Here is a 72,089-nt window from a genome sequence, read left to right on the forward strand (position 1 = left end):
TCAATGGTGGTCATTCCGAGTTGTTCACTCGCAAGCTGCTTTTAGCAGCTTTGCACACGCTAAGCCGCCGCCTAATGAAAGATTCTCAAAATTGCGAATACACACTTCTTAGCAGTTTCTGAGTAGCTCCACACTTACTCGGCATCTGCGATCAGTTCAGTGCTTGTCGTTCCTGGTTTGACGTCACAAACACACCCAGCGTTCGTCCACACACTCCTCCGTTTCTCCAGCCACTCCCGCGTTTTTCCCAGAAACGGCAGCGTTTTTCCGCACACACCCATAAAACGGCCTGTTTCCGCCCAGAAACACCCACTTCCTGTCAATCACACTCCGATCACCAGAACGAAGAAAAAACCTTGTAAAGCCGTGAGTAAAATTCCTAACTGCATAGCAAATTTACTTGGCGCAGTCGCAGTGCGGACATTGCACATGCGCACTAAGCGGGAAATCGCTGCGATGCGAAGAAATTTACCGAGCGAACAACTCGGAATGACCACCAATGTCGTTAGCGATGCACGCTCATGTGCATCGTTAACGACCCCCTCGCTCGTCTGAACATGTACAGACAAGGGAGGTCCTCGTTAACGACAGCTGGCCGTTGCTCCCTTCCCCACCGTCATCTGCAAGTGTGTATGCACTTGCCAGACGCCGACTCGCCGCTGCCAATATCTGTGTCGGCAGGGTCTCGTTTAGTGTGTATGGGCCTATACTTCAAGTATCTCATCTCCTCCCAGTGTTCTGACCCCTGGAGCCTCTTTGCCACTGTCAACTCCCTCCTCTGCCTACCCCCACCTTATCTCTCCTCACTCTCCTCTTCCTGATGTTGCCACTTACGTCACATCTGAAATTGCCTCCATATGTCAGGACATCACATCTCACCAGACCATCAGCAACCAGCCACCACCTTTCTCTTACCACCCCTCCCCATCCCCCTATCCCTCTTACCAACTCTGATATCTTTCTCTATCGTCCTAGAGGATGCTGGGGTCCACATTACTACCATGGGGTATAGACGGGTCCACCAGGAGTCATTGGCACTTTAAGAGTTTAAGAGTGTGGGCTGGCTCCTCCCTCTATGCCCCTCCTACCAGACTCAGTTTAGAAATTGTGCCTGGAGGAGCCAGTCACAGCTAGGGGAGCTCTCCTGAGCTTTCCAGGAAAAAGTTTAGTTTATAGTTTTTTTTATTTTACAGGGAGGCTGCTGGCAACAGACTCCCTGCAGCGTGGGACTAAGGGGGGGAGCAGTGTCTGCTCTGCAGGGTCTGAGTCACTGCCTCCGCTGACTGGATACTTAGCTCCAGAGGGGCTGATCGGTCTCCACCACAGGGGCACCGCTTACCCCAGCAGCATGCCGCCGACCCCTTACAGAGCTGAAGAAAGTGCTGAGTTAGTCACCGACCCCCCTAGCAAGCGGGGGGCTGGTGCGAAGATGGCGGCAACAGGGGTGGGAGCGTGGTATTAACTGTGCTCCCGGATGGTACCAGCGGCACACTGTGCGGCGCGCCCTGGGCCAGCGCTTACCCCTCTAACTTGGTTAGCAAGCCTGTCGGGCCCCAGGGATCCAGCCAGCAAAACTCCTCAGACCAAAGTTTGAACACACTTGAGTGGGAAGACAGCGCCGGGAAGGGAGCGGAGCTTCTCAGAGCGGACCTGCAGCTTTCCAGTGCCATTTTCCTCCATGCTGCAAGCAGAAGGAAGATCCTGATCCCTCCACAGCAGCTTCAGTTACTATACCAGTACCAGGGGGTTGTAGAAGGGAGGGGAGGCTAAATACTTGACTGTGTGTCCTATTAAGGAGCACAAGTCAGCGCTGGTAAGAGGTTTCTCTTTGTATAGAAAGCGCTGGTGTGGGTTGGCTCCAATCTCTGTCTCTCTCTTGCCATTCTTGGGGGGGAAACTGTCTTACCCAATCCTGTGTGTGTGCGGTGTGTTTGGTGGTCACTAGCAGCAATGTCCAGAGATAGTGTCATATGCTGCTGAGGATTTATCCTCACAGGATGATCCCATTCCATGCAATCAGGTTAGCACTGGTTTAGCACAGATTCCAGCAAGGGAACCAGAGTGGTTTTCCTCTATCAGGACTTGGATTTCTCAGATTTCTGACATGGTTACCAGAAATGAGTCGGCAACCCAGGTCTTACAGTCCTCTATGGCTGTGTGGCCCTTGTCGGGTACCTCAGGTCACCCCGCTACATACCCCCACAAACGTGCACTTGTGCAGGTAACACAAGACGACACGGATACAGATTCTGACACTACAGATGGTGACAGGGATGTGTTACGGGGGTCCGCGTCTCTTGCAAGGGGGGTACAGTTGTTGATAGAGGCTACCCGGGATGTGTTAAATGTTAATGATACCACACCTGAGCAGGTTGAGGAGGCTTTCTTCACTGAAAACAAGAAAGTCTCGCTAACCTTCCCTGCTTCAAAAGAGCTGAATGCTATATTTGTAAAGGCCTGGGTGAATCCTGAAAAGAAGTTTCAGATTCCTAAGAGGATTCTGGTAGCTTTTCCTTTCCCTGAGGAGGATAGGAAAAAGTGGGTAAACCCGCCAATTGCTGACGCGTCTGTATCTAGACTCTGAAAAAAGGTGGTTTTACCGGTACCGGGATCTTCCACCTTAAAGGAGCCGGCGGATAGAAAAATTGATAATACTCTGAAATCAGTGTACACCGCTTCAGGGACCATTTTACGTCCCACTATTGCTAGTGCATGGATTTCAAAGGCAATAGCGAAGTGGTCGGCTGCCTTGCTGGAGGATTTGGATACGATGGATGGGGATGAGGTTGTATGTATTTACGCAACATTCATGATTCTGCAGGTTTCATGGTAGAATCCATGAAAGACCTGGGTTCCATGGCTGCGGGAATTTCTTCCATGTCGTTTTCAGCTCGGCAGGGACTGTGGCTCCGCCAGCGGAATCCAGAAGAAGTGTGGAGTCGCTACCCTATACAGGCCAGGCTCTCTTTGGGGAAGCCCTAGACTCGTGGATTTCTACCGCTACAGCGAAATGTTAAACCTATGAAAGAGAAAAGAAAAAAACTCAGACAATTGTACCAGTCTTGTTTATAAAAGGAAATATCCTTGTGGAAGGGAAAATGGATGTGTACCAGATAATAACGGTATCTGTAGAGATCTGTACAGATAACGGATAACAGTTCAGCTTTCTTTTCCTATGAATGTAATGGGACGCAGTCATGCCTTCCATGTCTACAGAGAGAATACCCCGCTCTTCACAAGGACCTTTCCCAGGCGATACAGAATAACTCTATCCACCTTATAAGAAATATGTTTTAGTATATTGTAAAGTGTTTAGCAGGCAGCTAGAAGCACTGGTTGGCCACATTTTTATAGACAAATATGTATATTTAATCATAGGAGTCTAATCCACAAGCACACTGCCCTATAGGTCTTTGGCCTCAGAGAGAGTCCCACCATGGTAATAATTTTGTTGTCAACAGTCACAGGGAACACAGTGTGGAGTTGGCGTAGTCTTGCATACACACCAGTTGATGTCTATTGCTCCATTAACCCTGTTCCCAAGAACCTGTTTCCATATTAGATTTTCATTGGCACATGCTCAGATTCTAGAGTAAACCCAAAAGAAGATCATGCTGAATTAATTAACAGCACCACAAATTCTATCCATGCCTGAAAGAAAAAAAGATACACCAGAGCGCAGTCTCCTCACAGGCAAACAGCAGTGCTGGGACCAGCTGGCATGATATGAAGCCTGGTGAGTTTATGAATGGTCCGCATTCTCTTTTCAGGTCTCCTGTATACAGTAGATCACTGGGGAAGGACCAGGTCAAGGACTACCTCCACCTAGGAAAGTTGCTGAGAGAAACCCCCCTGGAGAAGCTAAAGGCACCAACGAGGGGGGCTGATCTCACCCTAGGTTTGGAGAAACTGTTCAAAGGACAGTAAATAGTTTAATGCCTTGTTTGGTAAGGATGGTAAAATGGAAGAATGTGGGACAAATGAGAATGTCCTGCAGCCCTGAACCTGATAAATAAAAAGAATCACAAATCCCTATAAGGTGTATTAGGTTTAAGAATAGACCTGTCCATGATAGATTGGATGGCAGATAATATATATTTCTCTGTCTGGGTCCACAGGTTATCCACAGGATAACATTGGGATATGCCGGAGCGACAGCGGAAATGGCACCAAACGGTCACGAGCTTTCTGGCCTCCCAGGATGCATCGGGGCTTCTCCATATAATCCCGCCCACTGACTCAGTCAAATCAGTTTTTCTGTTTGGTGCGACAGGAGCCGGACCATGGTCACAGGACTGCAGTTAATAGCAGCCTGAAGCTTTTATTATTTTATTTTTATAATCTTACTATGTTTTTTCCTGAGTGACTTTTCTTAACAGCGTCTTAAACGCATGCTTGAAAGAGTCGCTCCAACAACTCTCCACTGGGTCGCAACAACGCTTACCTTCACGGTATAGTGCTGTCTCGGCGGGCGTCTGTGTTGGATGATTCTAGCAGGTCCAGCATACGTAACCAGGCTGTGGCCGGAGCATGGGGAGAAGGTAAGTCATCGGTTTCCTCTTACTAGAGGGTCCGGACACAGCTTCACTGTATTGGAGGAGACTACAAACAGTGGTTGATTCGCTGCCACTCTTAAGTGCAACAGCACTACGCTTTAGGGATCATAGGCGCCAGGACTAGGTTGAGGCCGCGATCCTTAGAGTTTAAGTCAACGGGGGGAGTTAGACGCTCTCCTGGCCACCCCTCCCCCAAGTTCATGACCAGTTTCCGTGTGTCTCCCGTCCATGAACTAATGACCTCACTTCTGGCTCAGACGCTACCACGAGGGTACTTTGTCGCAGCTTAGATGCTGCGATGGTGTACACTAGACTTTCTGCCTAGACCCAGTCGTAGACAGGAGCGTCTGCATACACTTATCGTTCAATGAGCATCTGTGTCCATTAAAGAGCGTCTGTGTCTCTCATCAGTCATAAAGAGCGGCAGCGTACACTAGTAGCATCTGAATCCACTCAGCGTCTTGCAAGCGTATTGATGGATATGGAAGTGAGGTGAGTCTCCCTGTATCCCACTCTATCGAGAAATGGGTTATACAGTACTAAAAATTTTCTCTACTTGTTAGTATGAATTGTTAATTTTTGGTACATATTGCATATGAGGCCTGTAAAGATGGATTAATTACCTTGTCTGTGAGCGGCAAAAGGGACAAGGATACTTTACAGGGCCCTACACCCTTAACATGCTTATCTGGTATAGTGATTTTGCATGGAATAGCACAGTATCTTACTTAAACGTATTCAGTCGCACAGCTAAAGAAACCGTAGCATTAGTTTACAGACTCATATGCATCAGGCACTTATCCAACTACTTGTACCAATGGTAGATACTTAGTGGTGTATCACCCGACTCAGGAGAGTGGAATACACAGAGACTTCACCCCGCTTCCAGGTTCGATCAAACGTTGGTGAATGCTGAGTAGATCTAGACACTATTAGTGTACACAACTGCCCCTTGAACCTATAGTGAATACAGATGCCCAAGTGAACACCAGTGCACCAGTCATACAGCTGCCTAAGCTGCGACTAGGTCCTTTAGATACACAGCGTCTCAGACAGAAGCGGGAAATCAGTTCATGGCGGGAAACTCAGAGGAAACTAGTCATGAACTGGGGGGAGGGGCAACCAGGGGAGTGTCTTACTCCCCACTGCTGACATCAACCCCATGGATCGCAGCCTCATACTACCCCTGGAGCCTATGATCCCTGAGGCCTAGTGCTGGTGCACCCAAGGTGGCCGCAGCATCAGCGACTGTTCTGTAGTCTCCACATGAAACAGTGCGGCTGTATCTCGCATTTACCCTGCTAAGCGGAACTGATGCTTTACCTTCTACCCATGCTCCAGCGACTGTTCTGTAGTCTCCACATGAAACAGTGCGGCTGTATCTCGCATTTACCCTGCTAAGCGGAACTGATGCTTTACCTTCTACCCATGCTCCAGCGACAACCTGGTAACATCTGCTGGACTAGCTAGTGTATCCTACACAGACGCCCGCCGAAACAGCACTGTACACGTGGGTAACATCGCTCAAAAAAAGAGTAAGACTATAAAAATAAAATCTTATGGCTGCTAAAAACCAGCAGCCCAAAAATCATGGTCCGTGTCTGCCACACCAAACAAAAAACTTACCCGTTGCATTCTGGGAGGCCAAAAGCTTTGATCCTTGGTGCCAGTTGGTGCCTACTGTGCAGTCTCCATGATAGTCCTTCAGTAAAGCAACAAATTCTTTAGCAAGGTGGTCATCGTTTGGTCTTATTGCATATGAGTTTACAGACTCATATGCATCAGGCACTTATCCAACTACTCGTACCAATGGTAGATACTTAGTGGTGTATCACCCGACTCAGGAGAGTGGAATACACGGAGACTTCACCCCGCTTCCAGGTTCGATCAAACGTTGGTGAATGCTGAATAGATCTAGACACTATTAGTGTACACAACTGCCCCTTGAACCTATAGTGAATACAGATGCCCAAGTGAACACCAGTGCACCAGTCATACAGCTGCCTAAGCTGCGACTAGGTCCTTTAGATACACAGCGTCTCAGACAGAAGCGGGAAATCAGTTCATGGCGGGAAACTCAGAGGAAACTAGTCATGAACTGGGGGGAGGGGCAACCAGGGGAGTGTCTTACTCCCCACTGCTGACATCAACCCCATGGATCGCAGCCTCATACTACCCCTGGAGCCTATGATCCCTGAGGCCTAGTGCTGGTGCACCCAAGGTGGCCGCAGCATCAGCGACTGTTCTGTAGTCTCCACATGAAACAGTGCGGCTGTATCTCGCATTTACCCTGCTAAGCGGAACTGATGCTTTACCTTCTACCCATGCTCCTGCGACAACCTGGTAACGTCTGCTGGACTAGCTAGTGTATTCTACACAGACGCCCGCCGAAACAGCACTGTACACGTGGGTAACATCACTCAAAAAAAGAGTAAGACTATAAAAATAAAATCTTATGGCTGCTAAAAACCAGCAGCCCAAAAATCATGGTCCGTGTCTGCCACACCAAACAAAAAACTGACCCGTTGCATTCTGGGAGGCCAAAAGCTTTGATCCTTGGTGCCAGTTGGTGCCTACTGTGCAGTCTCCATGATAGTCCTTCAGTAAAGCAACAAATTCTTTAGCAAGGTGGTCATCGTTTGGTCTTATGCATGTCTTCACTGGTATTAACAAATGTAAAAGTCCAAATGGAAAAATAGAGTTATGGTAGACGTACAATAGTTAACTCTTTCCGTGAGGTACATTGGTTCTACAGGAAAACATCTGGGATGTAGAGTGGATCTTGATCCAGAGGCACCAACAGGGTAAAGCTTTAGACTGTCCCAGGATGCATTGGGGCCTCCCCTATAAACCCCCCCTACAGGCACTAGGAGCTCAGTTTTGTTAACCAGTCCAATGCAGGAGCAGGTAAGAGAGAAGGAAGATGTTAGTCACATAGAACCACATTCTCACGACAGGATAAGGTACCAGTGGCTAATGCCATACAAACCCAAAGAAGCAAGGTGCGTCACAGTGGGCGCCCTGTGGAACCGATGTACCTCGCAGAAAGAGTTAACAATGGTAAGTCTACCATAACTATTTTCTGCAGCAGAATACACTGGTTTCCACAGGAAAACTTTGGGGATGTCCTAAATCAGTTCCTCAAGGAAGGGACGCGCCTTAGCGGGTATGAGAACCTGGCGTCCAAAGGAAGCATCCTGAGAGGTGGAAGTATCAAAGGCATAGAACCTAATGAACGTGTTTACTGAGGACCACGTAGTCACCTTGCACAACTGTTCTGTGGACGTGCCATGGCGGGCCGCCCAAGAAGGTCCAATAGACCGAGTAGAATGGGCTTTAATAGCAGTAAGAGCTGGGAGTCCACCATGCGCATAAGTTTGTGCAATCACCATTCAAAGCCATCTTGCCAAGGTTTGCTTATTCGCAGGCCAGCCATGTTTGTGTAAACCAAACAGTACAAAAAGTGAATCTGACCTCCTGATAGAGGCATTCCTCTCCACATAAATACAGAGAGCCCTTACCACATCCATAGAACGCTCTTTGGAAGACAAGTCTGAAGAGATAAAGGGAGTGATTCAGACCTGATCGTAGCTGTGCTAAATTTAGCACAGCTACGATCATCCACACTGACATGCCGGGGGACGCCCAGCACAGGGCTAGTCAGCCCCGCATGTCAGGCCCGGCCCCACCGCACAAGTACAAAAGCATTGCACAGCGGCGATGCTTTTGTACTTGAAGAGTAACTCCCAGCCAGCGCAGCTCCTGCGCACTGGCCGGGAGTTACTCGTCATTGTGATGGTCGCAGCGGCTGCATGTGATGTCAAGCGGCCACTGCGGCACGCCCCCGCGCGGTCTGGACGGACAGCACCCACAAAATGGTGGCCAGCGACCGCTTCTGCCTATCAATCAGGCAGAGGCGATTGCTGGGCTACGACAGCGGTCGGCTGTCTGGCATGCGCCAGCGCACTGCGGCGCCGGTGCATGCACACTTCTGACCTAATCGCTGCACTGTGATGAATAGCAGCGTGCGATATGGTCAGACTGACCCCCAAAGGCCGGAACCACAATCTCTTGGTTAAGGTAAAAAGATTACACCACTTTAGGCAAGTAACCTGGTAGAGTTCGTAGAACTGCCCAGTCACTGAAAAATCAAGCAAGCGCCCTGTCCTGTCGTCCACCCCAAGTCCAACACCCGTCTTGCCGAGGCAATAGCCAGCAAGAACAGGGCCTTGGCCGTGAGTCATTTAAGGTCCGCTGACTCAAGAGGTTCAAATGGAGACTCTTGCAGGGCTTTCAGTACAACAGTTAAATCCCAAGGAGCCACAGGAGGGATATACGGAGGCTGAATCCTAAGTACGCCCTGAGTAAAAGTATGAACATCAGGGTTAGAGGCAATTTTTCTCTGATACCATACCGACAAGGCAGATATGTGAACCTTGAGGGAGGCCAGATGGAGACCTAAGTCAAGGCCTCATCGCAGAAAAGCCAGACTTCTGGAAATTCTGAATGTAGAGACATAATTCTTATCAGCACACCATGTGAAGTAAGAATTCCAAACTCTGTAATAAATCCGGGCAGAGGTCGGTTTGCGGGCTTTCAACATAGTCTGGATAACCGCCTCGTAAAAATCTTTGGCCCTCAGGAGTGACGCTTCAAGAACCACGCTGTCAAAGCCAGTCTGGCTGGTTCTGGGTAGAGACAAGGGCCCTGCACGAGGATGTCCGGGCGCTGAGGAAGTAGAAGGGGGTTCTCGGTCGACAGACCGTGCAGGTCTGAGAATCAATGCCTTTGAGGCCATGCTGGGGCGACTGGAAGTAGTATTCCTCCTTCTTATGTGAACTTCCGTAGTACCCTAGACAGGAGTGACACTGGAGGGAACACTTTGGGCAGCCAAAAGTTCCATAGAACTGCCAGTGCATCCACGAATGCTGCTTGAGGGTCCCTGGTCTTTGAACCGAAGACTGGTACCGTGTGATTGTATCAAGATGCCATTAGGTCTATGTCTGTTAGGCCCCATCTGTCCACTAGGAGTTGAAAGACTTCCGGATGAAGACTCCACTCTCTGGTGTGCACGTCCTGTCGACTGAGGATGTCCGCTTCCCAGTTCATGACACCTGGAATGAACACTGCCGATATGGCTGGATTTTTTACACTTCCATCATTGTCAAGTGGCTTTGAGTGCCGCCTTGATGGTTTATGTATGCCACTGTGGTGGCGTTGTCTGACCGTACTTGAACAGGCCTGTTCTGTACCAGAGGCAGGGCGAGTAATAATGCATTGAACACTGCCCTCAGCTCCATAATGTTTATTGGGAGGAGTGATTCCTCCTTGGTCCAGCGACCCTAAAATGAGTGTTGTTCCAACATAGCACCACATCCCTTCAGACTGGCATCCGTTGTCAGCATGACCCAGTCGGGGAACCAGAAGGGACGGCCCTTGCTTAATCGCTGGTCTTGTAACCACCAGGTCAGCAAAAGATGAACCTCCGGAGTTAAAGTGATCATCTGAGATCTGATCCGATGAGGCTGCCCACCCCATTTGAAAAGGATTAACCTCTGTAGTGGGCGGGAATTAAATTGAGCGTACGCTACCATGTCGGATGCAGACACCATCAGGCCAAGTACTTGCATCGCCGAGTGTATTGACACTCTGTGGCGACAAAGGAAGCACCTTATCCTGTCATGAAGCTTCAGTCAGGACCTTTTTTGGAGACAGAAACAACCTTTGACTGTGTGTTCCAAGAAATGCCCCCAGGTGCACCATGCTCGGAGCTGAGACCAGCGAGGACTTCTTCCAATTGATAAGCCACCCGTGGGTTTGCAGGAAGTTTACAGTCAGTTGCAGATGACTGAGGAGGACATCGTGGGAATTTGCCAGAATCAACACGTCATCCGGATACAGCAGGATTCTGATCCCTTGGCGATGGAGATGTGCCGTCATCACGGCCATTATCTTGGTGAAGATCTGAGGAGCCATAGCCAGTCCAAATGGTAGAGCCTGGAATTGAAAGTGTAGGTTGCCAATAGCAAACCGCAGAAACTGCTGGTGTGACATGGCTATAGGTATATGCAGGTATGCATCCTGTATATCCATAGATACCATGTAGTAACCGGGTTCCATAGCCAGTACAATTGAGTGCACTGTTTCCATACGAAACATGGACACTCTCACTTTTTCAAGGATTTGAGGTTGAGAATATAGGCCGGAAAGACCCATTTGGTTTCGGGACTAGAAACAGCGTCGAGTAATAACCTCTGCCTCTCTGTGACTGAGGTACCGGCTCAATGACTCCTATACTCAGGAGAGAACTGACTCGTTTGCAAAGCTTGCGCCTTTAATGGATCTGAAGGTAGAACCATGGTGCAAAAATGACGAGGGGGACGTCTTATGAAAGAGACAGCATACCCGTGAGACAAAACTTTCAGCACATATGCATCTGAAGTAGTCTTTAACCAGACCTGGGTGAACTGTAGAAGTCGGCCTCCCACCCTGGGGTCCCCAGGGGAAGGACCGTCCTGTCATGCAGCAGGCTTGTCTTGTCTAGAAGCAGGCTGACGGGCAGCCCAGGATTGTTTGGCCTTGGGCTTTGTGGTTTTGGGAGCACAAGATAGTATTGGGTATGCCTGACCTTTTGCTTTCCCTTGAGGCTGAAAGGAACGAAAGGTGGTACCTTTTGCATTCTGTGCAGAAGGATTAGTATTTGGGAGAAAAGCAGTCTTAGCAGCTGCTATTTCAGACACTATATTATTCAGGTCTTCACCCAAAAAAATGTCCCCATTGAAGGGAAGCACCTCCAAGGTCTTTTTGGAGTCTAGGTCCACCTTCCATGACCTCAACCATAGAATACAGCGAGCCAGGACAGACGTAGTTCATGCCATGGCCGTCAGTACACCAACCTCAGAGGACTCCTTCTGAATGTAATAGGCGGCGGTGATAATGTGAGACAGGTATTGCTGGCACTGTCGGATATATCCTCGGGCAGCTCTTCCTCTAATGCCTGAACCCATGCTTCAATACCTTTTGTTGCCCAGGTGGCCGCAATAGTGGACCTATGCACAGCTCCTGTAAGGGAGTAAATAGATTTCAGGCAACCCTCCCTGCGCTTCTCTGTCGGTTCCTTCAGTGAGATGACAGTGGTGACAGGCAGAGTTGATGACACCACGAGACGGGTGATGTGAGAATCCACCGGTGATGAATTTTCCCACTTGCTACATAACTCTGCAGGGAGAGGATAGCGAGCCAAGCAGAGGGAATTTCTTCCCTGGAGTAGACCAGAGTTCCCTTCTGATGTCCACTAAATGGTCAGAATGAGGTAACAGTTTTAACCACTTTCTGCCATTTAAACATATCAGTTTTCTTTGCCACAGTTGAGGAATACTCATCAGAGATTTGTAGGATTTGTTTAATAGCAATTACTAAGGCAGGGACATCAATCTGCAAGGGAGAATCCTCGTCAGTAACACCAGATTCAGTGTCTGGCAGGACCGTATGCTCCCCCCTCATCTTCAGGTGAAACATCAGAGAGGTATGTGGATTGTGAGGAGGAGGCAGCCCGTTTAGTTGACCCAGAGACACAGGAGTGACCTGGAGCAGATTTCTGTCTAACCAAAGACCGATTTAATTGTTGCAGCTGGTTAGACAAATTTTCCACCCAAGGCAGATTAACCATAGGGACAATATGTTGCTGTACTGGCACAGGGGGTCGCATAGGGGGCATATGGCATTCTACCAGAGTACCCAGTAGGTTTGTGAACGCAGCCCAGGGTGGCACCTCAGTAGGCCCAGGAGCTGTGGACTGACTAGGAGGTGTATGACACATAGTACACAGACCATCATACAACACTTCCCCCTCTGATGAATCCTTGGAGCATGCTCTGCATGATGCAGGAGCTTCCACTGATTTACGGCCCTTTCTGTTAGACATGATATGAATGCAACAACAGAGCGACTTCGTACGATAAAGCTAGACAAAGTATAATATCTGCAAATAAATCCGATATTATGGGACTGAGTACACAGTATAATATACGTATATGGATAAATACTATGTCGCACTATAAATATATATATATATATATATATGACCCAGACACACCTAGTCCCCCAGGGTACAGAATACAGTGACAGATATATCTGGGAAACACTGAAAGTGAAACCACACAGCAGACAGTTGCACACAGTCACAGCCAATGCAAAAATTATTACAACACTAAGGCTGCACTGGATAAGAATATTATATATATCAGCACGGTCCTAGACCGGAGGTATATATATTAGCATACTCGTACAATATATTCTGTAATTGGTACACTTTTTCTTACCTATCACGGTTTGTAAAGTCACAGCGCTGTATATAGGTGACTTTACAAGGGAGACCTTGCCCTGCAGTCCCGGAGACCAGCCGCAGCTATGCTCAGAAGATGGCACCCAGCGTCTCAGTCAGGGATTGAGGGAGAGTGTAAGTCAGCTCCAGGGCGGGAAAATCCACTCAGAGATTGCGCCCTGGGCCAGGGGAAGGGCTACAGGTCAAGCGCCACCTCCCCTGTGCTGGACTTCTACCCCGGGTACTCTGAGTCTTATTAAATGGGGTGTTAGTACACCCAACCTATACTCAGACCCCCTGGTGGTCTAGTGGGATCCCTGCTCGGAGACAGTGTCCATGCCAGCGCCGCAACCCATCTCCCTAGGTTGCGGACGGAATGCGATTTAATGGCGGGTCCCCCAGGGGAACCCTCTTACCTCCTCCCCGTAGCAGCCATGCGAACCAGGAGAGTGTCTGCAACCATGTGCCTAAGCGTCTCCTCCGCAAGTACCCAGGAGCCGTGGGAGTATGCAACGCCGCTTGGGAAGTGATGGAGCTGCAGCGCTGAAGTGTACACTGATATACAGCCAGGGCCGGCCCAAGCCTACATTTTTTGGTAAGCAAATATAGATTGTGCCCCCCCCCCCCCCATGGATGATGGAAAATATTCTGCACACAAAAGCTTAAACCACATTAAGCGAAATATGGGTGTAATCAACTGTCTACCATAAAGTTAAACTTCGCAAGATATTCAATAATCTGATCTCATGCATTTCACTTGCTGAAAACAAAGATAAATGCAAGACACAAAAACCAACTGAAGACAGCTGCAAAGCATAACAAAGGAGGAAACACAGCATTTGGTGATTCTCAGCAAAGTATTACAAATGAACACAGTAATCGCGCTGAGCGCCAAAAAAAAGTGGGTCCCAGGGACCCCTCACTTTTAAAAACAGGGGTCCTACCTGTCTTTTTCTGGGTCTCATCGGAATGAAGGTTCGTATTAATCTTAATCTTGTTTGGACACTACAAAAGTGTTGCAAGGTGGGGGAATGGGGTGACAGTGTTGCTGGGCTGTGTAGCATGCAGGACACCCTGCACCACAGGTGTAATTAGACATTTTGGTGCCCTTAGGCAGAAAGTGAATTGGTGTTCTACCTCCCAGACTGCAAAGCATAGGCAGTGAGCCGCTTTCGGTGCAACGCAAAATTTTAGGGGCGTGGCTTCATGGGGACGGGGCGTGACCACATAATAGTGCCAATTCACATTACACCACACAGTAGTGCCGCTTATCCACATTGCACCAGGTAGAACCTCCTATGCACATTGAGCCAGGTACAGCAATTTATACATATTGCGCCAGATAGAGCACGTTATACACTTTGCTCCGGGTACAGCACGTTATACACTTTGCTCCAGGTACAGCACGGTTATACACTTTGCTCCAGGTACAGCATGTTATACACTTTGCTCCAGGTGCAGCACGTTATGCACTTTGCTCCAGGTAGAACACGTTATACACATTGCACCACATAGAGCACTTTATACACATTGCGCCAGGCAGAGCACTTTATACACACTGCGCCTGTTAGAGCACGTTATACACAATGCGCCCGGTAGAGCACGTTATACACAATGCGCCCGGTAGAGCACGTTATACACATTGCACCAGGTAGAGCACATATAAACATTGCACAATGTAGAACACTTAGACACATTGCACCAGGTAGAGCACATATAAACACTGCACCAGGTAGAACACTTTGACACATAGCACCAGGTAGAGCACATATAAACAGGTACAACGCGTTATACACATTGCACCAGATAACCAGATGACCACTTAGACACATTGTAGCCACCATCTCGGACCCCCATTTGTCGTCCCCAGACACAGTGATCGCGGGTGTCAGTGGAGGGGGTGTCTACAGTGATTGCAGGTGTCAGCGGGGGAAGGTGGTGTCCACAGTGATTGCGCGGGAAGGGGGTGTCCATAGTCATCGCATGTGTCAGTGGAGGGGGTGATCGCGGGTGTCAGCAAGGGAAGGGGGTGCCCACAGTCATCACGGGTGACAGTGGGGGTGCCGAGGGGAGGAGTGATGACTGACATGTAGTTCAGCAGCTCTGGTCCTCTTCCTGCTCTGGTGCTGCAGCGATGGCCACTGAGCCCAGTGTGACAGATGTAGGAGCCCGCTCTAAACCCCCCACCCAGCACTGTTGGAAAGGAAATTGTACAGGCTACAGCATCATGAATATTATTTTTTCATATATATATATATATATATATATATATATTCACATGCACATATACATACATTATATATTATATATATATATATATATATATATATAAACTCCACAATCACTCTCCTCCTGCGCTAATTGGTTTCAAAATAGGCGATTAGGTATAGCTATCTCTAGGATGGGCTGCCTGGTTCCTCTGAGTTCCTTGTTAGGAGGAACTGAGCAAAGAAAATAGAGTATAGAAAAAGAGGAAAAGTGGCGCCCCAGGGGTTTACAAATACCCTTATACAAAGACTATTGCTTAACAGGATTTGCAATCAATATTTATACAGGTTTTTAAAACACATAACGGACTGTACTTTTCATAAAAATTTATTAAAACAATTATACAGAAACATGAAGTATATCCATCATTATTACATGTACATTATGATGTAGTTTCTCCTACAGAAATCCATCAATGGGATATGGAGGACAGAAGGCAACCTTTCTGTTGTATCCTTATTCTTCCTCATTAAATATTCGGAGATAACATCAAAAAGAAATACAGTAACCCAACGCGTTTCGTCTAGGAACTAGACTTCATCAGGGGTGCGTCTTAGATAATAATGTCTATCCAAGAGAGTGAGAGGCCTAGATCATTGGCCGAATAGGTTCATACGTGGGCTTCCAAACATCAATGAGGCGTGAAATAAGGGCATAAAGTCAGCCTCGTGAATCTGGTAACTCAGATTACGAAGAGCTCAAAAGGGAAGCATTCGTATGAAAAAAAAAAGAGGAATCAGCAGTGAGCCAATTGATTGCTCACTGCTGATCACTATTTGGAAGGTATCATATCCATAGGATACCATGAGGACTCTGTATAGATTTCTGCATTTTTCACCAGTATTGTGACTTCTGAGGTCCTCCATGTGTGCATGAAGTTGCTGATTCCTCTTTTTTTCATACGAATGCTTCCCTTTTGAGCTCTTCGTTATGGGGGAATTGTCTTCAGATGAGCATTCCCTGAGTGTGTGGTGTGTCGGTACGTGTGTGTCGACATGTCTGAGGTAAAAGGTTCCCCTAAGGAGGAGATGGAGCAAATATGTGTGTGAGAGGGTGTCTCCGTCGACAACGCCGACACCTGTTTGGATATGTGTAATTAAGTGCTAAGGTGAATTTATTGCACAAAAGATTAGAGAACAGACAGGAAATCTACCCATGTCTGTCCCTATGTCGCAGAGACCTTCAGAGTCTCTCAATGCTCACTATCCAAAATAATAGACACTGATATCGACACGGAGTTTGACTCCAGTGTCGACTACGATAATGCAAAGTTACAGCCAAAATGGCAGAAAAGTATTCAATATATGATTTTTGTAATAAAAGATGATTTGCATATCACTGATGACTCATCTGTCCCTGACACAAGGGTACACATGTTTAAGGGGAAGAAAGCTGAGGTAAATTTCCCTCCTCTCATGATGAAAAAGAGCGGGAATCTCCAGACAAGAGACTGCAGTTTCCCACAAAAAATTCTCAGGGAGTATCCTTTCCCCACTAGGGCCAGGATATGATGGGAATCTTCCCCTAGGGCAGGGGTGGGCAATTATTTCAGCTGGGGGGCCGCTTAACACTTCCAGCGAATATTCGAGGGCCACATACAAAATATCTTGTATATACAATATCTATCACAAAAATGCTGTTAGATTTTGATTAAAAAATATTTTATTATACGAAGTAAACAGAATAAGAAAATGAACACTGATACAATATAGAACACAGTAAATGTCTAGGTAGGAGTAAAAGGAACAGAAATGGAGGAAGAGGAGGAGAAGACAGAAAGAAGACAGAAAACAAGAGAGAGAAAAAATAACAAACACTCAAGCCTTCGTACAAGCAAGTGGAGTGTTCGTTTAAAAAAAAAAAAAAACTAACAATCAAAGGTGGAATTAACAATTACATAAAAGAGTCAGTGAGATGATTGAAACCTCTGATGCGCATTAACCAGAGAAGCGAAGTCAGGCATCATCTCTGTTGTCGCAATCCGAAGCACAGATGCAAGGTGCTCATCATTCATGGAAGATCTGTGTTTTGACTTGTTAAATTTCATCACAGAAAATGCCTGCTCGCATATGTAGGTTGAACCAAATAGCACAAGCATCTTCCGCGCATGAGCCTTAATCTTTGGAAAGTTTTGACCATTGAGAGAGGCATAAAACCGTGGAAGAGGTTCTGATTTGAATTGCTCTTTAAGCAAAGCATCACACTGCAGGTCAATAAGCTCAAGTTGAAGATCACAAGGAGCATTGTCGACATCAAATGTGAAAGGTGAGGAGACCAAAGATAAATCTTTTTCTATTGTTTTGAAATCATTGAATCTCCGTGAAAACTCCCCATGTAAATCGAGTACTGATGATGCATATTTTTCCAGATTTTCATCTGAAACAGCAACTTGATGCAAAGTGCAGAAATGAGTGAACTGCTTGTTCCTTAAATGACGGGAGAAAAGCAGCAATTTGGTCATAAATGACTTCACGCTGAAATGCAGATCATGAGCAAAAAGCCCCTTCCCTTGCAATCTTAGATTTAATTCATTCATGTGGCCCATAACATCAACAGCAAATGCGAAATCAGATAGCCAATCCTTATTTTTCAGCTGGGGAAAATCGGGTTCTTTTCCTTTCATGTTTAGAAACACCCCAATCTGCTCTCTCAGCTCCCACACTCTTTTCAAAACATTCCCCAAGCTAAGCCATCTCACATTGGTATGATACAGGATATCTGTGTGCTCAGCTTCAGTCTCCTCTAGCAGAGCTACAAATTGTCTGTGATTTAATCCTCTTGCGCGAATGTAGTTGACCACTTTTGTAACTGTGTCCACAACGTTGCTTAATTTTAAAACACTTTTACAAAGGACCTCTTGATGTATGATGCAATGTAGAAAGACAATTTTGAGTTCTGGATTCTTTTCACTGACTTGGTCTTGAATTCTTTTTAGCAATCCAATATTTTTTCCTGTTAGATTGGGGCTTCCGTCAGTTGTCACACCAGCCAATTTTTCCCACTCCACTCCAAGTTTGGATACACACTGATTTACAGCCTCCAATAAATCCTTTCCAGTTGTTGCATCTTTCATGGACTGCATTGATGCCAGTTCTTCTGTAATATCAAAATTTTCATTGATACCTCGAATGAAAATCATCAACTGGGCTGTGTCTTTGACATCACAACTTTCATCCAGTGCTAACGCAAAATATGACATATTGTTGACTTTCTTTTTTAATTGCAGTTCCATATTCTTGGATATGTCCTCGATGCGCCTCACAACAGTTCGCCGTGACAAGCTAATATTTTCAAACATTTTTTTCTTGTCTGGGCACAATATTGCAGCAGAGTCAACCATACATTCCTTTATAAATTCTCCTTCGGTGAACGGCTTACTGTTCTTGGCGATTTTGTGTGCTATTAAATAGCTCACCTTTGTAATTCCATCCTGTGCAGATGACAATTTTGTGAAAAATGTTTGCTCTTTTTGGATTCGAGCAACCATCTCATTGGCTTTCTCCAATTTGTCTTCAGCAGATACATTTTTATACTTCAAAGCATGCTTTGTCTCGAAATGGCGATTTAAATTATATTCTTTGAATACTGCCACGGATTCCTTACAAACTAAGCACACTGCTTTTTCACCAACAAGGAAAAAAAAATATTTAGGAGTCCATTCTTTGTTGAATTTTCTGCATTCACCGTCTATCTTTCTTTTCTTTGTGAAACTCATTTCTTAGTCTGTTGATTTTAAATCAAAATCAAAATTTAGGCAATAAATATAAACAAGACTCACACAGTGGTGCGCATTACTGACATCTGTATGATGTTTTTATGTTCTCCGATGTTTGTATGGCTTTCCTCCCACACCACAAAAATATACTGGGAGGTGTTGCGGAATTCATACTGTAAGCGTCAAAAGGGAGGGGACTGATATGAATGACAAATATTTGTAGGAGTAAGTCCTGGGCTGCGCAGAGACTGCACAAAGTAGATTTTTGTAGCTCTTCGTACACATACGATTGCACACTTACATAGGCGAATTTACACTCCCCCTGGGGGCGGCGACTACACGAACGCAGGACAGCAAAATTAGCAGCACAGTGATCAGGTCTGAATCAGCCCCTTAGTCAGCAGTTGCAGCAAAATACATATGCAACCAACTCAAAATAAGACCCGTTATAGGGCCCAAGTCAGACACAATCACTGCTGTGCATTTTTGCACAGCAGATGATCGGCTTTGAACTGTGCATACACTGCAATGTGCAGGCACGTCAGTCTGCAGCGCCGAGATGGTGCGAACAAAGCGATCGCACAGGCGATCGCAAACCGATTGACAGGAAGAGGACGTTTGTGGATGGCAATTGACTGTTTTAGAGGAGTGTCCGGAAAAACGAAGGCGTTTGGAGGGAGGGTTTCTGACGTCAGCTCCGGCCCCGATCATCGCAGCGGCTGAGTAAGTCCTGGGCTGCGCAGAGACCGCACAAAGTAGATTTTTGTAGCTCTTCGTACACATACGATCGCACACTTACATAGGCGAATTTACACTCCCCCTGGGGGCGGCGACTACCCGAACGCAGGACAGCAAAATTAGCAGCACAGTGATCAGGTCTGAATCAGCCCCTTAGTCAGCAGTTGCAGCAAAATACATATGCAACCAACTCAAAATAAGACCCGTTATAGGGCCCAAGTCAGACACAATCACTGCTGTGCATTTTTGCACAGCAGATGATCGGCTTTGAACTGTGCATACACTGCAATGTGCAGGCACGTCAGTCTGCAGCGCCGAGATGGTGCGAACAAAGCGATCGCACAGGCGATCGCAAACCGATTGACAGGAAGAGGACGTTTGTGGATGGCAATTGACTGTTTTAGAGGAGTGTCCGGAAAAACGAAGGCGTTTGGAGGGAGGGTTTCTGACGTCAGCTCCAGCCCCGATCATCGCAGCGGCTGAGTAAGTCCTGGGCTGCGCAGAGACTGCACAAATTTCTGTTTGTGCAGCTCTCTTGCACATGCGATCGCAACCCCGGCACAGCGATTACCCCCTCCCCCTGTAGGCGGCGACTACCTGATCGCAGCAGTGCAAAAATCGCCTGCTAGCGATCAGGTCTGAATAAGGCCCATAGTTATGTATATAACTATAAAAACATAGTACACATAACTATAAAAACACACACACCACAATACAATATACAATACATACATAGTACATACATACATAGTAGAATACATCGTTTTTTTTTACAGGCACAATAAGTCCAATAAACACCGTAATCCAGTAATAAAAAAAAAAACAAAGCACGGGGCTGAAAACAAACAGCACCCTGTGTAATGCTGCAGCCTCAAACCCCCCCCCCCCCCCTGGACCCATATAGCAGTCTATCTTCCCCTCTCTCCTAAACCTATATGGCAGTCCCTACCCCCCTTTCCCCACCCTCCCCTAAACCTATATAGCAGTACTTACCCTCCCCCCCCCCACTCCCCTAAACCCATACAACCATTTTTAACTCCCCTCCCCATAACTTATAGGGCAGCTTTATCCAGGGGGTTTACCTATTTGTCAGTGACTGTCAGTGATGATCCGCGCTGCTGATCGTACTTCCCCGCTGGCCGCCGCCGCCGTTTCTTCTCCCCACTGGCCGCTTCGTTCAGCTCTGCAGTGCCTGCGGCGCCCCCCGTGACGCCCAGCGCATGAGATAGAGGAAATCCCGGTCAGCTGACCATGTGACGTGACCGGGATTTCCTCAGCGGCGCCGCGTCTGCGAGCAGTGCAATGACAAGTGGCCTGTCGGGCCGCTTGTCATTGCACTCTGGTGGGGCACAGCGGGCCAGGCAGGATCGGTCCGCGGGCCGCATCCGGCCCGCGGGCCGCATGTTGCCCACCCCTACCCTAGGGTGTCATGTTTGCCCAAAAGGTAGCCCTGACGTAACAGCTATTCTCAGGGATCCTGCAGATAGCGTACACATTCTGGTACACTACTCAGACCGGCGATTGTGTCGTCATGGGTTTATAGCGCTGTGGCAGCGTGGACAGGTACCTTATCAGCAGAGATTGAGACCCTAGGATGTATATATATATATATATATATATATATATAGAGAGAGATATGTATATATAGAGATATGTATATTAAAGATGCTGTTTTAAGAGATATATATATATATATATATATATAAAACATGCCCAAAGAGACATGAGTATACTGGGTCCTAGAGTCAAAGCTATGTCGATTTCTGCTTGACGTGTCCTGTAGAATATGCAATGGACAGATGATGCCGACTTAAGAGGCATATGGAAGGCTGAGGATTGTGTGGAGAAGGGTTCTCGGACCTGGTCTCCACAGCTATAGCTGGTAATTCTGATATTTTGCCTTATATTCCTGCACAGCCTAGGAAAGCACGACATTATCAAATGCAGCCTTTCGAACAAAGAAACAAGAAAGTCCGAGGTGCGTCCTTTCTTGCCAGAGGCGGGGGCAGAGGAAAGAAGCTGCACAACACAGCTAGTTCCCAGGAACAGAAGTCCTCCCCGGCCTCTACAAAAATCCACCGCATGTCGCTGGGGCTCCACAGGCGGAGCTAGGCTCGGTGGGGGCACGCCTTCGTAAGTTTAGCCACCAGTGGGTTCACTCCCTGTTAGGTCCCTGGGCAATAGATATTGTGTCTCAGGGATACAAGCTGGACTTTGAGAAGATGCCCCCACACCGACGGCCCTGCCGGCTTCCCCCCACGAGAGGGAAACAGTGTTAACTGCAATTCACAAATTGTATCTTCAACAGGTGGTGGTCAAGGTTCCCCTCCTTCAACAAGGAGGGGGTTATTATTTGACCATGTTGTAGTCCCGAAACCAGACGGTTCGGTCAGACCCATATTGAATTTAAAATCCCTGAACATATACCTGAAAAGGTTCAAGTTCAAGATGGAATCGCTAAGAGCGGTCATTGCAAGCCTGAAAGACAGAGATTTTATGGTGACTCGGGACATAAAGGATGCATACCTTCATGTCCCCATTTATCCACCTCATCAGGCGTACCTCAGAATTGAGGTACGGGATTGTCATTACCAATTTCAGACGTTGCCGTTTGGTCTCTCCACGGCCCCGAGAATATTCACCAAGGTAATGGCGGAAATGATGGTGCTCCTGCGGAAGCAAGGTGTCACTATTATCACGTACTTGGACGATCTCCTCATAAAAGCGAGGTCAAGAGAGCAGTTGCTGAACAGCGTATCACTTTCTCTGGAAGTGTAACGGCAACACGGCTGGATTCTATATATTCCAAAGTCGCAGTTGGTTCCTACAGCTCATCTGCCTCTCCTAGGCATGATCCTAGACACAGACCAGAAAAGGGTTTATCTCCCGATAGAGAGAGCTCAGGAGCTCATGACACTGGTCAGGAATCTATTAAAACCAAAACAGGTGTCAGTGCATCACTGCACTCGAGTCCTGGGAAGGATGGTGGCATCAAACGAGGCCATTCCCTTCGTCAGGTTCCATGCGAGGACCTTCCAATGGGACTTACTGGACAAGTGGTCTGGATCACATCTTCAGATGCATTGGTTAATCACCCTATCCTCCAGGGCCAGGGTCTCTCTTCTGTGGTGGCTGCAGAGTGCTCACCTTCTCGAAGGTCGCAGATTCGGCATTCAGGACTGGGTCCTGGTGACCACGGATGCAAGCCTCCGAGGGTGGGGGGCAGTCACACAGGGAAGAAATTTCCAAGGGCTGTGGTCAAGTCAGGAGACTTGCCTTCACATCAACATCCTGGAACTAAGGGCCATATACAACGCCCTACGTCAAGCGGAGTCCCTGCTTCGCGACCAACCGGTTCTGATTCAGTCAGGCAATATCACCGCAGTGGCTCATGTAAACCGCCAAGGCGGCACAAGGAGCAGGGTGTGGATGGTAGAAGCCACCAGAATTCTTCGCTGGGCGGAGAATCACGTAAGCGCACTGTCAGCAGTGTTCCTTCCGGGATTGTACAACTGGGAAGCAGACTTCTTCAGCAGGCACGACCTCCACCCGGGAGAGTGGGGACTTCATCAAGAAGTTTTCATGCAGATTGCAAGTCGGTGGGAACTGCCACGGGTGGATGCGCCAGGTCAAGAGACCCTCAGGCGATATCTGTGGACGCACTGGTGACACCATGGGTGTTCCCGTCGGTCTATGTATTTCCTCCTCTTCCTCTCATACCCAAGGTGCTGAGAATCATAAGGAAAAGAGGAGTGAGAACAATACTCTTTGTTCCGGATTGGCCAAGAAGGACTTGGTATCCAGATCTGCAAGAAATGCTCACAGAGGACCCGTGGCCTCTGCCTCTAGGACAGGACTTGTGCAACAAGGGCCCTGTCTGTTCCAAGACTTACCGCGGCTGCGTTTGACGGCATGGCGGTTGAACGCCGGATCCTAGCAGAAAAAGGCATTCCGGATGAGGTCATTCCTACGATGATAGAGGCTAGGAAGGATGTGACGGCTCAACATTATCACTGTATATGGCGAAAATATGTGGCTTGGTGTGAGGCCAGGAATGCCCCTACGGAGGAATTCCAGCTGGGCCTTTTCCTTCACTTCCTACAGTCGGGAGTGATTTTGGGCCTTAAATTGGGTTCCATTAAGGTTCAGATTTCGGCCTTATCCATTTTCTTTCAAAAAGAACTTGCTTCTCTGCCTGAAGTTCAGAGGTTTGTAAAGGGAGTGCTGCATATTCAGCCCCCTTTTGTGCCTCCAGTGGCACCTTGGGATCTTAACGTGGTGTTGAGTTTCCTGAAATCACACTGGTTTGAACCACTCAAAACGGTGGAAGTAATATATCTCACATGGAAGGTGGTCATGCTATCAGCCTTGGCTTTGGCTAGGCGTGTGTCAGAATTGGCAGCTTTGTCACATAAATGCCCTTATCTGGTTTTCCATGCGGATAGAGCAGAATTGCGGACCCGCCCACAATTTCTGCCGAAAGTGGTTTCATCCTTTCATATAAACCAACCTATTGTGGTGCCTGTGGTACTACTGACTTGGAGGATTCCGAGTCACTGGATGTAGTCGGGGCTTTGAAGGTTTATGTAGCCAGAATGGCTAAGGTCAGGAAAACAGAATCTTTGTTTATCCTGTATGCTTCCAATAAGCTTGGGGTGCCTGCTTCAAAGCAAACTATTGCTCGCTGGATCTGTAACACGATTCAGCAGGCTCATTCTGCGGCTGGGTTGCCGCTGCCTAAATCAGTTAAGGCCCATTCCACAAGGAAGGTGGGCTCTTCTTGGGCGGCTGCCTGAGGGGTCTCGGCCTTACAGCTTTTCAGAGCGGCTACTTGGTCTGGTTCAAACACCTTTGCAAAGTTCTACAAGTTTGATACCATGGCTGAGGAGGACCTTGTGTTTGCTCATTCGGTGCTGCAGAGTCATCCGCACTCTCCCGCCCGTTTGGGAGCTTTGGTATAATCCCCATGGTCCTTACGGAGTCCCCAGCATCCACTAGGATGTTAGAGAAAATAAGATTTTACTTACCGGTAAATCTATTTCTCGTAGTCCGTAGTGGATGCTGGGCGCCCGTCCCAAGTGCGGACTTCTTCTGCAATGCTTGTATATAGTTATTGCTTAAATAAGGGTTATGTTATAGTTGCATCAGAGTTTATCTGATGCTCTGTGATTGTTCATACTGTTAACTGGGTAAAGTTATCACAAGTTATACGGTGTGATTGGTGTGGCTAGTATGAGTCTTACCCTGGATTCCCAAAATCCTTTCCTTGTACTGTCAGCTCTTCCGGGCACAGTTTCTCTAACTGAGGTCTGGAGGAGGGACATAGAGGGAGGAGCCAGAGCACACCAGAATCTAAATTCTTTCTTAAAGTGCCCATGTCTCCTACGGAGCCCGTCTATTCCCCATGGTCCTTACGGAGTCCCCAGCATCCACTACGGACTACGAGAAATAGATTTACCGGTAAGTAAAATCTTATTTTCTCTTACGTCCTAAAGGATGCTGGGGTCCACATTAGTACCACGGGGATGTACCAAAGCTCCCAGAACGGGAGGGAGAGCACGGAGGCTTCTGCAGAACTGATTGACCAAACTTTAGGTCCTCAGAGGCCAAAGTATCGAACTTGGAGAACTGTGCAAACGTGTTCGACCCAGACCAAGTAGCCGCTCGGCAAAGCTGTAAAGCCGAGACACCCCGGGCAGCCGCCCATGTAGAACCCACCTTACGAGTAGAGTGGACTTAACAGATTTTGGATACGGCAGTCCTGCCGTAGATTACACATGCTGGATAGTGAACCTGATCCAGTGAAAGACCGTCTGCTTAGAAGCAGGACACCCAAGTTCTTGGGATCATAGAGGACAAACAGAGAGTCCGATTTTCTGTGACGAGCAGTCCTCTTCACAGATTTTCAGAGCCCTTACAATATCCAAGGGCTTTGACGGAATTGAGGAGTCAGTAGCAACTGGCACCACAATAGGTTGGATATGAAAAGCCGACACAATCTTTGGAAGGAACTGCTGACGTGTCCGGAGCTCAGCTCTATCTTCATGGAAGATCAAATAGGGACTTTTACAAGACAAAGCCCCCAACTCCGACACACGTCGAGCAAAAGCTAAAGCCAACAAAGTGACAGCCTTCCACGTGAGAAACTTGACTTCAACCTCCTGCAGAGGCTCGTGCAGAACCCCATTCAAAAAAAGTCTGAACCTCAGGGAGGAAAGCCAGCTGTTTCTGGAAGAAAATGGATAAGGCCGAAATCTGCACCTTTACGGATCCCATTCTCAGGCCCATATCCACACCTGCTTGCAGGAAGAGGAGAAACCGTCCCAGTTGAAACTTCACCATAGGAAACTTCTTGGATTAACACCAAGATACATACTTTTTCCAAATGCGATGGTAATGTTTAGACGTTACTCCTTTCCTAGCCTGTATCAGGGTAGGAATAACCTTGTTCAGAATGCCTTTCTGAGCTAATATCTGGCGTTCATCCTCCATGCTGTCAAACATAGCCGCGGTAAGTTTTCATAAGAGAATGGCCCCTGTTGTAACAGGTCCTCCCGAAGAGGAAAAGGCTTCGGCTCTTCCAGCAGTAGACCCAGAAGATCTGCGTACCAAGCCCTTCTTGACCAGTCCGGAGCAATGAGGATTGCCTGAACTCTTGTTCTCCTTATGAGCTTTAGAATCCTTGGAATGAGTGGAAGTGAAGGAAATACATACACCGACTGGAACACCCACGGAGACACCAGAGCATCCACCGCCACTGCTTGCGGGTCTCTCGACCTGGAACAATACCTACGAAGCTTCTTGTTGAGGCGGGAGGCCATCATGTCTATCTGAAGAAACCCCCAAAGATGTGTCACTGCTGTGAACACCTCTGGATGGAGGCCCCACTCTCCTGGATGGAGATCGTGTTTGCTGAGGAAGTCCGCTTCCCAGTTGTCCACTCCCGGAATGAAGATTGCTGACAGTGCCAACGTGTGTTTTTCTGCCCAGAGGATAATTCTTGTTACCTCCGACATTGCAGCTCTGCTCTTCATTCCACCCTGTCGGTTGATGTAGGCCACCATCGTTACATTGTCAGAATGTACTTGAATGGCTCGATCTCGCAGAAGATGTGCTGCTTGGAGAAGAATGTTGTACACGGCCCTTAGTTCCAGAATGTTTATTGGAAGACTGGATTCCAGACTTGACCACCTTCCTTGGAAGGTTTCCTCGAGTGACTGCGCCCCAACCCCAGAGACTTGTATCTGTGATTAGAAGGATCCAGTCCTGAATCCCGAACCTGCTGCCCTTTAGAAGGTGAGACATTTGCAGCCACCAGAGGAGTTAAATCCTTGCTTTCGGCGACAGACGTATCCTCAGGTGCATATGTAGATGAGACCACAACCACTTATCTAGGAGATCCAGTTGGAAGGATTGAGCATTAAATCTTCCATACTGTAGAGCCTCGTAGGAGGCAACCATCTTCCCCAGAAGGCGGATGCACTGATGAACTGATACCCGGGCTGGCTTCAGGACATCCCAGACCATTGTTTGAATCACCAACGCTTTCTCCTACGGTTGAAACACCCTCTGCACTTCCATGCCGAGGCTCATCCCCAGGAAAAACAATCTCCTTGTCGGCTCCAAATGTGACTTTGGAAGGTTCAGGATCCAACCATGTTCTCTGCGCAGACGAGTCGTGAGAGCAATGGACTGCAACAAGGTCTCCCTGGTCGAAGCCTTTATCAGCAGATCACCAGATATGGAATTATGTTCACTCCCTGTCTGCAGAGGAGAACAATTATCTCTGCCATCACCTTGGTGAACACCAATGGTGCCGTGGAGAGACCGAATGGCAGTGCCTGAAACTGATAGTGACTGTCTAACAGTGCAAACCTGAGATAAGCCTGGTGCGGCAGCCAAATCGAAATGTGGAGGTACGCATCCTTGATATCCAGGGATACCAGAAACTCTCCCTCATCTAGACCTGAGATTACCACTCCCAGAGACTCCATTTTGAACTTGAACTCCCTCAGATAAGGGTTTAACGATTTTGGTACCACAAAAAGGTTTGAACAGTAACCCTTGTTTTGCATATGAGGTGGAACTGTAAAAATGACCACTGACCTTTCCAATTTTTGAATGGCTTCCTGTAGGTCAGCCCTGTCTGTCATTAAAGTTGGCAATATCCTACATAATACAATATCCTGTACCCAGGGGTCCAGGCCGGACGACACCCAGACGTGGCTGAAACGTCTGAGCCTCACACCCACCAGTCCGTCCTCCAGCCTGTATGGTCCCACCATCATGCTGAGGATTTTGAGGAACCAGAAGTAGGCTTCTGGTCCTGGAGGCCTGCAGGTGCAGGCTTTTTGGATTTTGCACACCCACCTCTAATGAAAGTGGTAGGGGGCTTGAACTTTTTTGTCTTAGCGGTCCGAAAGGACTGCGATGCAGATGAAGAAAAGGGTTTCTACGTAGAAGGCGTAGCTGAGGGGGAAAAAAATGACTTACCCGCCGTTGCTGTGGAAATGCACGCATCCAATGCTTCCCCAAATAGAGCTGACCTGTGTAGGGTAGGTTCTCCATACTTCTCCTGGATTCCGCGTCTGCCGACCATTGGCGTAGCCAGAGCCCCCTGTGAGCTGAGACAGACATGGAAGATATCCGTGCATTCAGCGTACCCAGGTCCTTCATGGATTCCACCATGAACCCCGCAGAATCCTGTATGTTACGTAAAAACAGTTCAATGTCACTTCTATCCATTGTATCTAAGTCTTCTAGTAACGTACCTGACCACTTTACTATAGCTTTTGAGATCCATGTACAGGCAATAGTAGGCCTTAACGTCACCCCTGAAGCAGTGTATATGGATTTGAGCGTAGTGTCAATCTTACAATCAGCTGGTTCTTTTAATGCGGTAGATCCAGGGACAGGTAAAACCACCTTTTTTGACAGTCTGGAGACAGATGTGTCAACTATGGGTGGGTTTTCCCATATTTTTCAATCCTCCTCAGGGAAGGGAAAAGCAACCAGAACCCTCTTGGGGATCTGGAATTTTTTCTCCGGGGTTTCCCATGATTTTTCAAATAAAGCATTTAATTCTTTAGACGCATGAAAGGTTAGCAAAGCTTTCTTATTGTCTGTGAAGTAAGCCTCCTCAACCTGCTCAGGTGGTGTGTCAGTAATGTTTAACAAATCTCTAATGGCCTCAATCATGAGCTGCACCCCCTTAACCAGGGATGCCACCCACCTCAGCACATCCCCATAACCGTCTGCCGTGTCAGAGTCGGTATCAGTGTCATCCTGCATAATCTGGGCAAGTGCAAGTTTCTTTGGGAATATGCTAGGGGATTGAGAAGGAATAGGAACAGATCCTGACCAAACAGCCATAGAATTCTTTAAAACCTGAGTTTCTGCCTCAGTATGAGCTACCCTAGTAGAGATCTGTAAGATTATTCCCTTAATAGAAGTCAGCCATTCTGGCTATTAATAGGAATCTGAGACAATACATTACATTCTCTGGGGAAGAAATATCCTCTGCAGCATAAGACAGAGTCACTGGACACGGCTATGTGAGAAAACATACACCCACACACACACAGAAAAATGTCAGACACAGTTTTTTCCCCAAGAACTTTAAGAGAAACACAGAGCTTGGAACCAGCACACACACAGCGCTTAATTAGGCAGATATAACAAAATACCTGGCACTGACTGTGTACCCTTAATAGACTACACAGAAATTTACAGCCCCCCCCCCCCCCCTTTCTACAACCCCTTGGTACCGCACAGGATAGCTGGAGTCGTGTGGAGGGACAGCACTCCCTGTCAGCATTGCTTGATCTGTCTCTGCGGGGAGAAAATGGCGCTGAACGCTGCTGGGTCCGCTCTGAGGATAAGCTACGCCCCCTGGAAATGGCACCTCTTCCCGCACTTTCAAAAGATTATACTGGCCTGAGGATTTTACAGTGTCACCGAGGTCCCTGGTAGCCTTGAGTGACCAGTGTAGGGTATCTGCACTGGCTCAGGGTGCCACCTCACCGCGCCGCACTATGTACCGCTAAACTCTTCGGAGCGCAGTTAGTACTGTGCTCCTACACTGTTGCCGCCATTCACACCAGCTCCCCGCTTGTTGGGTTACCGGTGACTCTCTTGCCACCGGAATCTTCTGGCTCTGTTAGGGGGTGGCGGCATGCTGCGGGAGTGAGGAGTCGCCTCGGGCGGCTAACGATCATCACCATCAGGAGCTCAGTGTCCTGTCAGCAGAGATAGTGGCCATAAACCTCTCAGGGTTGGACACTACCCCCCCCCCCCTCCCCCTCCTTTACCCCTCCTAAGTCCCACGAAACAGGGAGGATGTTGCTTAAACTCTAATGAAAAAAATAAAACTAGAAAAACTCCTATGGAGCTCCCATAGCTGTGACCGGCACATTTTCTAAACAGAGTCTGGTAGGAGGGGCATAGAGGGAGGAACCAGCCCACACTAAACTTTTAAAGTGCCAGTGGCTCCTAGTGGACCAGTCTATACCCCATGGTACTAATGTGGACCCCAGCATCCTCTAGGACGTAAGAGAAAAGGGGTGAGGAAAATGTGCATGAAGGGGGATGGTTTGATTTCAACTGCTAAAATTAAATATGTCCTAGCCTGCTGCCAGCAATCCTGGCAACTATAAAACAGGTTGGTGGTAATAACCCAGTTTCATGGTCTAAAAACTCAGATTCAAACGGGTTCAGCTTGTTTTGTCAAGATTGATCATTTCAACATAGGTATGAAAACATGATCGGAATGTCGACAGTCTTGCAAACACTCATGAAATGTCGACAGGATGTCAACAAAACAGTCCTAGTGGTGAAGCAGCTTTCCTTAACTACTGCATCTCTGGCAGAGTGTTGAGGTCCAGACGTCAGCTGATGTGGAGTTCCGTCTGAGTCATCTGATTATGCTACCCCTATTCCTCTATCCCACAGCCTATCCCCAATGTCTGCATTGTTCAGAATGTTGAAATTTTACACGTCGATATTGTAAACATATCCACATTATAACTCAACATAGCGACTATCCGATTCAAAGCGCTTTACATTTCTTTAAACGTAAATTACATTTTCTTGAATTGGAATTTGCAGCTTGTACTAAAAAGGTTTCCATTATCCAAGAGGAGATACTTCCGGTATGAATGCTCGACATGGACAAATGGTCAACACATGAAAATTGTCGACACATGAAAGGTCAATGCAAATGTAAAAGTCAACATGGATTTTTTAACTGTTTTTGGTGTCATTTTTTCCGTAACATGACCAGGAACCCCAATTAGTGTACCGCGTCCTCTTGCATTCGCTCCGATACTGCTGCGCTCGGCACAGGTTACTATTCCCAATCGTAGTCCACGTGGAAGGTAAAAGTATGAAAAAGTGAAAAATATTTTTTTAAAGTCATGTCGACCTTTTCATGTGTCGACCATTTGTCCGTGTTGACCAATAGTGGTCGACCTGAGCGTCGACCTTAACATTGTCGACCATCTGAACGGATACCGAGGAAATTATCACTGATATCTGTGTGTGTGAATAAGATTGGCCAGCTAACAGGTATAATAAATTATGTGAGAGGGAACTTTTTTGGAAGTTGAAATACAATTCTCTGTGTTTCTTAATGAAACAATCGAGCTCAATTCTGTAATATGACTGACAAATTAATGTTCCAATAAAGACAAAATATGTATGACCAGAGTGATTGGGAGAAGATAAATATAACACATAATGTCTTAAGACCTATGTCTAGAATTGTGGAAATAATTATACAGTATGTACTTCTATGCATCTTTTAGGGATCTTAGAAGGATGAGCTATAGCTATATCTATTTTTCCTTGTTCCTTCCCCCTTTTTGTTTTATATATTTTTGCTGATTTGTTTATACTATGTTTATAATATGTACACACTTTATGGATGTACAGATATTGTTCATCATTGTTACAAAGATATCCATATTTGACACTACCTGTCTGGTGCGTGGTGGTTGCCATGGAGATGTGACGTCGGGAGCCGGTGGACTTCTGGGCTTGCGCACTGTGACGCATTTCCTCCCGGGGGTCCACGGACGGTTGAAGCTAGATCCAAGTGGGCTAAGGGACCTATTCCTTCAGGGGGAGGAGTCACAACACAAGGGGGAGGAGCTAGGCCAGCAGGATAGTTCTTCTACTATGCCTGCCACCAACTATTACCTTTAGTAATTAGGTGGCGAGCGAAGCGACCCACCGAGCCCGAAGCGTGGCAAGCTTACTTTTCGGGTACCCTGTTCGGCCGTAGCTCCTCCCCCTGGTGACGTGTCTCCACCCCTAGGTACGTCAGAAGTCACTTCTCCCACTCCGATATAGAATCAACCGTCCACGGACCTCGGCGCGCATCTCTTCTGGTGGCCATCACCCACAGATGGAGTGGTCAGTTTCCCCTATCCCAATATGTTGCTGTATGGATACGGTGGCGGGTGTTGCAGGATCTTGGGCTGCATCGCAGGCCGCGGCCAGAGTCCGCTGCTCTATGCATTTGTTCCCATGGCAACAACAGCCAGACGAACTATGACCCACATCATGTGTTATAGTTATCACGTGACCATATCCGAATTCAGACGTCTATTATATAATGGTTGTCACAAAACGTGTAATTATATATATATATATATATATATATAAAAACAAGATGGAAGACCGGCACTCACTTAATCAACATTATAGCGCCCGGTGCCCTCAGCAACAAAGTTTTAAACATATGCAACAAGGAGAAGCGGCACTCACGGCTGGATACAAATGGACACAGAGACCACAGCAGTACGTATCAACGTTTCAATTCCAATGAATTTTCGTCAGGATACAGATAACTTGAACAAAAGACTCACCTTATATCCCTCACCAATTGTGTTCAGGTGTGCTCGCTGGGCGGCCCGGCGGTCCGGAAGCGGCACCTAAGAAAGACGTCACCGCGCCTGCGGCTGACGTCAGTGTAAACCGTCACCATAGAAACCCCAGGAGTGTGTATACAGAAGGGGAACTGGGGAAAGATACACATACCGGCATATTGAAAAAACAGACATGATCCATGTGTCACAATAAAATAGAAGAACATGAACAAAGATACATAAACGGAACACACTGATACCTGCTTGTCAATTTAAAAACAAATGTTAGCCAAACCTTAAATATATTAACTAGATGTTTTATAACCCTATACAAGCACAATCAGGAATCAATTAAAACCGGATAGAGGTAGTGCATCATTAAGCCCCCTAGGATTAATAGTGTCTAGGCGGAGGATCCAGCGGGATTCACATCTTAATAAGGCTGCTCCTCGATCACCGCCCCTCAAAGACTGGGAGATATGGTCAATCATCCTATATTTCAGACTGCATAGACTATGTCTAGCAGTCACAAAGTGACGTGCGACCGGTTGGTCGCTCGAACCACTGGCCAATGCTGATCTAATCGCAGAACGGTGAGCCGTCATCCGCTCCTTGAATTTACGAGTAGTTTTACCTACGTATACCAGACCGCAAGGACATACGATCTGGTACACGACAAAGGTTGATTCACATGTCAGGTGATGTCTAATTAGAAATTTTTTACCCGACCAAGGGTGACAAAAGGTGTCACCAGTGAGCATGAATTTGCATGTAGTACATGCACACTTGAAACATCCATTCGGTTTATATTTCAAAAAACCTGTGGGGGATTTACCTTTATCTGCTATATCGGTTTTTACTAAGATATCACGTAGATTCCTTGCTCGTTTATAGCAAGGCATAAGTCTGATATCAGATAAACCAAGATTACTATCCGATTGGACCAAGTTCCAGTGTTTTTTGGAGATTTTATTCACACCACTAGACAAGGTGTTAAATTGATTAACCCAGGGTAGAATGGCTTTAGATTCACTATCCTGTTTTTTACAGAGAAGGCTGGTTCTATCCATAGCGAGCACCCTTTCTTTCATTGTTGTTAATTGTTTTGAACAATATCCTCTGGACAGAAATTTATCAATCAACTCATCCATTTGTACCACTGCTACCTCTCTATCACTATTAATGCGCATAATGCGCATCATTTGTGAGTAAGGTAACCCACGTTTCAAACTGACAGGATGACAACTAGTATTGTGCAAAAAAGTATTACGGTCAGTACTTTTAGAGAATACCGTAGTGTGAATTCTAGACTGTTCAACCTTAATAAGGACATCTAGAAATTCTATTTCACATTGACTCGTTTTGTATGTTAATTTCACTGGACTAATACTTTCATTATGATTCTCCAGTACCTGTATTAATTTTTCTAGGGGACCATTCCAAAACAGAAGCAAATCATCTATATATCTGGTGTAAAAAAACACCATAGATGATACAGATGAGTCACTGAAAAAAATGTCACGTTCGACGTCCAACATATATATATTTGCATATGTCGGAGCGACGGCAGATCCCATCGCACAACCACGATTTTGTAAAAAGAACTTATTGTCATACAGGAAAATTTTTTTGCTGAGAATCAATTCCAATAGGATCAAAAACATATCGATATGGGACAATGTCATTGTCCCATATCGATATGTTTTTGATCCTATTGGAATTGATTCTCAGCAAAAAATTTTTCCTGTATGACAATAAGTTCTTTTTACAAAATCGTGGTTGTGCGATGGGATCTGCCGTCGCTCCGACATATGCAAATATATATATGTTGGACGTCGAACGTGACATTTTTTCAGTGACTCATCTGTATCATCTATGGTGTTTTTTTACACCAGATATATAGATGATTTGCTTCTGTTTTGGAATGGTCCCCTAGAAAAATTAATACAGGTACTGGAGAATCATAATGAAAGTATTAGTCCAGTGAAATTAACATACAAAACGAGTCAATGTGAAATAGAATTTCTAGATGTCCTTATTAAGGTTGAACAGTCTAGAATTCACACTACTGTATTCTCTAAAAGTACTGACCGTAATACTTTTTTGCACAATACTAGTTGTCATCCTGTCAGTTTGAAACGTGGGTTACCTTACTCACAAATGATGCGCATTATGCGCATTAATAGTGATAGAGAGGTAGCAGTGGTACAAATGGATGAGTTGATTGATAAATTTCTGTCCAGAGGATATTGTTCAAAACAATTAACAACAATGAAAGAAAGGGTGCTCGCTATGGATAGAACCAGCCTTCTCTGTAAAAAACAGGATAGTGAATCTAAAGCCATTCTACCCTGGGTTAATCAATTTAACACCTTGTCTAGTGGTGTGAATAAAATCTCCAAAAAACACTGGAACTTGGTCCAATCGGATAGTAATCTTGGTTTATCTGATATCAGACTTATGCCTTGCTATAAACGAGCAAGGAATCTACGTGATATCTTAGTAAAAACCGATATAGCAGATAAAGGTAAATCCCCCACAGGTTTTTTGAAATATAAACCGAATGGATGTTTCAAGTGTGCATGTACTACATGCAAATTCATGCTCACTGGTGACACCTTTTGTCACCCTTGGTCGGGTAAAAAATTTCTAATTAGACATCACCTGACATGTGAATCAACCTTTGTCGTGTACCAGATCGTATGTGCTTGCGGTCTGGTATACGTAGGTAAAACTACTCGTAAATTCAAGGATCGGATGACGGCTCACCGTTCTGCGATTAGATCAGCATTGGCCAGTGGTTCGAGCGACCAACCGGTCGCACGTCACTTTGTGACTGCTAGACATAGTCTATGCAGTCTGAAATATAGGATGATTGACCATATCTCCCAGTCTTTGAGGGGCGGTGATCGAGGAGCAGCCTTATTAAGATGTGAATCCCGCTGGATCCTCCGCCTAGACACTATTAATCCTAGGGGGCTTAATGATGCACTACCTCTATCCGGTTTTAATTGATTCCTGATTGTGCTTGTATAGGGTTATAAAACATCTAGTTAATATATTTAAGGTTTGGCTAACATTTGTTTTTAAATTGACAAGCAGGTATCAGTGTGTTCCGTTTATGTATCTTTGTTCATGTTCTTCTATTTTATTGTGACACATGGATCATGTCTGTTTTTTCAATATGCCGGTATGTGTATCTTTCCCCAGTTCCCCTTCTGTATACACACTCCTGGGGTTTCTATGGTGACGGTTTACACTGACGTCAGCCGCAGGCGCGGTGACGTCTTTCTTAGGTGCCGCTTCCGGACCGCCGGGCCGCCCAGCGAGCACACCTGAACACAATTGGTGAGGGATATAAGGTGAGTCTTTTGTTCAAGTTATCTGTATCCTGACGAAAATTCATTGGAATTGAAACGTTGATACGTACTGCTGTGGTCTCTGTGTCCATTTGTATCCAGCCGTGAGTGCCGCTTCTCCTTGTTGCATATATATATATATATATATATATATTCAGACCCTCCAACATGACCTGCCCCACTATGTACAAAATGCTCTGTTTCTGGACTTCCCTCTTCATTTATGATTTCCATCACCTGTGTTGATCTAGTTAAATAATAAGAAAGCTGTTTCTTCACAGGTGATGGCAATAATAAATTAAGAGGGAAGTCCAGAAACAGAGCATTTTGTACCTAGTGGGGCGGGTCACGTTGGAGGGTATGTGTATATATATATATATATATATATATATATGAAGAAGAAGATCTGGCGGCACTCAGGAGACTTTCACAACCAATGTAAATCTTTATTGGAACAACATCCAACAATTGTTTCGGGCCTCCGCCCGTCGTCAGGGATGCATAACACACTTTAGACATACTTTTTATACCCCCATAAGGACCTCCCACCACATGTGAAACATACACATTAATCAATCTCACCTGCAGGCCCACTCTCCGTGACGAGCGCCACACTGCAAGCCGCCGCCACGAGCCATCCCGCTCGTCAGCCGCTGCCGCACAGCCAATGACGTCATCAAAGGGCGCCCGCAGGGAGACGGAAACCCAGCGTGAGTATCGGTTACCTAGGTAACCAAAACAAGAAAACAAAACAAAACCCACAAACATTAATACATTACAACATTAGTAATGTGGAAACAAATATAAAAAATATAACGTGAAACACAGATGGTACACAATATATCATAATAAAAACAACCTATGGGACACAATGCTGTAAAAATTCCCAAATATAAAACATTAATTACGTGGCATGTGTTCAAGTATATAAGACCATGTTACTAACGGCATCAACAGAATGTTAGGGGTGTCAATTAACCTCTACCATTTTGAATAATTTATAATAAATTTAGAAAAATATATATATAAATGGTTTAAGGTTTATAAAAAACTATGCAGCCCATGATGTTCATTTAGGCCTTTAGGGGCCAGTGTATCCAACCTAAAAATCCAACGGCTCTCCAATTGGAGTAACCTTTTGCCCCTATCACCACCCCGAATTGATGCCGGAACATGATCAATTAATTTACTCCTAATACTCGCAATACTGTGCGATTGTTGCACACAATGGCGGGCCATGGGCTGATCACTAGATCCTGACTCCAATGCAGCCCTGATTGCTGACCTATGGTTAGCCATTCTCTCCTTGAATTGGCATTCTGTCTTGCCCACGTAATGCAATCCACATGGGCAAGACAGTACGTAGATTACAAATCTTGAAGTACAAGTGAGAGGGAAATTAATCGTAAATTTCTTGCCTGATCTAGGGTGTGAGATGTAATGTTTTTATTATGATATATTGTGTACCATCTGTGTTTCACGTTATATTTTTTATATTTGTTTCCACATTACTAATGTTGTAATGTATTAATGTTTGTGGGATTTGTTGTGTTTTCTTGTTTTGGTTACCTAGGTAACCGATACTCACGCTGGGTTTCCGTCTCCCTGCGGGCGCCCTTTGATGATGTCATTGGCTGTGCGGCAGCGGCTGACGAGCGGGATGGCTCGTGGCGGCGGCTTGCAGTGTGGCGCTCGTCACGGAGAGTGGGCCTGCAGGTGAGATTGATTAATGTGTATGCTTCACATGTGGTGGGAGGTCCTTATGGGGGGTATAAAAAGTATGTCTAAAGTGTGTTATGCATCCCTGACGACGGGCGGAGGCCCGAAACAATTGTTGGATGTTGTTCCAATAAAGATTTACATTGGTTGTGAAAGTCTTCTGAGTGCCGCCAGATCTTCTTTATGATTGGATGTCTACATCTCATGGAGGGCACCGGAGCAGATTCTGCACCAGCAAGAGGAGTGTCGGCCACTTTGCTTCTTTATATATATATATATATATATATATATATATGTTGATAGTTGTTTGGAGAGCGCTCAAGTATGCCTTAAAGTCTCTTTGCAATCTTTCTATAGTATCTCAAAGAATAGTCACGGATAGTGGGATGACCCTGAAAAATACCCTCGCACCAGATTCACCAGACAGTAAAATCACTCGTTAGTCCTTCGCCAAAATTAATAAAAATTATTTTATTTTTTTTTAAAGTTTATAGCTCTTACATTGATCTTTAGACAATCATGGGATATGATCTTAAAAGGACTGGCTGTCCACCCCAGCCGGGGAGGAGCTCAATGACAGATTGTCCACCCACTATGTCTCATCACCCAGCGCGTTTCGTCTAAACATAGACTTCCTCAGGGGTGTCTTTAAAAACATATTAAAATTATAATGATATCAAAATGTGACCATAAAATTTACATTGAAACTTCAGTTGACAATCTAAATCAAGATGAATATCTAATTCCATACAAAACAATCTTTTTTTTGCATACATACATACATACATAAACACATAGGGGAAAGATATATAACGATAATTTCATCTATAGTGCATGATGGATTTAAGAAATATACAGGTTAATAATTTTTGCCTCAGGTCCGATTAAAACTCCCATTTAAGAGATCAGATTGGTTTACTGGATCATGTGACCGGACGGAATCAGTAAAAATCATGTGTGTAACGAGGCTGAAGTTAGCTTCTTATTCAGCCAGCTTCTTATTCACTTCTTATTCACTTCTTATTCAAGCTCTAGCTTCTTATTCACTTCTTATACAAACTCCAGCTTCTTATTCAGATCATTCAGTTTTGCAAGGGTTAATGAGTCTTGGGTCACAAATTTGACACCTGAAATCAACAGAGTAGGGTCCCTTGCATATGACCCACTTGTATTTTGCCTGGCCCAATGCTGTTTTGGGCATGAAATACACTGGCAAAGTGGGCACACACACCATATTTTACCATTTTGAATAAGTAGCTGTAGTTTTGCAAGGGTTAACCAGTCTTGGAGCACAAATTTGACACCTGAAATCAACAAAGCATGGTCACTTACATATGACCCACTTGAATTTTGTTTGGCCCAATTCTGTTTTGAGGCTGAAATACACTGGCAAAGTGGGCACAAACACCATTTTATAAATTGCCATTTTGAATAAGTAGCTGTAGTTTTGCAAGGGTTAACTAGTCTTGGGCCACAAATTTGACACCCGAGACTGGAGGAGGCTGCACAGGAGAGAGCTCTTAGGCCCTGGTCCTTTTCTGAAGCCTGCAGTGTTTCCCCTGGGAGCCTCCCAGGGGAGGATGGATCCTCCTGGGGAGGACGATGATGGCGAGTCCCGGGCTGCTGGGCCCAAAGGAGGCCCCGGGATTTCTGGCCTGCATACAGCCGTGGAAGTTCCAGCATTGGGAGATTCGGTCAGTGTGCCAGCCCCAGTGATTGTGGACCCTGGGAAGAAACAGGATCCCCAACTGGTGACCCCCAAACCACGGGACACTGGCTCTCCAGGTGAGGAAACCCGGGGGGAGGGGGGGGTGATATGGTGAAGGTACCTGCCTGTGGTGAAGCGGGGGATGCTGTGGTCTCTGATAGCAGCTCAGAATCCTCTATGGATGAATATGTGAATATGAGCCTGGAAGAGTTAAAAATGGAGCAGACTTGTTTAACCTCTCGTCTTTCCCTCAAGAGAAGGAAACGAAATACTTGTAGCAGTCGTGAGAGAGCTCTCCTAAAGGATGAGATTTGGGAGCTAAGTACTAGCCTGGCTGCAGTAAAGGAAAGAATTCAAACATACCTCCCAACTTTGGAAATACTTAAAGAGGGACACGTGCGCGGCTCAGCCGCCCGTGCCCCCGAAAAGGGACGTGGCTTAATGAAAAGGGGGTGTGGCTTCACGGAAGGACCCGCTATCGCGAGCCACGCCCCCGTTTTCGTCACTGAGGGGGCATGCCCAGCGCTCTGTGAGCTGCTGGCATGCCCCTCTCCCTCTGACTCCAGTGAATAGACGCTGTGCGCATGCGCACAGCGTCTATTCACCGCTGCTCTGCTAAGCAGGGCAGCGATGACAGGAGTTTCCCGACTGCCCCCCCACCCCCCCACCGTGGGACACTGCAGCCTGCGGGTGGGACAGCGGGACAGTCCCAAAAAACCGGGGGTGTCCCGCGAAAGTCGGGACAGTTGGGAGGTCTGATTGAAGTGTTATGTAATCTGGCTCTTTCTCAGGAGAAAGAAGTGTTGATAAAGTCCTTACCTGAGCAGGATTGTGGGGGCAGTAGCAGCTCGGTCCCAGCAGTTTCTGTGGCTGCGTCAGCATTGTGTTGTCAGGTTCTGTCTCAGGGGAAAAAGGAGTTGTAGGAATCTCTGCCTGAACAGAATGGCGGTTGCGGCCTGGTCCTGGCAAGTTCAGTAGCGGCATCAGAGCCTCCAGTGGAGTGTATGGAGGTGGGATTCCAGCCTATGGAGAAGGAAGTGGCTGTCGGGAGCTGTGATGAAAGTGATGTTTCTAAGATTGTGCATGATGCTGCAGATATCGTGGAAAGGCCAATTATGGCAGTATCTGGTGGCTTCCAAATGGGGGAGGCATCTCTCCTGGAGGAAGTGCTGGGTGGTGACGGTGCGGGGGGCGTGGCGGTTGCTGGGGTAACGGCGGCTGCTGGGACTCTTGTGACTGTCGCTGCTCCCTGTGGACTTGTCCCCGAAACGCTCGCCTCTAAAGTTGCAAGTGTGGGTGCGGCGCAGGCCGTGGTTGATGCTGAGGCTGGCCATCCCTGTAAGCCTGCGGTGGCTGGCTCTGGCTTAGTCGCCGTGGTGGCTGAGGGAGGTGGGGCCAAAGACGCATCGGGTATGACATCGCAGGTGACACTATTACCCACATCGATGTGTGTTTTAAAGTATGAAGCCATGCCGAAAGAGGGGCAGAGATTGGCTCAAGGACTGCCAGCTGTAGATAAGAGCAAATTAACCCCTGAAGAAGTTATGTTGGTAGAAACTGTATATGGTAACATGGATATGCCGGTGAGGCCTCTAGCAGCTGTGAATTTGTTTCAGGCAAACCAGGTCAGGATGACTGGTGGGGTGGGGAGTGTGGGAATAGGGGCTGGAAGTGGTCTGGCACCTGAAGGGCTCCCTGTAACTCCCTCTGAGGTTAGGCCGGGTGCTGGTTCGTATGCTAATTCTTAGGCGGCTCCTGGTCGGCCGAGTGCTGGTCCTCAGTTCGGGGTGAGTGGGGGTCAGCCCATAAAAAGAAGAAATGTGGTGCAGTTCAGATGGGTAGGGGATGGGGAGGCTCCTTCGAAGTCGGAGTTCTTAGGTATGATCTTCTCACTGGGGTTTGAGGCTGCAGATCTTTTTGCATGCATTCACCAAGTGAGAACTCCATATTTTGACCTGAGCTTCCTCTCCCTGAATGGCCTGCAGGCCTTTGGCTCCCATTGGGAGAAAAACAAGATGAAGGAACCATATTGTTTTTTCAAAGCCCATACCATCACGAGGCAGGACAGGGTTAAGATCACTGTGTTGGTGCGTAACGAATCACTGCCCCCTGCTGATATTATATATTGGTTGTCTAGGTCTTGTACAGTACTCTCTCCTTTGGTAAAGTTTGATCATACTACATACATACATCTGGGGTGATGCCTATTCGGCCTTTGTGAGGTTACACCAGGTAGGGGCTGAGACTAGACACATACCTTCCACCGCTTACATTGCCCGTGATCGGCTCCAGTGTTTTTACCCTGGGCAACCCAGAACCTGTCATAAGTGTGGTGACTTCCGTCACCTCAGTAGCGATTGTGGGGTGATTAAATGCGCTTTGTGTGGCCAGTTGGGGCATGGGTCCCGGGAATGCAGTAAGGTCAGGTGTAATCTTTGCGGTACAGTTGGTCATCCCTACAGTCGATGCCCTAAGGCTTCGCATAATTATAGTGCAGGGGTGGAAGAAGTGGTGCCGGAGGTTGGTCCTGGTCGTGAAGGTAGCGTACCGGTAACTGTGCAGCATCAGGACATCTCGAAGAGAATAGAAGATGGTGGGAAAGAGAAGGTTCAGCCTGAAAAGGGGGAGGCATCCTTTCAGATCGTCAATAAAGGGAGGAGGAGGAAGCATAAAAAAAGGAGGCAGATATTGTTTGCTCAAATAGGTTCGATGTCCTGTCTTCTTCTGATGATGAAGAAGAGGGGGAGGTGGTCATGGTTGGGGGAAAGGAATTAGTTTTTGTCCCAAATGTCTCAAAAAATAGAAAGCCAAAGCAAGCCTCTAATCTGTCAGTTGCTGGGAAGGAGGTTGTAGCTAAGGATAAACAGGGAAAAATTCGACAAGGTAAAGCCCAAAGCAAAACTAAACACTTAGAAAGAAATGGTTCTCAGGGGGAGCTGGAGTGGGACCCTGTGGGGATAGAGTTGAGCCAAGCTGTAGGATCCTGGTTAGACGTGGTTGAAGTAGCTCAGTGTCCAGAAGAGGAAGTCCCTCATTCTTCAGATGAGATGTTGGTGGTTGATGAAACTCCTGGGTCCCCTGGTGGGGGTGGTCCTGGACGTGGCTCCTTTATTAGTACCCCAAAGGCCCCTGATCCGGATCCTCCCCCGGACGAGGTGGTAAAGGAGGAGGGGTGTGTTGTTAGGGAGGGGATTGGTAGGAAGGGGTCCAAGAGTCTACTTAGTGAGACTGTGGTCCCTGTTGCTGATAGTGCGAGTGAGGAGGAGGAGAGGGAGGTGGAAGAAATCTCCCTGTCTGACGAGGATGCTATCCCTTTTGGGGTGGCATGTAAAAGAGTTGGATCCTCGGATGAGGACTCTAAAAGACAAGCAAAGAAAAAGTGAATGGGATCCTACTTGTATAATCCAAGAAACATGGATCCCCAACCTGTGCGACGTGCCACCATTAATGTGGCTTCCGTGTTTTCCGAACGTGCTCGTTTCTTGGCTTTTGATTTTTTCAACTCGGTTGATGTTGATTTTTTAATTTTGCAGGCGACCAGGATAGGTGACCTGGCCACACTTCATCGGGCCAAGGGTCAGTGGAAGCGTGGGCCTTCCTTCTGGTCTCTTGCGGCCGAGCCGTACGGTGAGTTGGCAGTGCTTTTTACTGATATGGTAAACGTGCACAGGATTATAGAATTACAGGTAGGTAGGTGCATGGTTTTGGATGTCAACCTGAGAGGACATGACTTGAGATTAATAAACATCTATGGGCCCCAAACGGGATGCGGTCAAGATGCCGCCGGACGGAATCCCGGCGGTCGAAATACTGACGCCGGAATCCCGACCGCCACAATCCCGACATATTCTCCCTCCGTGGGTGTCCACGACACCCATAGAGGGAGAATATAATAGTGTGCCGAGCGTAGCGAGGCACCGTGCCCGCAAGGGGCTGCGTTCCGCTCACCACCCCTGTCGGGATTGTGTGGTCGGGATTCCGGCGTCGGTATTTCGACCGCCGGGATTCCGACCGGCGGCATTTAGTACTGATCCCCCCCAAACAGCTTGGGACAGGAAATGTCTTTTCAGGGAGATAAAACCATTTCTCTTTATGTACAATATGATTGAAGGTAAATTCCTGCCCACTCTAATTGCAGCCCTTAGTGGTGCCCTACCCTGGTGTGTAATATACACAATAAAAAACAATGGGATGGAAACCAGCTGGCGGCGCAAAAAAATATCACACAAAATACAAATTGAATGGTGTGGTTACCTAAACACTGCTGAAACTGTACAATGTCCTTATTATGCAGAGACCCAAAGTCCAGGAACTTCTTAATGGTGGTTCTTATGGATCCCCAAAGCCATGCGGTTATATGTAAAAAAAAACCTTCTCCTCCTCTTCTGAGAGTTTATAATTGCTTAGATTGAAGATTTTAACGTACCCTTGATCTTTTTTCTCATGGATTTCTCCATTAATACACGTGTCTTCATTATCCTTCTGAGTTTCTTTCTTTCTCGTATTTCTTTTTGATTTTTTCTTTCTCTTTGGAGGTGAGTTCCCCTCTTCTACTTTTTTCTTTTTCCCGCCGCGTTTCCCTCTTTTGGTTTTCGGGGCGGGTTTTATTCGAAAAAATTTTTTCCCTCGGTATCCTCTTTCTGGCGGTAATTATTCCTATTGTGGGTTCGTCTCCCACCATACCCAGATAGGTTCCCTAGGAGCATATCTTTGATGGTGCGGAACACTTCCCTCTCTTCTCCTATGCTGATATCCCTCTCTCCATGATTCATGATTCTCTTCTCTCTGTCTGATACGTTCTCCGTTGTATACTGGGGGTTCTTGCTCTCCATGACCTTCCTCTTTCTTCCCTCTGGGTATTTATCATATGTGAAGGATATCTTCTCCGTTGATACAAATTCCTCCTGGAATTAAACCCTGCTTTCCTCCTTCTTTCGCCTTCTCTATGCTCGTCTTGGTGTTTCTCATAGAACCTCACTTTATTGTCATTATTTCTTCCTGTGATCTTTTGGAGTCCAAAGAAATTCCTCTCCTTCTTGGTGATGAGGTGTTGTTTTCCCTCTTTGAAGTCAGTGATGTCCCGTAGATATTTCTTCTTTTTTTTCTGCATTAATTCCTTTTCGTTATTCCTTACTTTCTCCACAATGTCTTGCTCCATCTCTTTGTAATCTGCAAGATCCTTGAATGGTTCTACCAAACTTTTCAGGGAATTGATCTCAGTTTCAATTTCCTTCAATTCTTTTGTCCTCTCTCATACCAAAAGTCTCATCAGTGAAAGAGAGCAGGAGTCTAGGATTCTCATCCATTCTACTTCAAAAGGTGAGGACCTGTTTTGAAACGATGGTAATTTGTCTATTCTTAAACCTCTGGGAATAATTTCCTCAGAGATATATCTCTCTAGGGAGATCAACTCCCACCATATTTTCCCTTCTTTCAACAGCGCATTCTGCAGTTTTTCCATCGTTCCCTCTAGGTCCTCATCTACACATTGGACGGAGTCCACATGGTCTTGGAATATTTCTACCAATATTTCCCTCCTTATATCTCTATGTGAGAACATGATTTGGTGCAGCTGGAAAATACCTTAGGGTGAAATGAATATCTACAATATGATTGAAGGTAAATTCCTGCGCACTCTAATTGCAGCCCTTAGTGGTGCCCTACCCTGGTGTGTCACCACACACACCTGAGGTAATATACACAATAAAAAACGGCGTCTTTCAAAGTAAGCGTGAATGTGAGCACTTCATTCTTAAGGCTTTTATAACAATATCTACCACTTGGGCATAAGAAGTATTCAAGTAAAGGCTTTAAAGAAACCTTTATGTGTTTTGTTGGGAGTGTATGAAAGTAAGCACACATGTGAGGAGCTCCTATTACCTTTCACACCAAGGTGAACCTGTACAGCTAGAACAACACCTCCCGTAGACTCCATAGTACAAGGAATCCTGGAATAAGCCTCTTTCATTAGAGATATTTATCTGAGACTGTTTCCTGAACTGGTGTATACAATTTGTGTTTTTTTACATATAACCGCATGGCTTTGGGGATCCATAAGAACCACCATTAAGAAGTTCCTGGACTTTGCATTTCTCTTTATGGCCCGGCAGATTATCTTTGGCGGTGATTTTAACACCGTCATTAGGCCAAAAGATAGGGGAGTCACAAAGATGACCCTGGGCTATGATTCCAATTTTTTAGTTAGCATGATTAGAGAGGCTGGTCTGGTCGATGTGCATGTTCGCCATTTCCCAGACCTCACTGGTTTCACCTATCATTGTGGTAGCCGTAGGTCTAGTATAGATAGGATTTTTGTTAAGGAGTCCTCGAAAACTTTGCCTCCTGAGACAAAGCCAGTAGAGTTCTCCGATCATGTTTTTCTGTGTGTTGCTTTGAACGTCTCAGACACCCCTCAGAAAGGGCGGGGCCTTTGGCATTTGAATTCCGGGCTCCTGAAGGAGGAGGGAGTTAGACAGTCCTTTAGAGACTTTTTTCAACTGCAGGAAACACTTCTGGAGGCTGGTTGGAGTAGATCTGAGTGGTCGGAGGAGTGTAAAAAGAGGACTCAAAGGTTTTTTCAAAGGCTGGTAGCCAGGAGAAACTTGACAAAAAGATGTATCTACCAGAGCCTGAGAAAGGAACTAGATTTCTTGATCTCTGGGCGTGGGTATTGTGGGGAAATCTCCAGAGTGAAGGCTCAGATGAGAGAATATCAGTATAATCGTCTGGCTTCTTTGATTCTGGAGAGGGATTATGGAAAATACTACTCGCCTGATCCCTACCAGAGTTGCAGAAAATCAGTTGATTTGAGGGAGGTCTGGGGCCTGTTTGATTACCAGGGTACTCTTCGTGGAGACAGGGAGGGTATTTTGGGAGTCATCAGGTCTTATTACTCCAACCTTTTGTCTGAGCAGCCACTCATTAGAGAGATGATGGACCGGTTCCTGAGGGAGACACCTGGGCTTGAGCGCCTTCTTTTGACTCTTTGGAGAATGATGTGACAGTGGAGGAGGTCAAGAAGGCTATAGACGGTTTGTCTATAAAAAAATCTCCGGGCCCAGATGGGTTAACATCTGAATTTTTTAAAGTTTTCTCAGACATCTTGGCTCCTCGTCATGTAGAGGTATTTAATGAAAGCCTGGGTGAGGGAGTGCTCCCTCCCTCTATGAGATCCTCTGCTCTCATATTATTGTCTAAAGGTAAGGACCCAGCCCGTATTGAGAATTGGCGCCCCATCGCTCTTCTCAATATGGACAGAAAGATTCTGGCAAAGGTACTATTTAATCGGCTGATGGAAGTTTCTGGGCTGTTACTTTACCCGTCTCAGCATTGCACTGTAAAGGGTCGAAGCACCTTTAGTGCTGTCCTTGGCATCCAGGAGGCCATGGAGCAATGTCGTGCTGAAAAATGGGGTAAGTATTTGCTGGCATTGGACCAGTCCAAGGCTTTTGACCGGGTTAATCATCAGTACCTGTGGGCTGTGCTGGAAAGGTATGGTCTTCCAGTAAGGGTGGTAGATTGTAAATAACACGTAGCCAATCAGGCTGGGAGCTTCCCTCTTGTAAACGGTTGGATTGGGCCTGCATTTTTGGTTGACTCGGGGGTCTGTCAGGGGTGTCCCCTGAGCCCCCTTCTGTACGTATTCGCAATTGACCCCTTTGTGCGGAGGATTGAGTGCGGTACTGTGCAGGGGTGCAGCTGGGCCCTGGGCTACCCGAGGGTGGCAGCCTATGCAGATGACGTTACTGTGGTCGTGTCGTCTGTGGCAGAGGCGCGTGACATGGAACGTCTTATCTGTGAGTACTCTGAGGCTTCGTGCTCCAGGATCAATCAGGACAAGTGTGAAGCTTTCTGGATGGGGGAGGAAGGTGACAAGTTTGCCCTTCCGGATAGTCTCCCCAGCGCCAGTCCAGAGATAAAAGTTCTAGGTATTAAATTTGGCCGTGGTGATTATGCCACTCAAAATTGGGATAAGAGGCTGGAAGATGCTACTAGAAAGGTACGGTCCTGGAGAGGGTGGCAGCTCTCTTTCAGGGAAAGGGTTGATTTGTGCAAAACCTACTTGGTTCCGCTTTTCTTGTATGTCAGTTATGTGTGCTTTTTGCTACAATCTTTGTGGACCAGGATGTATTCTTTATTCTTCCTGATGTTATGGGGGAATAGAATGAATCTGGTCAAGAGAGGGATTACCTACAGATCGAGGGAACAAGGGGGGCTGTGTATGGTCAACCCTGTAGTGTTTTTCGCTACAACTTTTTTAAAGCTAAATCTAGGGAGTTTGTTTCTAGAAACTCCCCCTCGATGGGTAGAAAGTTTTAGGGCCTGGGTGTCTCCCTTCCTCGGGTTATGGATGGATGGTGGCCGAGTAAAAACCCTTGGAGTCCGGCATGGCTACCTCCCGATCTACGTTTATACTGTGCTTGAAGATGACGAGGCTTTGGGGGCTGGAGGTGGGTGAAGTCAAAAACTTCTCTAGAAGGGAGTTAGAGAGAAGAATTTTACAGACTCACTTCTGTGCTCCGCTGTGGTTAAGGGACTGCCCGGGCAGTGTCTGCTCAGATGGGTTGTCTCTGATTAATTCTCAGAGAATCCCACTGAAGTTCAGAGATATTGCCTGGCTTTCCTTCCAAGGGAGACTTTATGTGCGGGGTAATCTCAAGTGCCGATGATCATGGTTGCCCACGTGAGGAATGTCTAGGGGAGGAGGAGACAATGGACCACTTCCTCCTTGAGTGTCCCTTCAATATTAAATTTTGTAAAGCGGTTTCAAGGGCCTTACGCATCCCGTGCCTTTCGGGGCATAGTTACCCTGAGTGGGTTTATGGGACGTTCAAAGGGTATAAAGGATATGATTTAACCACAATTTTTTTTAGTTAGTTTAGCAGTTAGATTTCACACATGGGGTGCACGGTGTCAGGTTTCCCTCAGAGCAAAGGTCCTCCCCTGTGAAGTGGTGGTGGGAAATATTCTAGACAAGATTAGGAGGATGATGGATATGGACAGGAGGAGGTTGGATGCTGTCGAGTGGTCCAGGCTCTGGCGCCACTTGAAACCCCCTTGAGTGGGTAGCAGAAATCCGTTTCTTGTTCATCTTCTGGCTTTCTGTTCTTCACCTCCCCGTAGATTTTCTTTTGATGGTTTTTTTTGTTGAGACGGTTTACATGTGGCTAAATGGTTTCATTAATTTTTTCATTGCTTGTGGTTATGATGTGTATTGTTTGTATAGTAGGTTGGTTTTGGTGATTTATGTTAAGCTGTACTGGCAGTATGTGCAGCCATACAAGCTTTGTTGCTTTCTGTTTGGTTAGCTAGACAACAATTCAGTGTATACTGTGTGTCTTGTTTTATGAATTTTACCATATTTATATAATGTATGTTGCAATTTTCTTATTACAGCTACTTATTCAAAATGGTAAAATTTGGTGTCTGTGCCCACTTTGCCAGTGTATTTCATGCCCAAAACAGTGTTGAGCCAAGCAAAATACAAGTGGGTCATATGTAAGTGACCATGCTTTGTTGATTTCAGGTGTCAAATTTGTGGCCCAAGACTGGTTAACCATTGCAAAACTACAGCTACTTATTCAAAATGGTAAAATATGGTGTCTGTGCCCACTTTGCCAGTGTATTTCATGCCCAAAACAGTGTTGGGCCAAGCAAAATGCAAGTGGGTCATATGTAGGTGACCACGCTTTATTGATTTCAGGTGTCAAATTTTTGGCCCAAGACTAGTTAACCCTTGCAAAACTACAGCTTCTTATTCAAAATGACAATTTATAAAATGGTATTTGTGCCACTTTGCCAGTGTATTTCATGCCCAAAACAGCATTGGGCCAAGCAAAATACAAGTGGGTCATATGTAAGTAACCACCCTCTATTGATTTTAGTTGTCAAATTTGTGGCCCAAGACTAGTTAACCCTTGCAAAACTACAGCTACTTATTCAAAATGACAATTTATAAAATGGTATTTGTGCCACTTTGCCAGTGTATTTCATGCCCAAAACAGCGTTGGTCCAAGCAAAATACAAGTGGGTCATATGTAAGTAACCACCCTCTTCTGATTTTAGTTGTCAAATTTGTGGCCCAAGACTGGTTAACCCTTGTAAAACTACAGCTACTTATTCAAAATGGCAATTTATAAAATAGTGTTTGTGCCCACTTTTCCAGTGTATTTCATGCCCAAAACAGTGTTGGGCCAGGCAAAATACAAGTGGGTCATATGTAAGTGACCATGCTTTGTTGATTTCAGGTGTCAAATTTTTGGCCCAAGATTGGTTAACCCTTGCAAATCGACAGCTACTTATGCAAAATGGCCATTTATAAAATGGCGTTTGTGCCCACTTTGCCAGTGTATTTCATGTCCAAAACAGCGTTGGGCCAAGCAAAATACAAGTGGGTCATATGCAAGAGACCCTACTCTGTTGGTTTCAGGTGTCAAATTTGTGACCCAAGACTCATTAACCCTTGCAAAACTGAATGATCTGAATAAGAAGCTGGAGCTCGAATAAGAAGTGAATAAGAAGCTGGCCGAATAAGAAGCTAACTTCAGCCTCGTCAATTTTTTGTGAAACATCAAATCCCGTATAAGTATTAAGTAACACATATTTCATTAAACTACATAGCACTGCCTCCATTATATATATTTTTGATTCTGCTAGACCAGGGGTTCTCAAACTCGGTCCTCAGGACCCCACACAGTGCATGTTTTGCAGGTAACCCAGCAAGTGCACAGGTGTATTAATTACTCACAGACACATTTTAAATGGTCCACAGGTGGAGCTAATTATTTCACTTGTGATTCTGTGAGGAGACCTGCAAAACATGCACCGTGTGGGGTCCTGAGGACCGAGTTTGAGAACCTGTGTGCTAGACCAGTCATTCCCCACCACGGACCTCAAGATAAACTCACAGTGCAGGTTTTAGTGATATCCAGGCTTCAGCAGAGGTGACTTAATTAGTAGCTCAGTTATTTTGATTTAACTACCTGTGCTGCAGCCTGGATATCACTAAAACCTGCACTGTTAGTGTGCCTTGAGGACCGTGGTTGGGAATGCCTGTGCTATACTGTTTTTTTTTATTATATCTACAAGTATACATGGGCATGCAATTACATCATTACCTGACAGGTACTTAAGCAGGTATAAGAACACCAGATTCATATGCTCCTGAGGAAGCTGGGATACAACAACCCAGTGAAACACATTGAGCTACAAGGACCCCCCTTTTCTTGATAACATTGCGCACTCCTATTCATCACCCATTGGACACATATGGACATCATAAACCCTCCATCGGAAAGCTCCCTCCACCTGCACCAATAAAGGACACCCCTAGAGCACCTCCATTTATGGGACAATCATCGTGTGCTTAGAAAATGTGGGGACTATCTTATTGAGCAAAGCCAGCGCGCTCAAGTGCATACAGGAAGAATCCGGAGGAGAAAGTCCTAAGTCCGTATGGTGACTATTTATGGAGTCAGATATGCAATATATTGTGTTTACTATGAATTTTGATAATTCTTTTTAAGAATACATCATAAATTATTGAATCTATTTTAACTAATTTAACCGTCTAGCATTATCATATATATATATATATATATATATATATATATATATATATATATATGCGCAGGTTCTCTAGATCCTTTTCTTTTTCACTTAGTGCATATATAGGGGCTTCACAACCCCCTTTTTCCAGCTGCTTCAAACAGACAGCGCACAAGACTTTTTTTTCTCCCTTTACACTACCAAAATGAGGCTGTTACTGTTACAAATATTTTTGGATAAATGTTTCATCCTAACAGGCTAATTTTAGGCACCTACATTGAGTGTGTGGGAACCAGAGATCTGTTACAGTGTGGTTTGTAGATTTCACATATTTCTTCCATGTAGATTACTGGAAGCAGTAGGACCTTATAATACATGTTTTTCTACCAGATTTCTCTGGGGACTTAAACATCTTTCTCAAGGGCTAGAATATATTCCTGCTTGGGAAATTTAACATGCTCTGCTATGGCTAGAAAAAGAAATGGAAGAAAAAAAAACAGGGAAACTACATGTAAACAAATCTGAGTCCGTGGTAGCAATTCATCGAAAGCTGGTCCACTCTCTAAAGTTTAATAAACGCTAAAAACATTTAAAAAGATGTAAACTTGTATGTTAAAAAATTTAATAAAATGACTTTCCTGTGTAATCGCCATGATGCCTAATAATTAAGCTTCCCCGTGGCACTGCTAAGCCTTCAAAACTTGCTGATGCTTGGAGTGTGGTCAGCGATACCTGTTCTGTCTCCACCAGTAACCTGTTGTATTATAGGATGAAAATGTAGAAACTGATCACCAGCGTAAAGTAGTGATGAGCGGGTTCGGTTCCTCGGAATCCGAACCCCCCCCGAACTTCACCCATTTTACACGGTTCAGAGGCAGACTCGGATCCTCCCGCCTTGCTCGGTTAACCCGAGCGTGGACGAACGTCATCATCCCGCTGTCGGATTCTCGCGATATTCGTATTCTATATAAGAAGCCACGCGTCGCCGCCATTTTCACTCATGCATTGGAGATGATAGGGAGAGGACGTGCAGCGTTCTCTCAGTTTCTATGTTCAGTGTGCTGCAAATATCTGTGCTCAGTGTGCTGCAAATATCTGCTCAGTGTGCTGCAAATATCTGTGCTCAGTGTGCTGAAAATATCTACGTTCTCTGCCTGAAAAATGCTCCATATCTGTGCTGCACTGTAGTATATAGTAGGAGGACAGCAGTGGCGTGCGGTGAGGTCAGTGGCTGGTGAGGCACTGTAGCCACAATGTTCACCGTGTCCCGCTGATACCCGCTACCAACCCCAAGACGATGAATGCTACCGCTGTTGTCCCTGTGTGCGCCAAAGGTACACGTGCTCCCGGAAAAGTGAGTGTGGTCTTGAAATGAGGGTGTAGACTCACAACAAGGGGCGTGGTCATATGTGTAGGAGAGGGTGAGGCCTTGGAAAGGAAAAAGGTGATAGGGGAGATCTGGTGATGGGGAGACAGTGAAGCAGGTGAGATGCAGTAGGTGACAGGGAGAGAGTGTTGGAGAGAGGCAGTGGGTGACAGAGAGAGGGTGACAGGTAAAGGGTGATGGAGAGAGGCAGTGGGTGATAGGGAGAGGATGACAGCAGTGGGTGACAGGAAGAGGGTAATACCAGGGAGACGGTGACAGCAGTGGGTGACATCAGGGAGAGGGTGGTACTAAGGAGAGGGTGATGGAGAGAGGCAGTGGGTGATGGAGAAATGCCAAGGAGATGCTGGCGGTGATGTCATGGAGAGGATGTCAGGGAGAGGGTGACGGGAGTGGGTGATAGCAGTGGGTCACAGGGAGAGGTTAACATCATGGTGAGGATGACAGCAGTGACAGGGAGAGGGTGACAGCAGTGGTTGAAAGAGAGAAGGTAACAGCAATGGTTGACAGGGAGGTGACAGTAGTGTGTAATGCTAGGGAGAGGGTGATGCCAGGAAGAAGGTGAGAGGGAGAAGGTGACAGCAGTCGCTGCCAGATGTAGGTGACAGGGAGATGGTGACACCAAAGAGAGGGTGACAGGAAGAGGGTGACACCAGGGAAATGGTGACAGCAGTAGGTGACAGGGAGAAGGTGATAGGGAGAGGGTGACAGGGAGAGGGTGACAGGGAGCGGGTGACAGGGAGCGGGTGACAGGGAGATGGTTATGCCAGGGAGCGGGTGACAGGGAGAGAGTGACAGGGAGCGGGTGACAGGGTGAGGGTGATGCCAGGGAGTGGGTGACAGGGAGCTTGTGACAGGGAACGGGTGACAGGGAGAGGGTGATGCCATGGAGCGGGTGACAGGGAGAGGGTGACAGGGAGAGGGTGACAGCAGTAGGTGACAGGGAAAAGGTGATAGGGAGAGGGTGACAGGGAGAGGATGACAGGGAGCTTGTGACAGGGAGCGGGTGACAGGGAGCGGGTGACAGGGAGAGGGTTATGCCAGGGAGCGGGTGACAGGGAGAGAGTGACATGGAGCAGGTGACAGGGAGAGAGTGACAGGGAGCGGGTGACAGGGAGCTTGTGACAGGGAGCTTGTGACAGGGAGCGGGTGACAGGGAGAGAGTGACAGGGAGCGGGTGACAGGGTGAGAGTGATGCCAGGGAGTGGGTGACAGGGAGCTTGTGACAGGGAGCTTGTGACAGGGAGCGGGTGACAGGGAGCGGGTGACAGGGAGAGGGTGATGCCAGGGAGCGGGTGACAGGGAGAGGGTGACAGGGAGAGGGTGACGCCAGGGAAATGGTGACAGCAGTAGGTGACAGGGAGAAGGTGATAGGGAGAGGGTGACAGGGAGCGGGTGACAGGGAGCGGGTGACAGGGAGCTTGTGACAGGGAGCGGGTGACAGGGAGCGGGTGACGGAGCGGGTGATGCCAGGGAGTGGGTGACAGGGAGCTTGTGACAGGGAGCTTGTGACAAGGAGCGGGTGACAGGGAGAGGGTGATGCCAGGGAGCGGGTGACAGGGAGAGGGTGACAGGGAGAGGGTGACGCCAGGGAAATGGTGACAGCAGTAGGTGACAGGGAGAAGGTGATAGGGAGAGGGTGACAGGGAGCGGGTGACAGGGAGAAGGTTATGCCAGGGAGCGGGTGACAGGGAGAGAGTGACAGGGAGCGGGTGACAGGGAGAGAGTGACAGGGAGCGGGTGACAGGGAGCTTGTGACAGGGAGCGGGTGACAGGGAGAGGGTGACAGGGAGAGGGTGATGCCAGGGAGCGGGTGACAGGGAGAAGGTGACAGGGAGTGGGTGACGCCAGGGAAATGGTGACAGCAGTAGGTGACAGGGAGAAGGTGATAGGGAGAGGGTGACAGGGAGCGGGTGACAGGGAGCTTATCACAGGGAGCGGGTGACAGGGAGAGGGTGACAGGGAGAGGGTGACACTAGGGAAATGGTGACAGCAGTAGGTGACAGGGAGAAGGTGATAGGGAGAGGGTGACAGGGAGCGGGTGACAGGGAGAGAGTTATGCCAGGGAGCGGGTGACAGGGAGAGAGTGACAGGGAGCGGGTGACAGGGAGCTTGTGACAGGGAGCTTGTGACAGGGAGCGGATGACAGGGAGAGGGTGACAGGGAGAGGGTGACAGGGAGAGGGTTATGCCAGGGAGCGGGTGACAGGGAGAGAGTGACAGGGAGCGGGTGATAGGGAGAGGGTGACAGGGAGCTTGTGACAGGGAGCGGGTGACAGGGAGAGGGTGACGCCAGGGAAATGGTGACAGCAGTAGGTGACAGGGAGAAGGTGATAGGGAGAGGGTGACAGGGAGCGGGTGACAGGGAGCTTGTGACAGGGAGAGGGTGACAGGGAGAGGGTGACACTAGGGAAATGGTGACAGCAGTAGGTGACAGGGAGAAGGTGATAGGGAGAGGGTGACAGGGAGCGGGTGACAGGGAGCTTGTGACAGGGAGCGGGTGACAGGGAGCGGGTGACAGGGAGAGGGTGACAGGGTGAGGGTGATGCCAGGGAGCGGGTGACAGGGAGAGGGTGATGCCAGGGAGCGGGTGACAGGGAGAGGGTGACGCCAGGGAAATGGTGACAGCAGTAGGTGACAGGGAGAAGGTGATAGGGAGAGGGTGACAGGGAGTGGGTGACAGGGAGCTTGTGACAGGGAGAGGGTGACAGGGAGAGGGTGACAGGGAGAGGGTTATGCCAGGGAGCGGGTGACAGGGAGAGAGTGACAGGGAGCGGGTGACAGGGTGAGAGTGATGCCAGGGAGTGGGTGACAGGGAGCTTGTGACAGGGAGCGGGTGACAGGGAGAGGGTGACAGGGAGCGGGTGACAGGGAGAGGGTGATGCCAGGGAGCGGGTGACAGGGAGAGGGTGACAGGGAGAGGGTGACACTAGGGAAATGGTGACAGCAGTAGGTGACAGGGAGAAGGTGATAGGGAGAGGGTGACAGGGAGCGGGTGACAGGGAGCTTGTGACAGGGAGCGGGTGACAGGGAGAGGGTGACAGGGTGAGGGTGATGCCAGGGAGCGGGTGACAGGGAGAGGGTGATGCCAGGGAGCGGGTGACAGGGAGAGGGTGACGCCAGGGAAATGGTGACAGCAGTAGGTGACAGGGAGAAGGTGATAGGGAGAGGGTGACAGGGAGCTTGTGACAGGGAGAGGGTGACAGGGAGTGGGTGACAGGGAGCTTGTGACAGGGAGCGGGTGACAGGGAGAGGGTGACAAGGTGAGGGTGATGCCAGGGAGTGGGTGACAGGGAGCTTGTGACAGGGAGCGGGTGACAGGGAGCGGGTGACATGGAGAGAGTGACAGGGAGCAGGTGACAGGGAGAGAGTGACAGGAAGAGGGTGACAGGGAGAGGGTGACAGGGAAAGGGTGATGCTAGGGAGTGGGTGACAGGAAGCGGGTGACAGGGAGAGGCTGACAGGGTGAAGGTGACAGAAAGCGGATGACAGTGAGAGGGTGACAGGGTGAGGGTGATGCCAGGGAGCGGGACAGGGTGGGGGTGATAGGAGGGAGAGTCCACTCTGCTGGGGGTATAGCATACAACAGTACAGCCCTGAGCCTTGAGTCCCTGATACAGCAGGGGAGAGCTCAGCACATTGCAGACTGAAGTACTCGCCCCCCCCCTTCCTACTGCCCCCGCCGGTTACTGAGGAATTAGCAAACCTGTTGGATGTGGTGGGGCTCCTCATCCTCTCCTGCACTTTCTAGCCCAGCTTGCCATGTTTAGGGCTGCGCAGGCTGGTCAGTGCACCAGCTGGATGCCTGAGCCGACAAAGGGGCGTGGCCACGGGTCCGTGATTAGGCCACGCCCCCGAACTGCTTCCTGACAGCTGCTCCATCCAATATCTGGCTTGTCCTGCGGTCCGATGCTCACAGCCGCCCCCCCTCCCCCGAATTTACCCAATCACGTCAGTGTTAGTGACAGGGGTGTGCTTTCATATGAGCATGAAAGCACACCCCTGTCAAAGCGGCACTTCTAGTGAGTGCCGCTTCTACTGCTTTTTTGAATGGGCTTTCACTGCCCGGTGCTTGGCTCCGCCCCCTGCTTCCGGCTCTTACACAGAGACAGCGGGAGGCACCGAGAGCGGTGCCTCTAAAGCACATTTAGGACTGTTTTCTTAAGGTAAAAATGATTAAAATAACATCAATGCTAAAGGAGATACTTATGACACAGAGTATGTGTCATAAGTATCTTCTTTGTATTATTTTAATCGTTAATAACAGGGGAGGCACTGCCTCCCCTGACTGCACGTCCCTGGAGGACAGTGCAGAATTTTGCTGACCAGTGACCACCAATATTATATAGCAGTACGGTACAGTAGGCCACTGCTCTGCCTACCTCTGTGTCGTCAAGTATACTATCCATCCATACCTGTGGTGCATTTTAGTTGTGCACAGTATATATAGTAGGAGGACAGTGCAGAATTTTGCTGACCACCAGTATATAATATATAGCAGTACTGTACAGTAGCCCACTGCTCTACCAACCTCTGTGTCGTCAAGTATACTATCCATCCATACCTGTGGTGCATTTTAGTTGTGCACAGTATATATAGTAGGAGGACAGTACAGAATTTTGCTGACCACCAGTATATAATATATAGCAGCACAGTACAGTAGGCCACTGCTCTACCTACCTCTGTGTCGTCAAGTATACTATCCATCCATACCTGTGGTGCATTTTAGTTGTGCGCAGTATATATATAGTAGGAGGACAGTGCAGAATTTTGCTGACCACCAGTATATAATATATAGCAGTACGGTACAGTAGGCCACTGCTCTACCTACCTCTGTGTCATCAAATATACTATCCATCCATACCTGTGGTGCATTTTAGTTGTGCGCAGTATATATATAGTAGGAGGACCGTGCAGAATTTTGCTGACCACCAGTATATAATATATAGCAGTACGGTACAGTAAGCCACTGCTCTACCTACCTCTGTGTCGTCAAGTATACTATCCATCCATACCTGTGGTGCATATTAGTTGTGCGCAGTATTATATAGTAGGAGGACAGTGCAGAATTTTGCTGACCACCTGTATATAATATATAGCAGTATGGTACAGTAGTCCACTGCTCTACCTACCTCTGTGTCGTCAAGTATACTATCCATCCATACCTGTGGTGCATTTTAGTTGTGCACAGTATATATAGTAGGAGGACAGTGCAGAATTTTGCTGACCACCAGTATATAATATATAGCAGTACGGTACAGTAGGCCACTGATCTACCTACCTCTGTGTCGTCAAGTATACTATCCATCCATACCTGTGGTGCATTTTAGTTGTGCGCAGTATATATATAGTAGGAGGACAGTGCAGAATGTTGCTGACCACCAGTATATAATATATAGCAGTACGGTACAGTAGGCCACTGATCTACCTACCTCTGTGTCGTCAAATATACTATCCATCCATACCTGTGGTGCATTTTAGTTGTGCGCAGTATATATATAGTAGGAGGACCGTGCAGAATTTTGCTGACCACCAGTATATAATATATAGCAGTACGGTACAGTAGTCCACTGCTCTACCTTCCTCTGTGTCGTCAAATATACTATCCATCCATACCTGTGGTGCATTTTAGTTGTGCACAGTATATATAGTAGGAGGACAGTGCAGAATTTTGCTGACCACCAGTATATAATATATAGCAGTACGGTACAGTAGGCCACTGATCTACCTACCTCTGTGTCGTCAAGTATACTATCCATCCATACCTGTGGTGCATTTTAGTTGTGCGCAGTATATATATAGTAGGAGGACAGTGCAGAATTTTGCTGACCACCAGTATATAATATATAGCAGTACTGTACAGTAGGCCACTGCTCTACCTACCTCTGTGTCGTCAAGTATACTATCCATCCATACCTGTGGTACATTTTAGTTGTGCGCAGTATATATAGTAGGAGGACAGTGCAGAATTTTGCTGACCACCAGTATATAATATATAGCAGTACGGTACAGTAGTCCACTGCTCTACCTACCACTGTGTCGTCAAGTATACTATCCATCCATACCTGTGGTGCATTTTAGTTGTGCGCAGTATATATAGTAGGAGGACAGTGCAGAATTTTGCTGACCACCAGTATATAATATACAGCAGTACGGTACAGTAGGGCACTGCTCTACCTACCTCTGTGTCGTCAAGTATACTATCCATCCATACCTGCGGTGCATTTTAATTGTGCGCAGTATATATAGTAGGAGGACAGTGCAGAATTTTGCTGACCACCAGTATATAATATATAGCAGTACGGTACAGTAGGCCATTGCTATTGATATATTACTGGCATATAATTCCACACACTAAAAAATGGAGAACAAAAAATGTGGAGGGTAAAATAGGGAAAGATCAAGATCCACTTCCACCTCATGCTGAAGCTGCTGCCACTAGTCATGGCCGAGACGATGAAATGCCATCAACGTCGTCTGCCAAGGCCGATGCCAAATGTCATAGTAGAGAGCATGTAAAATCAAAAAAACAAATGTTCCGTAAAATGACCCAAAAATCAAAATTAAAAGCATCTGATGAGAAGCGTAAACTTGCCAATATGCCATTTACGACACAGAGTGGCAAGGAACGGCTGAGGCCCTGGCCTATGTTCATGGCTAGTGGTTCAGATTCACATGAGGATGGAAGCACTCATCCTCTCGCTAGAAAAATGAAAGACTTAAACTGGCAAAAGCACAGCAAAGAATTGTGCGTTCTTTTAAATCACAAATCCCCAAGGAGAGTCCAATTGTGTCGGTTGCTATGCCTGACCTTCCCAACACTGGACGGGAAGAGGTGGCGCCTTCCACCATTTGCACGCCCCCTGCAAGTGCTGGAAGGAGCACCCGCAGTCCAGTTCCTGATAGTCAAATTGAAGATGTCTCTGTTGAAGTACACCAAGATGAGGATATGGGTGTTGCTAGCGCTGAGGAGGAAATTGACAAGGAGGATTCTGATGGTGAGGTGGTTTGTTTAAGTCAGGCACCCCGGGAGACACCTGTTGTCCATGGGACGAATATGGCCATTGACATGCCTGGTCAATTTACAAAAAAAATCACCTTGTTGGTGTGGAATTATTTTAACAGAAATGCGGACAACATTTGTCAAGCCGTGTGTTGCCTTTGTCAAGCTGTAATAAGTAGGGGTAAGGACGTTAACCACCTAGGAACATCCTCCCTTATATGTCACTAGGAGCGCATTCATCAGAAGTCATTGGCAAGTTCAAAAACTTTGGGTGACAGCAGAAGCAGTCCACTGACCACTAAATCCCTTCCTCTTGTAACCAAGCTCCTGCAAACCACACCACCAACTCCCTCAGTGTCAATTTCCTCCTTAGACAGGAAAGCCAATAGTCCTGCAGGCCATGTCACTGTCAAGTCTGACGAGTCTTCTCCTGCCTGGGATTCCTCCGATGCATCCTTGAGTGTAACGCCTACTGCTGCTGGAGCTGCTGTTGTTGCTGCTGGGAGTCGATCGTCATCCCAGAGGGGAAGTCGGAAGACCACTTGTACTACTTCCAGTAAGCAATTGACTGTCCAACAGTCCTTTGCGAGGAAGATGAAAAATCACAGCAGTCATCCTGCTGCAAAGCAGATAACTCAGGCCTTGGCAGCCTGGGTGGTGTTAAACGTGTTTTCGGTATGCACCGTTAATTCACAGGGAACTAGAGAATTGATTGAGGTACTGTGTCCCCGGTATCAAATACCATCTAGGTTCCATTTCTCTAGGCAGGCGATACCGAGAATGTACACAGACATCAGAAAAAGAGTCACCAGTGTCCTAAAAAATGCAGTTGTACCCAATGTCCACTTAACCACGGACATGTGGACAAGTGGAGCAGGGCAGACTCAGGACTATATGACTGTGACAGCCCACTGGGTAGATGTATTGCCTCCCGCAGCAAGAACAGCAGCGGCGGCACCAGTAGCAGCATATCGCAAACGCCAACTCGTTCCTAGGCAGGCTATGCTTTGTATCACTGCTTTCCATAAGAGGCACACAGCTGACAACCTCTTACGGAAACTGAGGAACATCATCGCAGAATGGCTTACCCAAATTGGACTCTCCTGGGGATTTGTGACATCGGACAACGCCACCAATATTGTGCGTGCATTACATGTGGGCAAATTCCAGCACGTCCCATGTTTTGCACATACATTGAATTTGGTGGTGCAGAATTATTTAAAAAACGTCAGGGGCGTGCAAGAGATGCTGTCAGTGGCCCAAAGAATTGCGGGCCACTTTTGGCATTCAGCTACCGCGTGCCGAAGACTGGAGCATCAGCAAACACTCCTGAACCTGCCCCGCCATCATCTGAAGCAAGTGGTGGTAACGAGGTGGAATTCAACCTTCTATATGCTTCAGAGGATGGAGGAACAGCAAAAGGCCATTCAAGTCTATACAGCTACCTACAATATAGGCAAAGGAGGGGGAATGTACCTGACTCAAGCGCAATAAAGAATGATTTCAACGTTGTGCAAGGTTCTGCAACCCTTTGAACTTGCCACACGTGAAGTCAGTTCAGACACTGCCACTCAGGTCATTTTGCAGAAGAAGCTGGAGAGATTGAAGGAGGAGCTAAAATGGAGCGATTCCGCTAGGCATGTGGGACTTGTGGATGGAGCCCTTAATTCGCTTAACCAGGATTCACGGGTGGTCAATCTGTTGAAATCAGAACACTACCTTTTGGCCACTGTGCTCGATCCTAGGTTTAAAGCCTACGTTGTATCTCTCTTTCCGGCAGACACAAGTCTGCAGAGGTGTAAAGACCTGCTGGTGAGACACTTGTCAAGTCAATCGGAACGTGACCCATCAACAGCTCCTCCTTCACATTCTCCCGCAACTGGGGCTGCGAGGAAAAGGCTAAGAATTCCGAGCCCACCCGCTGGCGGTGATGCAGGGCAGTCTGGAGCGAGTGCTGACATCTGGTCCGGACTGAAGGACCTGCCAACGATTACTGACATGTCGTCTACTGTCACTGCATATGATTGAAAGAATGGTGGAAGATTATATGAGTGACCACATCCAAGTAGGCACGTCAGACGGACTGTCAGACGGCACGTCAGACGGACTGTCACACTGGAGGGGGGGCAACTTAGGTAAAATAAAGCCAGTTTGTGCAAGGGCCCCCAAATTGCCTCTTTTTCCTGCCAGTATACATACGGACTGTACGTATACTGGCAGGAAAAAGAGGCAATTTGGGGGCCCTTGCACAAACTGGCTTTATTTTACCTAAGTTGCCCCCCCTCCAGTGTGTACCCCGAAAGAGTGTTTAGTGCAGCCGCTCACCTTGTCAGCAATTGACGTACGAGGTTACTTCCAGAAAATGTGGAGAAGATGATGTTCATCAAAATGAATTATAACCAATTCCTCCGTGGAGACATTCACCAGCAATTGCCTCCAGAAAGTACACAGGGACCTGAGATGTGGATTCCAGTGGGGACGAATTAATAATCTGTGAAGAGGGGGATGTACACAGTGAAAGGAGTGAGGGATTGGAGGATGAGGAGGAGGTGGACATCTTGCCTCTGTAGAGCCAGTTTGTGCAAGGAGAGATTGATTGCTACTTTTTTGGTGGGGGCCCAAACCAACCAGTCATTTCAGTCACAGTCGTGTGGCAGACCCTGTCGCTGAAATGATGGGTTTGTTAAAGTGTGCATGTCCTGTTTATACAACATAAGGGTGGGTGGGAGGGCCCAAGGTCAATTCCATCTCGCACCTCTTTTTTCTTTAATTTATCTTTGCATCATGTGCTGTTTGGGGACTATTTTTTGAAGTGCCATCCTGTCTGACACTGCAGTGCCACTCCTAGATGGGCCAGGTGTTTGTGTTGGCCACTTGGGTCGCTTAGTTTAGCCATCCAGCGACCTTGGTGCACCTCTTTTTTTCTTTGCATCATGTGCTGTTTGGGGACTATTTTTTGAAGTGCCATCCTGTCTGACACTGCAGTGCCACTCTTAGATGGGCCAGGTGTTTGTGTCGGCCACTTGGGTTGCTTAGCTTAGTCACACAGCTACCTCATTGCACCTCTTTTTTTCTTTGCATCATGTGCTGTTTGGGGACTATTTTTTGAAGTGCCATCCTGACTGACACTGCAGTGCCACTCCTAGATGGGCCAGGTGTTTGTGTCGGCCACTTTGGTCGCTTAGCTTAGTCACACAGCTACCTCATTGCACCTCTTTTTTATTTGCATCATCTGCTGTTTAGGGACTCTTTTTTAAATCTGCCATCCTGTCTGACACTGCAGTGCCACTCCTAGATGGGCCAGGTGTTTGTGTCGGCCACTTGGGTCACTTAACTTAGTCACACAGCTAACTCATTGCACCTCTTTTTTCTTTGCATCATGTGCTGTTTGGGGACTATTTTTTAAATCTGCCATCCTGTCTGACACTGCAGTGCCACTCCTAGATGGGCCAGGTGTTTGTGTCGGCCACTTGGGTCGCTTAGCTTAGTCATCCAGCGACCTTGGTGCAAATTTTAGGACTAAAAATAATATTGTGAGTTGTGAGGTGTTCAGAATAGCCTGTAAATTATGGTTATTGAGATTAATAATACTATGGGATCAAAATGCCCCCCAAATTCTATGATTTAAGCTGTTTTTGAGGGTTTTTTGTAAAAAAAAACACCCAAATCCAAAACACACCCGAATCCGACAAAAAATTTTCAGGGAGGTTTTGGCAAAACGCATCCGGATCCAAAACACGGCCGCGGAACCGACTCCAAAACCAAAACACAAAACCCAAAAAATAGCGTAAATGGGTATTTCACCCTTTCTATTGAGCTTTTTTCCCCTTCATAAATAAGCCCCAAAGACAGTATATGCTCATGTATGTATGCCCTTAGACAGGGCCGGTGCTAGGTCGTTCAGCGCCCTCCTGCAAAATATAAATTTGCGCCCTCCCATACTTTACATGCAGGGCCGGGGGGTTACCATGGCCTCTTGGGCCCCTGAGCTGCAGGAGATCCGTGCAAGCCTATGGATGTGAACTCTCTGCCCACACACACTCTGTGCAGCGCTAGTTATGGCCCTGCACACAGACAGTGCCGTAACTAGACATTTTACCGCTGTGTGCGAGAGGGCGTCACCCCCCCTGGATGTAAAATAGGCGCAGTGCGCGGCACAGGCGCGCACAAAAAATGTAGGGGCGTGGATTCGCGGGGAAGGGGTGTGGCCACAAAATAATACCAATTCATATCACATATTATAGTCTCCATTATTCAAACTACGCCGCACAGGAGCGCGACTACACCAGGTAGAGCCCCTTTTACACATTACGGCTGACAGATTCCCCTTTTTACACATTACGGCAGACAGCGTCCCCCTTTTTACACATTACGGTGGACAGCATCTCCTTTTTACACATTACGGCCGACAGATTCCGCCTTTTTACACATTACGGCAGACAGCGTCCCCCTTTTTACACATTACGGCAGACAGCGTCCCCCTTTTTACACATTACGGCAGACAGCGTCCCACTTTTTACACATTACGGCAGACAGCGTCCCACTTTTTTCACTTTACGGCAGACAGCGTCCCCTTTTTAAATACAAACACACACATACATATACACACACACACACACTTTCTCTCTCACACTCTTTTTACATCCCCTTACCACAATCTTGCTGGCCAGATTCCACAGCCTGCTAGCCTGGTCCATGTAGCTCTGCCCCCTTTCGTCAGAACAAAAACTGACACTCCTCTCACTGTCACAGGGGAGAGAGGAGGAGTCATGCTGCCGGCGCTGCTGCAGCTGCCTGTCAGTGTGACAGGGCAGGCGCAGCAGCCAGCAGTAAGGGGGACAGGACGGCGATTCATCAGGGATGCAGAGCAGTGAATGCGCCTCTCCTGCCCGGCGCCTACCTGCACTGCATCCCTTTGCCGAGCGGGTAGCCCCGGGCCTGCCCTTAGAAACCAAATTGTCCTTCACATGTTTATATTATGTAATGGTATCAGGATCCACAGTGCCATTAAGCAAAACCTAGGCAGTCACCTACGGTTCCAATGGTTCAAGGGAGCATAAAACACTGAATTCACTACATAATATGCAGTACTCAGTATTTTAATGCCCATGCAGTACAGGACACTGATATGGATAAGCAGTCAGAAGATTTATATATCTGTGAAGCAACTTCTACTTAATGTCTGAGATACACTTGGAGTATAGCTCATAGTTGTGGTGTCACTGCCCAGCACCAACTCCTCATCTGATGAGCAGATTATACTGCCCTCATCACCAGTTTGAAAAGGGAAGCAGCAGTGGGAGTGTATTATTACCAGTAGTGAGGGGGCAGATGTGTTGTTTATGGTGATGTGGGCTAGTGTCCTGGCTGCTGTTATCGTGCATTCAAAGTAAAATGATTAATGTTCAGGATTATTCTATCTTTCCCTTAACACAACCAATGGGCACTTATGTTGAAATCTCTCTGCAGATACTGCATTAATTTATTATTGCAGGTAAAAAGCAACATTATCGAATAGGCATGAATACTGTGGTGCTTTACTAATGACAAACGGACAAGCACAAAGAGTTGGAAGCTGCTGTAACAGTTGTTTACTTTGAAAACAGAGCACAGGATAGGCAGATTAAATGGTCACGACTTTAACAGTAAATTGAGCATTAATTCAAGTCCCTTCTACCAAGTACTAGCACAATGACTGCTTATAGCACAACAAAATTAAGATGAACAAACATTACAGCACAATTAAACAAACTCTAGGCTAGAAAAACAACAAATTATGCTTACTAATAATTTCATTTCTTTGTGTTTACTTCATGGCAGCCATTACTCTAGACTACATTCCATACTCCTATCTTCAGACAGGAAGTTTTTCCTCAGGGACCGCTCACATTGGGTATATAGGTGTATTCCTATACACAAGGAAAGGAATACTATGGTCTGCCATGAAGTAACTTGAAGAAGTGAAATTTTTGGTAAGCATAATTTGTCATTTTTCTTAATCGCTACTTTTTGTCAGTGTACAGCACCAGTGTTACCTGGAGATGGTGCCTATCCCAGCCTTCCCGCACAGCCCTCTGGGACCAGCTGGTTCATTTCCACCCATATATGGCTGTTGCCAGACGCTGGCATACTGGTGGCCAGGACAATGACAACAGGGATCCCAGCCACCGGTAAAAAGTATGTATTCCGCCAATTTAAAGTGATGAAAGATGTATAGGACGTCTGCTTTGCTATTTATCTTGTGGTTCTGGTTTCTATATGCACTTATTTTTTACTAATTATTAGGAACTGATGAGGGCCATGACTTCCTCACCAGATACATGGGAGAAAATTGGATTTTGGTACCTACCGGTAAATCCTTTTCTCGTAGTCCGTAGAAGATGCTGGGGTCCACATTAGTACCATGGGGTATAGACGGGTCCACCAGGAGCCATTGGCACTTGAAGAGTTTAAGAGTGTGGGCTGGCTCCTCCCTCTATGCCCCCCCTACCAGACTCAGTCTAGAAACTGTGCCCGAGGAGACGACATGCTTCGAGAGAAGGACTTAACACAGATAGTGGTGATTCATACCAGCTCACACATACAAGGCATGTCAAGTCAACTAGCTTGAACTAATTAGCTGAAACATTACTAACCCAGTAACTATGCAGTACGCAACTACACGAAGTGGTACTGAACCAAATAACATAAGCAGGAAAACGAAGCGCTGGGTGGGCATCCAGCATCCTCTACGGACTACGAGAAAAGGATTTACCGGTAGGTACCAAAATCCTATTTTCTCTAACGTCCTAGAGGATGCTGGGGTCCACATTAGTACCATGGGGATGTTCCAAAGCTCCCAGAATGGGAGGGAGAGCGCGAAGGCTCCTGCAGAACTGATTGACCAAACTTCAGATCATCAGAGGCCAAAGTATCGACCTTGGAGAACCATGCAAACGCGTTCGACAACGACCAAGTTGCCGCTCGGCAAAGCTGCATTGCCGAGACACCCCGGGCAACCGCCCAGGAAGACCCCACCTTACGAGTAGAGTGGGCCTTAACAGATTTTGTACACGGCAGTCCTGCCGTAGAATAGGCATGCTGGTTAGTGAACCTAATCCAGCGAGAAATAGACTGCTTAGAAGCAGGACACCCAATTTTTTTGGGATCGTACAGGACAAACAAAGAGCCGGATTTCCTGTGACGAGAAGTTCTCTTCACATAAACCTTCAGAGCCCTCACGACATCCAAGTACTTTGAAGTAATCGAGGGGTCAGTAGCCACTGCACCACAATAGGTTGGTTGATATGAAATGCCGATACAACTTTTGGAAGGAACTGCTGACGAGTCCAGAGCTCTGCTCTATCCTCATGGAAGATCAAGTAAGTGCTTTTGCATGACAAAGCCCCCAGCTCAGAAACACGCCTATCAGAAGCTAAGGCCAACAAAGTGATCACCTTCCATGTAAGAAATTTGAGCTCCATCTCCTGTAGAGGCTCAAACCAATCCGACTGAAGAAACTGCAACACCACATTAAGGTCCCAAGGCGCCGTAGGCGGTACAAAGGGAGGTTAGATATGCAGAACTCCCTTCAAAAAGGTCTGAACCTCCGGAAGGGCAGCCAATTGTTTCTGAAAGAAAATGGACAGGGATGAAATCTGGACTTTCACAGATCCCACTCTCAGCCCCATATCCACTTCTGCCTGCAGGAAAAGGAGGAAACATCCCAGGCAAAATTCCACCGCAGGAAACTTCTTGGACTCACACCAAGAGACATATTTCTTCCATATACGATGGTAATGTTTAGACGTTACCCCTTTCCTAGTCTGTATGAGGGTAGGAATCACTTCTTTTAGAATACCCTTCCGAGCAAGAATCAGGTGCTCAACTTTCATGCCGTCAAACGCAGCCGTGGTAAGTCTTAATAGGTGAACAGACCCTGTTGCAGCAGGTCCTCCCGACGAGGAAGAGGCCTCTGCTCTTCTTGCAGTAGATCCAGAAGGTCCGCGTACCAAGCTTGCCTTGGCCAGTCTGGGATCGCTTGAACCCTTGTTCTCATTATGAGCTTTAAGATTCTTGGGATGAGTGGGAGTGGTGGAAACACGTACACTGACTGGAACAACCACGGAGACACCAGGGCGTCCACCGCCACTATATTGAAAAAAGAACTCAGCTGCGCAATGAAATTGGAAACATGAACAAAAGCTGACATATGCTAAGATAAATTATAAAGAAAAATTTAATATGACAATAAAAGAAATTTCATACAATAAAACATATAGACTGGACTTAAACCTTATAAGGAAAATAGTAAAATACCCTGTACTGGATATCAGATAAAACAAGCACTTGTGGTGTGAGCAGTAACAATATGCAACATTTGTATCCAACAAGTAGAAACAGTATCATATCCTGGATATGAATGAATTGTTAGAATGTGGAGTAATTCATAAGTTTTAGACTGGTAACTGCAGTCCCATGAATGTATTAATGGAGCTCCGTTATGTAGAAATGCTCCGATGTCAGATAAAATCAAAATTACCTCTCCCGTGGGCTGGTTTCTAACTGAGCGTCCTCGGTTAGATTATCCTGCGTTGCCCACCACGTAGCTGTCACTGGGAGGGAGGGTGCAAAGCTTGCTCTGGGCGGAGTCCTACACGGAGACGCTGCTGGATGTATGAAGGAGCACTATGGAGACTGAGTTGTCAATGCTGCTCGGCGGGCCTCGATGTCAGCTGCAGCGTGCAGAGAATATAAGCCACTGCAGTGGCTGCAAGGCCAATATCGGTCTCTTCGTTTAGATGAAAGTGCTTGTCATGCTAAATGCTTGTTAGGCAGAGTGTAGAAGTCCAGTTGGTAAAAAAGAATTGAGGAGTCCTAACCGGTTTCGTCACGTTCCACGTGACTTTCTCAAATGTATATCCCCTCAGTCCAGCTATCAGTACATAAAGCAAATGATTGCATACATGCAGGTGTCAATAATAAATCAATTAATTAATTAAGAAACTCGGCAACGTCAGCTTGTCAAATAGTAAAAAGCTTAGTAATTCATAACAGAGTGTTTTGTAGGGAACAAAAAGGCAGACATTATTATATACACCTTATATGTCATGGAAAACAGGAAACCTATAGCTCCAAAATAAATTAAGTAAATTATAAACTCTGAGGTAGAAAGAACAATATATGTAAACATACATGTAAACAAACATTTTGTACATATTTATACCATATGGTGTTTATTTTATATTTTTAAGAAAAAAATAAAACATTAATTAAAAAACCAGGATGGACTAAAAGGAAATTAGAATTATTAACAACAATTAAAAACATTTATTTGAAAAAATAATAATCTGAAGTCAGGTTTGAACTCTACTCTCTCTAAAGAGCTGATAGAAGCATTAGCTGGATGTGCCACTGAATCTCAAGTTAAGTGAGAGAGGATAACAAACCTATATAACAGTCAATATCCCATATAATTAATAATATTAATATGAAAACCACAATCCATACTTAATTAACTGCACTATATCTGATAAACTATATCTATGAGTGCACATTGGATATAGAAGGAATATATAGATACAATGTTCCTACATATTCTTAAAGTAAGTATGAACATAAAAAAAATTTGATCTAGAGTCGGGTTTTGAACTCTAATCTCTCTGAAGAGCTGATAGGGGCATTAGCTGAGTGTACCACTGATTCTCATGTTAAGAAAGAGGATAACAAACCTATATATTAGTCAGTGTCCCGTATAATTAGTAAAAAATAATAACCACAATCCATATTTAATTAACTACACTATATCTGATAGACTATATATAGAAGTGCACATTGAATATAAAGCGAATATATGAATACAATGTTCCTCCATATTCTTGGGGTGAGTATGAACATGAAGTTTACTGCTAAAAGTGAGGGAAGGAAACAAGACATAACAATATGCCTTCAAAGGTCACATTCAATAGCTTCATTAAGCCCCTCGGGAATGAGGGTTCTTAACTTGTGTATCCAATAATTCTCCCTAAGGCAGAGTTTTTTGTGTCTGTCTCCTCCCTGTGCTGTTGGTGTGACTGTCTCTATCCCTATAAAATGTAAGTGATCAGGATTCTTTTGATGAACTTCTAAGAAATGTCTTGAAACACTATGGAAGAGAAAACCCCTTAGGATATTACGTCTATGCTCTAAGAACCTCACTCGGAGCTTGCGTGTGGTCCTGCCCACATATATGAGGTTACAACTGCATATTAGAAAGTATATGATGTAAGAACTGTTACAATTGATGAAGGATCGTATTTCAAATTGTATATTATCTGAAGGTGAAAAACTCCTTCGTATTATTCAGAATGTAGGAACAAGTGATACCACACCTAAAACAACCTATAGCCTTAGGTAAGCAATTGGAAAGGTTCACTGTTTTGTCAGTGGGTCTTATATCTCTTTTATCTATAAAAAAAAAACTGGGACACCCGAGTCCAGGATCATTCACAGAAATGACAATCTCGGTTCCAGATGTGACTTTGGAAAATTCAGAATCCAGCTGTGACTCTGAAGCAGCCGTGTTGTGAGAACAATGGATTGCCGCAACCTTTCCCTGGACGATGACTTTATCAGGAGATCGTCCAGATAAGGAATGATGTTCACACCCTGTTTTCGGAGTAGCATCATCATCTCCGTCATCACCTTGGTAAACAATCTCGGTGCCGTGGAGAGGCCGAACGGCAGAGCCTGAAACTGAAAATGACAGTCCAGCAATGCGAATCGGAGATAAGCCTGATGAGGAGGGAGTCTTTGAAATTCCAGCCTGTATCCCTGAGAGACAATATCTACCACCCAGGGATCCAGGCCGGACGAGACCCAGACTTGACTGAACTGTCCGAGTCTCGCTCCCACAGGCCCCCCCCCCTCTGGGCCCTCCCATCCACCGTCATGCGGAGGTCTTAGGGGTACCTGAAACAGGCTTTTGTTCTTGGGAACCTGCAGCAGCAGGTTTCTTGGACTTAACCTTACCGCCTCTGAAGAAGGTATTGGATGACTTGGCCTTTCTGGTCTTGTTGGGCCGAAAGGACTGCTGCGTACCTGAGGAGAAGGATCTCTTCAGAGCAGGAGCTGCTGAGGGAAGTGTTAATGCCTAATTATGTTGCGATGATATTCAGCATATAAAATTTATCAAAGAAGAGGCCACGCCTATATTTTCTGCACAGAGAAACGTGACCCAAGACAAACTTCATCAATGATGCCCGTGCCTTCAGAGCATTTTAGGCTTACATATATAGTACATATTTATACAATAATTCATAACTGATTGATCAATGGGGCGTGTATTCAGATAACAAGGGGATTATAGATTGGTTGATGGGCAATAACAGGAAGTCTCAAATATGGTCTGCTGGGCTAGATGTAATGGCTGATCTACTCCTGAAGATGGCAGACTGGCTCCATGAGTCTTGGATCTGCCTTTCACATCAATAGGGCTTCTCAATAGGCCTTGTCAGCAAAGAGGTTATTCTTGTTCATGATGGCATGTTGTTTGTCCAAGACAAAAGTCCATCAGATATCCATTATCATGTCCACATCTTTCTGACATAAAAACCTCATAAAATATCATTAAGTTCTGGTTATCTAAATACAAGGCTCTCTACAGGTTGAGTATCCCATATCCAAATATCCGAAATACAGACTTTTTTGAGTGAGAGTGAGATAGTGAAACTTTAGTTTTTTGATGGCTCAATGTACACAAACCTTGTTTAATACACAAAGTTATTAAAAATATTATATTAAATGACCTTCAGGCTGTGTGTATAAGGTGTATAAGAAACATAAATGAATTGTGTGAATGTACACACACTTTGTTTAATGCACAAAGTTATAAAAAATATTGGCTAAAATGACATTCAGGCTGTGTGTATAAGGTGTATATGTAACATAAATGCATTCTGTGCTTAGATTTAGGCCCCATCACCATGATATCTCATTATGGTATGCAATTATTCCAAAATACAGAAAAATCCGATATCCAAAATTCCTCTGGTCCCAAGCATTTTGGATAAGGGATACTCAACCTGTACTTAGACACGTATGCTCTTAGTCACAAGCTAGGACAAAGGTTGACAGAAAACCTCACTGTAAGAATGACTGACAATTATGGGAATTAAAGTACTAGTTACAGATATTTAACTATAAATTTAAAAGCACAATTTCTGAGGCAATAGAGATGTATATTTGATTTTTCACCATCATTCCTGTTTTTTGTTTAATCTGTAAACACAACATATAGTAAATCAAATATTCATCATATTCAAATTAATTTTCCCCAAATGATTGTGATGTGAGATATGGGATAGGAAAAGGAAAACCTGTTCTCAGGATGCAATCGCTGGAATGAGTCCATTGAGTATCGATGCGAAAAGTCTGAACCCTCCAGGAAACTTGGACAGATAAAAGAAATGAAAGAGGTAACGACAGGATGTATTCTTGTCTTCTTCAACCTGGCTATAGGTTGAGGTTCCTTCTTACTAAGTGTACATATATGATGCATGAGCGTGTAAGCACCTATTAGGGTATATTTCTGATAATCTGACTGTGTGTGATAACACTACTAATTCTCTATGTGTGGGATACTGCAGTGTAGGTAACGGGGGTCATTACCATAAGCTTGGTACGTGGCTTCCTTTCAGACCGTGTGAGTATTTTTCCACACGAGCATCCAAGAATAGGCAGGCATTTGATTGTTACATAAATTATAAAAATTATAAGTATTATTATCATAACATAGTGTAGTATATGGTAAAGCCATTTTGAAATTCCGGCTCCCATCCATCCGAAGGGGTCCCAATCAACCAATTGGGTCATATGTTCTTGTATATCTTGACCTTTCGTTCAATGGGATTATAATTATCTGAGATGTTAAAACAACACATTC

This window comes from Pseudophryne corroboree, chromosome 8 (genome assembly GCF_028390025.1).
Source record: "Pseudophryne corroboree isolate aPseCor3 chromosome 8, aPseCor3.hap2, whole genome shotgun sequence".
NCBI classification, from domain to species: domain Eukaryota; kingdom Metazoa; phylum Chordata; class Amphibia; order Anura; family Myobatrachidae; genus Pseudophryne; species Pseudophryne corroboree.